General features: G+C 41.5%; 2 protein-coding genes across 13 annotated transcripts in view; both read right to left on the bottom strand.

The window, feature by feature from the left end:
• The window catches only part of LOC131574872 (OX-2 membrane glycoprotein-like), a 19,838-nt gene extending 1,333 nt beyond the window's left edge, over window positions 1–18,505 (bottom strand). Inside the window, exons 1-7 of one of the 5 annotated variants that reach the window (XR_009276602.1) lie at window positions 17,190–17,313; window positions 15,710–15,791; window positions 14,578–14,913; window positions 13,666–13,932; window positions 11,780–11,896; window positions 8,136–8,279; window positions 2,454–2,635 (exon numbers count right to left, since the gene is read on the bottom strand). Coding sequence is in view for 4 of the 5 variants with exons in the window: in XM_058829705.1 (XP_058685688.1) it covers window positions 11,784–11,896; window positions 13,666–13,932; window positions 14,578–14,913; window positions 15,710–15,791; window positions 17,190–17,288 (897 nt within the window). In the remaining variant the exon portion in view is untranslated. Of the gene's footprint in view, window positions 951–2,453; window positions 2,636–8,135; window positions 8,280–11,779; window positions 11,897–13,665; window positions 13,933–14,577; window positions 14,914–15,709; window positions 15,792–16,995; window positions 17,314–18,457 lie in introns of those variants that run through there. The other 4 variants (XM_058829705.1, XM_058829704.1, XM_058829707.1 and 1 more) reach the window with 4 other exon arrangements.
• Window positions 18,506–54,633: 36,128 nt separating this feature from the next.
• LOC131574871 (OX-2 membrane glycoprotein-like) lies at window positions 54,634–71,696 on the bottom strand. Of its 8 annotated transcripts, none has more exons than XR_009276600.1 (7): window positions 70,388–71,004; window positions 68,894–68,975; window positions 67,765–68,100; window positions 66,853–67,119; window positions 64,962–65,078; window positions 56,512–57,186; window positions 54,634–55,005 (listed from the first exon to the last, which is right to left on the bottom strand). XR_009276600.1 is itself a non-coding variant. In XM_058829699.1 (6 exons), the coding sequence occupies exons 1-5, from the start codon at window positions 70,571–70,573 to the stop codon at window positions 64,966–64,968; spliced, it is 984 nt and encodes a 327-aa protein (XP_058685682.1). In that variant the 5' UTR covers window positions 70,574–71,007; the 3' UTR covers window positions 55,066–56,669; window positions 64,962–64,965. The 8 variants fall into 8 exon arrangements, 6 of the variants coding, with proteins under 6 accessions (XP_058685682.1, XP_058685686.1, XP_058685681.1 ...); XR_009276601.1 differs by lacking the exon at window positions 54,634–55,005 and having other exon boundaries at window positions 55,066–56,669; window positions 56,989–57,186; XM_058829699.1 differs by lacking the exon at window positions 54,634–55,005 and having other exon boundaries at window positions 55,066–56,669; window positions 70,388–71,007.
• Window positions 71,697–71,910: the final 214 nt, after the last annotated feature.

The following is a 71,910-nucleotide window of genomic DNA, read 5'->3' as shown; positions in this document are numbered from 1 at the left end:
CGTATCAAGATAATAACTCTGTCCCAACTAAAACAAGCACAGAAGCAGAGGGCACCTGGAGCCTTCAACCCTTCACAAAGAAGAGGAGCTGCATGGCAATGCCCAGGAGTGCATGGTCCTCCTGAGCACCCTGCTGCTGCCCAGCAAGAGGGGGTCAAGCACCTGGAACTTTAAGCCTGGAAATGGCTGGATCAGCAGGCTTGGGCTGGCAGTGATGAGTAACTTGGGATGTCAGGAGAGGAACTCCAATCCAGCCTGGGACAGGAGTAGAATTAGGTCCACCTCCTAAGAATAGTGCAATGTCTTTATCTGCTACCAAAGGCATGACAAGTCAGTAAGCTCAGCCTCTGTAAGCCTGCCAGCTGATACCACTGCAGCCACAGTAGGGGCACAGGACAGCGAGCTCAGCGTGTGACATCCCACCCAACGTGGTCCAGCCATGGAATAATGACTTTTGGCCAGCTAAGCCATTTATCAGTGTTTAAAAAAACACAATAAAAATGGATGAAGACAGGGAAGACTATTCTGAACAGTGCATAAGGTGAGCACAAAAACTATTGATGAAATCCATGCTTTTTGGCAGCTCAGCAAGGAGTAGGATAGGGTATTAACAGAAAGATGGAGAAGACAATGCTTTCCACCACTGGTCTTTGTTACCATCTCCTCCTCACTTAAATATTTAACTCCACCACACACATCCCTAAAAACCACAGATAACACAGAAGAAAACACTCTGGGATTACAAAAAAATCAAGCAAAGAAAATGACTTATATATTATACAAATTACTTACAATTATTCTTTCCAAACTGTGGCTGCTACTGCGTTTATTCAGTCACCTGTTGGAGACCTATTGCTTTTCCCCAATAATTTTGACAAATCTGGCGTAGTTTGAGTCCTGTGATTTTGAGTCCAGCAGGTCTTTCCAGACAGAAAAAGGAGTTGGAACAGCTGGATAAGAGAAGAAAAATCAGACAGGAAGAGGGTGGTGAACTCTGAGTTCAAGTGAAATTGCAGACAGGTGTTGGCAAAAATTAAATCCCTAATTCAAGAGAGCAAGAGCACTGGAAGAGAATCCCCCAGAGAGTCTGCAGAGCTTCTATCCACGGACATTTTCAAAACTCAGCTGGAAGAAGACAAACACATTTTGCCCAGCAGCAGTACCAGGAGTGGCATGGGCAAAGAAGGTTTTGCCTGACAAAAATCTCCTCCTCTGTGGAGCAGCAGACCAAGAGTTCCCTCCAGTCCTACATTTTGAGATTAAGGACTGTAGTGATTTTAAACCAGTAACTAAAAAAAATTACTTATTTCTTGCTGTGAGATATGGATTAGAACAAAAGCAAAACAGGCTTAAAACTTAAAAGGAATAAAGACAGTTTATTAACAAACTACAAGAATAAGAGCACTAGAATAAACTTTCAGAAAACCATTTTACTTCTCACCACTTGACCATTTCTTTGTACACATAACAACATAGAGACAAAAAACTTTAGAACTTTGGTGGTCAAAAACAGTCCTAATTTTTGCTAGTCATTTCATCAGCCTTTGTAGAGAAACAGAAGTCTCCTTCTGCCAATCTATGGAGTTTTTAGAGTTCACTCCTTTCATTCCACACTACTCCGAGGTGTGCATGGGTCAATGAGTCTAGGGATGCCATTTTAAGGATAAGTTATTCAAAGGTAGAAGTCCTCTTCATCTGTTTCTGTGAGCCTTCCTGGAAAACAGCTTTCCCCTTGCCCCCTCAAGGCTTCAAAATCTTCACTTTACCCATTTCCAGCAACCCACAGTATCACAACCACTCTCTCTTTTCTCTAAAGTCCACAGTTTGAACACTCTATTCCTCCCATACTCTAGTCATGAATTAAAGGAGTCTTTTAAACTACTATTGTCCATTTCCATAGCTGTAACAGAAAGATATTTCAGCTGTACGCATCTTCTTCTTCCCTCTTTCTTATTTAAACTTAACTCTTTTCCTCACTGGTTTTTGGTGGTTCTATGATGTCTTTTGCATATTGATTGTCTCTCTTTCTGGGAAAAAAGAGTAGTCTGTACGTTTATCAAGATAGTAAAAGCATTAAAAGCTTTAGAAAGCTGCAAGAGTTCATGGTGTCAGGTTTCAGTCCAGCAGCAAAAACTGAAAACGAAGCTCGGCTGACCAGCTCTGCTTCCCCCCCTGTGGCCTCGTTCCAGCCTGGAGTGGGGGGGGGAAGGCCAAGACAGACCTTTGTTACCTCGTCAGAAGCCGGAAAAAGGCAGGAGAACTCTAACTGTACTTCTTAAGGGGGGGTGTTTACAAGATGAATTCACTTTTTAATGGTCTGAACTGCTGTCAATTCTTGGAAATTACTGATAATTGGTCAGGAGGAAAAACTCCCATCAGCCACCAGCAGCTTCAACTTCCTTCTCTCAAAGCTATCTTAAAGGTAAAGCTACCCCATGACAAGGACCTAGACCAGATAACAAACATTGTGTTAGTTGTTTCAGTGATCAACTCAGCTTCCAGATAGGGCAGTGTACATTATGTCTTCTCCTCTTTTTGCTGCTTCTTTCCAGCTGGTCAAATCACTATGTGTAATGCTGATTTCAGGCTGCTGACTTCTAATGAGCTGTTAGATGGACAGAAATCCTCAAGGATCCTAGAAAACACAAAAACAGCCCCAGGAAAGGATGAGCTGTGGCCCTTGTGTTGCTGTCTCAGGCTTTGCTTAGCAGTGTAGCTGCTGCTGGACAGGAGGAAGTGAAATGCACAGTGGGGAAACTGGGGAGCAACAGTGACAAGCCCACCCTGTGGTGAACAATTTCCCTGCTTTTTTAATTCTGGAAATCTCACACACTGAGGAATTCAGAATATGACATAAAGAATGTACAAAACCCTGAAACTGTGAAAAGTAAACTACTTTCTTCACTGGTAATAACACACCAATAATTAATTAATACACATATACTGCATATATAAGTAATTTGATATTTCATAATGTCTTTAATTTGTTTGAGATTCAGTTTACAACACTACCTTTACATGGCTTTGAAGACAATAATAAAATATATGGCATCTTTACTTTTCATGTAGAGGAATATGAAAGAGGTTCCTTATCTAACAACCTTGCATTCTGACAAAGTATTCTGTAAAGTATTTTGTAATTGCGAATATAAATAATTCTTATCAAGGAAGTGAATGAGGAATTGAAACAGTGAGGCAACTGTTCACATATTACAGGAGTGCTATTTGTTCTCCCTTTCAGCTGCCGGACATTTTATTTTCTGGTTATATACAATGCCCTATTGTTGGAATGAAAAGGAAAAGGAAGGACCAGAAAATTACTTCATGATGAAATATGAGCACAAATATGATGCACAGGACAGAAATTTTACTAGTCACATATACGGAAAGTGTTACCTCTCTCTCTCTTTTCTTTGCCTTCTTTGGGCTCAATTCTCTGTGGATACAACTTTTCTCTAGTCTCCCAGCCTTCTCTGGGCTGAATTCTCTGTAGATACAGCTTTTCTCTAGTTTCCCAGCCTTCTCTGGGCTCAATTATTCTGGGATCCTCCCTCGTGGGGAGTTCCACTTATCTCAGTCCTTATTATTCGAAGTAAACTCTCGAGCTCGTTAGAATCTTGTTTCTCGTGTTTATTGAAGGGTCCTTACAAAACTTAACAGGTCTCTCCAGGCTGGTTACAAGGTTAATCTTTGCAATTTGGTACATTTCTTTCTTCTGATGGTACAAACAAGGCCTTGTGGCACACTTCATGTCTGATACACAAAATAGCCCCGAACTACGCAGTTCTTTTATCTTTATACCTATTTTTACCCAATTAACAATAGACACGTATATTATTTTTCTTAATGACCCAATGACCCATCACTTCTGTGATGCACTGCGGCATTTTCTATCCAATCATTAACTATTACCCAAAAACCTCCAGGAGAAGAACATGAAGAAGAAAGAAGAAAGGACAAGGGACAACACCCTAAATCCTCCATCTTGTCTCCTGTTCGCTAAACTACTTTTTCACCCAGTGATTTAAGAAACTTTCTAATCTACACACCTACACTTCTAGCTTTTTTCATCTAACTTTATCATTTGTTTTCATGTATCACTATGAAAACATGCTCATGAATTTCATATTATATGAAATTCAGTGTTTTCTTGAATTTTAGAACTAAAAATTAAAAACAAGGGCACACAGTCTGTATTTCAGACTCCAACAGAAAGCCTTCCTGTTGGCAAAGAAAGGACTTTGTGCTTTTGTAGCATAGACTTCAATGCCTTCCCTTTAGATGTGCAGGACAAACTCCAAGATGTTTCCTATAGCACTACCTTCATCCTGTCAGTAGCAAACCAGGATTTATTTCATCCTTCCAGGCAAAAACTCAGCCATGTCCTAGGGGACCAGGATGACCTTCCCCTCCCTTCTCTTCCCCTCCCTTTTCCTGGTGGTACTAAATGGAGAGCAAGATAAGAAACATGCTTTTTCTAGCAAAACATATCAGGGAAAACAAACAAAACGCCAGCTGTCCCTGTTTTTCACAATGGAAACAGGTAGCACTTTATCATGGAAAGCTTGCAAAGTGTGCCCATCCTCCTTCTATTTATGATACAGACCAGAGGGTACTGCCAGGCACATTTCAGTGAGCAGATAATTAGGTGGAATTACTAGGGAAGAGGGGCTGTCTGCAAACAGTGTGATTAAACCCAGAAAACGTCTTCAGTTGAGTTGCAAAATATTTATATCTGAAGGAAACCTGATGGGCAGCCTGACAGCAGAATTACCCCTTCACTGACATTTTTGTCATGAGGTTGTTGTTTGTATTTTTAATTCTGCCCCTCAGTACCTCTGTTTAAGTCTGTTTCTCTATACTTCTTTTTACACTATGATATTTTTGGGTTTTGGGATTTTTGTTTGGTTAGTTGGCTTGGGTTTGGGTTTTTTTTGGTTTAGTATTAAGAAGGTTAAAGGAAAGAGGCTGTTGAATATTCACTGCATATTTTTTGCTATTTTGCAGGAATTCAAAATAGGAGCAATATAATCTCCTACTCCCATTAAAGCCACACTTGAGAGGAAAGCAAGACTACTCTAAAATGAGCCTTGCCAGCTGGGACATGACTGCCAGAAACCCATTTGTCTCTGTAAGCAGAGGAAGTGTGTTATATCCATCTGCCTCATAAAAGAGGTTATGTCCCAAGTTTATAATCTGAAAGTCTGGTATTTAGTGGTCTTCTCTGCAAATATTATTGTAAGAATTCTCCTAAAACCAAGCTGCTACTATATGTTTCTCAACTACTGAGTCTGTTGCTACTAAGAAAACCAGATGTCAAAGCAAATCCAAGTCATAAGACAAAATAAGAATGGTTGTAATTTTTAAGCTAGAGCTTAGAAACAGGGCCTTTCCCCAAACTGAATATAGACAGAGAGTACTGCTATAATGGCTCTTCCAGAATGACTATCTTTACTATGAACAAAGCAATGAAAAGTGTAACCAAGTACTTGTTCTTATAAAGATTCCCAAAAGCTGGAATTCCTGCATAGTACTTATTTCCCAGCCTTCCAGGACGTATTTGGCCACCAAAATTTGGGTTTCTCATACCCACATACTATAGCTGATCAGCCAAGCTGCTATTTTACACTTACCAGACCCGATTCTATGCTATTTGTAGCAACTATCAAATTCAAAAGGTAACAATCAGGGATTCTTAAACTCCTATTCAGGGTATTAAGTGATCTCCAGCTTGTGTCAAAGAGGTATTTTGAACCTGTTTTGGAGTACTTGTGTAACATATTGAGCACACTGAGGTTCAGCATTTCTCTGGAATACAGATAGCTGGTGTTGAGACAAACAGAATTGTAGAAAGAGTGAGGTTGGAAAAGACATCTAAGATCATCAAGTTCAACCTTTGACTGAACTCCACCTTGACAGGTAAACCATAGCACTAAGAGGCAAAGGCAGTGCTGCTTGCATGTGAGTTCCATAAAATCTCCACTTGAAGGAGAACCCGAATGTTTTGATATCCAAACAGGAAAAACACATTTCTGTGCTGGTGCTTTCTGCAGAATGGAATTTTTGGTCTGGCCTAGTCTTTTCTTCTGTGACTCTTCAAGTTTTCTTCTTCCAGGTTAACCTATTCTATTCAGCTTTCTTATCTATTCAGTATAATATCTGCTTAATTAGAAGCCCCAGTTTTTCCCTCTTGTTATAGTATTTTTAAACACGAACATACTATTTGAATATTTCTGAAGATTTACATATGGCAAAACCCGCATACGCTACCCAAGAGAGATCAACATACCAATTATTAAAAACAAAGCCAAAAGAAACAATTCTGTTCTTTATATGCCTTTGTGAAGGAGTCCTTCCTCACAGGTTACCACAAGCCTCCAGAAGAAACGTATGCGTGGAATTTTATCCCCCTGCAGACTGATACATCCTGAGAATTAACCATAAAGCTTTTTAATTGGCCAGGCTGAAATATGAGTATCCTGCAAGCCATGAAATAAGCAAGTGATGCCATGGAAAGCATTCAAGTGAGGACACATAAATGACAGGTAAGTCACAGTGTCGTGGTTTTAAACCAGTAATTAAAAAAATTACTTATTTCTTGCTGTGAGATATGGATTAGAACAAGAGCAAAACAGGCTTAAAACTTAAAAGGAATAAAGACAGTTTGTTAACAAACTACAAGAATAAGAACACCAGAATAAACTTTCAGAAAACTTTTTTACCTCTCACTACTTGACCATTTTTTGTACACATGACAACATAGAGACAAAAAACTTTAGAACTTTGTTGGTTAAAAACAGTCTCAATTTTTTTTTGAGTCTTTTCATCAGTCTTTGTAGAGAAACAGAAGTCTCCTTTTGCCAATCTATGGAGTTTTTAGAGTTCACTCTTCCCATTCCACATAACTCCGAGGTGTGCATGGGTCAATGAGTCTAGGGATGCCATTTTAAGGATGAGTTATTCAAAGGCAGAAGTCTTCTTCATCTGTCTCTGTGAGCCTTCCTGGAAAACAGCTTTTGCCTTGCCCCCCAAGGCTTCAAAATCTTCACTCTACTCATTTCCAGCAACTCACAGTATCACAACCACTCTCTCTTTTTCTCAAAAGTCCCCACTTTGAACACTATTCTTCTCATACTCTAGTCATGAATTAAAAGAGTCTTTTAAACTACTATTGTCCATCTCTATAGCTTTAACAAAAAGATATTTCAGCTGTAAGCATCTCCCCTTATTCCCTCTTTCTTATTTAACCTTAACTCTTTTCTTCACTGTTTTTAGTAGTTCTATGATGTCTTCTTCATGTTGATTATCTCTTTTTTTCTGTCTTGCTGAGAAAAAAGAGTAATCTGTACGTTTATCTAAGTAGTAAAAGAATTAAAAGCTTTAGAAAAGCTGCAAAAGTTCATAGTGTCAAGTTTCAGTCCAGCAGCAGCAGTAACTGAGCAGCTCTGCTTTCTTTTCCTCCCCCCCCCCCCCCCCGCCCCCCCCCCCCCCCCATTTGGTCCTCTGTGGCCTTCTTCGGCCGAGAGAGAGAGGGAGGGGGGGAATGAGAAGTTACCACAGAGCCTTGTTACCTCCTCAGAAGCCGGAAACCAAAGAGAGCAAGAGAGCTCTGACTGTACTTCTTAAAAAAGTGTTTACAAGTTAAAATCACTTTTTAATAGTCAGAACTGCTGTCAATTCTTGAAAATGACTGATAATTAGTCAGGAAAAAAAATTCCATCAGCCACCAACAGCTTTAACTTCCTTAGCTCTCCAAGCTGTCTTAAAAGTAAAGCTACCCCATGACACACAGGAATTTATCCAGGCTAATAGCCTTTATTTGGCTTCTACCCAGGCACTTGGCTTCTTACCTGGACTGCTTTAATTCAGTGTGCTCTACTGTTAAGCTCTATTAGCTGAGTACGGAATGAAAGGATTTAACTTTCTGTCAGATGAGCAGCACCAAGAAACTTCAGGCATGGCAGATTTTATGCCTGGTGATTCTTTGCAGCCTGCTCATTGCATTTACATCGAGTGATAGGCACGGCTGGGGTTGCCTCCCTACTAGGTAGAGGATGAGACGTGAGTTTTCCAAAGTTTGTGTGTCAGCACTTGCCCCAAATGCTGCTCAGTTTGATTCCAAACAAGTCACTTACCCATAAATGCTGTGAAGACACTTCACCTGGGATATTTTCAGGGAGAACCAAAATGTATGTATGCGCTGTAACTGGTATACAAGGCAAAAATGCCTGAGGGCTGGGCCATCAACTTTCAGCCCCAGATACCTGATTCCCAAGTATCTACCATGAAAAGGAAGGGAACAACAAAAATAAAAGTGTCACCCTGAGAATGAAACCTTCTGATCTTGTTTTCATAGTTTCTAGCCACTTTCCCAGGAAAGTAACTATAAACATAGATGTTTATATATTCCATTAAAGAAATGTCTTTTGATGGATGTTTCTCACGACCAGTGTGATTGAGAAGGTGGTAACCTGACTATCCAACCCCTGGTCGTTGCTGAGAATCTATAAATACTGGAACCATGGAATAAATCGCTCTCTTTTTCCTATCGCACACTGAGCTGTGTCTGTGTGAATCATTTCATGTCCAACAGTGACAGAAAAGCAAAGCGAAACCTAAGTATACTCTTAGAAGCAAAAACATTCTGAAGAAACTTTGTTAGAGAAGGCTCCCCAGCCACCCAGATGAAAAACTACTGTTTCACTCTAAAAACTGAGCATCTTGACAAGCCTGGAAAAGCTGTGCTTGTTATCTAGTGCAGAGGGAAAAGGAGTAGTAAAGCCCCAGACAGATCCTGGTATTCTCTAGCCAGTGCTGTTAGCTCTCTATTGTGCTGTTACAATAGCACGTCCAAAAGTCTGTGGGTAGGCACTGCTCCTCATTCCACCCAGTCTGAGGGCAAGCGAGGATAAAACCAGAAAAGGGCTCTCTGCAAGGTATTACTGCCTTTTGGGTGAACCAGCTATGACCAATGCTTTAGACAGCATAAACATACTTTACAGACGATCAAGAAAAAAAACAAGTCACCACATAACCACACTAGGATCCAAAGCTAAGAAGTTTAGGGGATTTCCTCATCATAGAACCTGTGGGATGATAACATGCTGTAAATATAGTGTTAAAAATTACTGTAGCTCCAAGATATTCTTAGTATTCTAAGGATGGCCAGGAAAGTGACACGTACATGGAAACATATACAAGATGAACTGTAAGAACCCTTAGCCACCTGCAGAAAAGAGCATCCTGGGAGGAAAAAATAAGAATAAAAATCAGACGGTGACAGGGTGATCAAACTGCACCACCACTGAAGTTTTACAGCAAATCATTAATGATGACTCCAGGGAAACAGATGTAAATTTGGAAGACAGACACACTTCCTTAAGATGGTCACTGTAGGAAGGAATATGATCAGCTGGTCAAAATTATTCTGGCTAAAGTAATGCTGCCTTTATTCAAAACCAATCCAGGTCAGTGCATTACAATTTTGAAACTGAAGACCAAAGAGCAGCTGAAAAAATACAGACTGTGGCTGATAAAAACTGGACTACATTAACAAAAAACCCTTAACGCCTTACAGCCTCGCTGCAGAAGTCACATCCTGGCATCAGAGTTAATCAAGACCCATGAAAAACAGGAAGGAACACAAACAATGGGTGTCATTCAAATCCTGCTTTTCTTGATAAACTTTGGTTCAACAAACACCCACTACTAGACACTGCTCATCTAATTTACGCCCTCTGCCCCACAGCAGAGGGATTTCCGTTAAGTCTTGACCTGGTGACATGTTGGCATAAATGTGGGGCCAGGAATCTTGACGTCTTCCCAGGCAGGGGGACAAGAGACCCCACTTCTCTTGGAGACACAGAGGGATTTCAAGCTTGGAGCCTTTAGCTAAGGAAAAAGAGGCCCAGTGCTTTCAGTTGAAACTAATGCTTTTCTGTGTCTTACACTTTCCTCACAAGGCAGGGGAGTGGGATCTGTTCAGTTCCCCAAATAACATGTAGGCTCTGTTGCTGTGCATCACAGCGGTGTCTCCGCAGAAGAAAATCATGTCTCACATGACCCATGTCATGGCACAAGGATACAGAAAAAGCCTGGGGATTTCCAAGCCCAATTCCTAGCATGTGGTGTAGGGTGTGAGAAACCTGCTGACGCTGCCTGCTGGGGATGGCCCTGTTACAAACTATCGCTGAACACACATAAGGGCATTGTCCAAGGAATCACTCATATCCAAGGCCAGAATCACGCTAGGACACGTTGATATCCTCTGCCTGCTCTAAACATGAACAACCTGGTCTTGTCAAGCAGTGTCTCACTAAGTGACACTGGTCCAGCTTTGGGCCCCAGTGCAGACACAGCATCCCAGCGTGGTTCTCATCTGCCATGCAATGAAAGGCCTTCAAAACACTGCAAGGCAGCACCTCTGCTCTTTGTCACTCTCTTTTCCTGGTCAGTCTCTGATCTGCTCTAGGGGGTGCTCTATCAGATCACCTCCACCTCAAGGTCTCTCCTTCAAGGTATGCTTAGTACAAGCTCTTTTATGTTTGGAATGGTTGTTGTAGAGTAAAGATACATCTTTTGTGAGCATTTCATCTTTTTCTTCTGATGCTTTAAAAGGCATTATTTAAGAACAGACTCCTTACATTTTAATTTCCAGGTTGGTCTGAAAATTCAATATGAAATTTTATCTTCTGAATTGTTTATAGGATCAATGAAAGTCTCACATACATTTTACAATTAAGATATTGCTTGTGGGGTGTAAGGACTGTTTGCTTCTCTTTCTTCCCAGTGAAGACTTTTGTGTCTCTGGCAGTAGCAGATTCATTAGGTCAAACCCTCTTCACAGTCAGTGCTGTAGATCTAATTTCACAATAGACAGGTGTAATACTCCTTGAAATGTTTCTTTAGTTTATATTGCATTATTGCCCTGAAGCAGATATCAAAATAGCCAGGTGAATATGTGCTGGTGTTTCTAAATATATTAGTGGAATTTAAAGCCAGACATGGAGTTTGGATTTAGTTAAACAACAGTGAAACTGCCAATGACCATCAAATTTCTGTGATTTCTGAAGCTTATAGTGTTCCCCCTGTCCTGTCCCATGCTGCAACCCACCTTCCCTGGTCTTTTTCTGTTCATTGTGAATACTAATTAAGACCAGATCATTTACTTGATCCATGACCAGCTTACTACACACTCAGAGACATTACACTAACTGCAACTTCTCCTTAATTCATCATTAGGAAGCACACTCATGTGCCAAATTTGAGCACACTTTTTCATCATATTACCCAGTTTGGCTTAAAAAATACAAAGATGGGGCTGTGACCAGTGGAGAAATGCTTCCCCTGAGGGGACATTGCTCTGCATGAGTGGGTTTCTCTCCAGTGTTTACTTCATCTGCCAAAAATTATCTGAGCATGCTACACTTTGTGGGCTTCCAAGAAGATGTGTAAGATAAGTGAATTACCTCAGCTGAGACTGCTACTTCAAAGCAAACCAAGAGCAGCATGTTCTGCTCTGTTTGGATTCTTCCCTCACAGTTTTCAGCCTTGGATTGCCCCCTGGCAGAAGGGAAAACAGCTCTTAAACTTACACGCAACTGAGGCAACCTCTAAAAACTGTAAACATATTACTATTATTATTTATTATTATTGAGTTGTCCAATATGACACTCTTATACCCCTAGTGTTATCCTAATGAAGTCTCATTCTTCTTTCAGATGATCAGACCTTCTTATATGCTCTAGGAAAATCACGTTTCCACTCATTGGTGACTCACCACTTCAACTCCTCCTGCACAGGATCTTCCTCCAGAACAGTGTAATCAGAATCAGAACTGTGATGACTACTAGAAGCACCGCAATAATCACCAGCCAAAGCAATGATGATCCCTTTTCTGTGAAAACAAAACAATAAAACACCCATAGCAAATTAATCTAGTTTATTGAGAAAAGAAGCAAAATGAGCCATGAGGATGTCTGATTAATGACAGTGGTTCCTCTGATATGGCTAAAGGTATTGCTAATATAAGTGAAAGCAGCAATTGCTCAAAAGAGAGAATAAACCCGTATATCTTCAAACACAAACTACTTGCCCATGTGAAAATGTGAAGACAAGATGTGCTCATGGCAAAGAACACTGCCATTCCCATAGCTGATAGAGTGGTTGGCATATATACACAAGCAGAACTTCATAAAAGTCTTAACACTTTCAGAACAGTTTTTTTGTTTGCTTGGAATTTTATTATTTTTACTTTTAAACACTTACTACTGGTGAAAAGGAAACATTAATTTTAAGAAAAGAAGACAGGCTATGTTTTGCTGCCTGCAAATAGCTCTACCCAACAGCTGAATAGAAATGTTCCTCCCTGGTTAGGCATTAGCCACTTCATTTGACTGCTATCAATCAAAATGTTATACAAAGGCTCATTTCACTGACATTAGCTGGAAAATTGAATGACTTGAAATCTATTTGACCCAAGCTAAAACTGCTATGTCTTTTAATAAAGACACATTGAACTAGTTATTTGAACTTCTAGTCCTCTAAAATATAAGATTGTCTAAAGAAGAAGTTGTTAGCTGATTTTTTATCCACTTAGCAAGAAATAACAACAGTCTTAGTTTTCTGCTTTCTGAGATATAAATTTTGTTTTTAAATGAGTGAAACAAAATATTTGAGACAGGACAAAAAAAGTAATATGCTTTTTCAGAACAGTAATTGAGAATGAAGAACTTAATTGCTTTTGGATGTTTAGAGAGCAGATATTAAAAATCAGATACTGCTCTTTACTACTGTTCCAATAACAATCAGTTCTTGAGCATGTAATTTCAGAATTAACCGACAGCTACAAGCAGCTTTTTCTGTCTTGCTAATTTACAGGTGGTCTTCAATTTAAGGCTCTGGATACAGAGACATGTGAAGTTTAAATTGCCCAAGTCAGTGTTCCTGTATGAACTAAGAATGGTAGTTCAGCTTTTAATGTTTCTGTTCCTCATCTGCAGAAACAGTGTGAAAATCTTATAAGCAGAACAGAATGTTGGAAGAAGAAATAAATTAACACTACAAGACACTGATAAGTTACATTAATGTATCTAAAATTTCTGTATAAACCAAATGTTCGAACCTTCAACTGACCCTGAAAGTACTATTGCTCCCTGACCATTAGTGCAGTGGACATGTGCCTTAGGAAAAAATCAGAGAAACTAAATCATAATATACCGGTTAAATAAAACAAAACATAGAGTAAGTTGAACTGAAACATCTGATTCAGAGACTGCTTGTTTTGAATTTCAAAATTTCTGAGTTCATGAAGCAACTCATAGAGTTTCTACTCATAGATATCAGATGACATATCTATATTTATTTTTAGGCTGTTAGAAGTAATTAGGAAGGTCTACATGGGAACCTTAGTTCAACTTGCTGCAAAATGCACAGTGCTTCTAAACCCCATATCTCTCTCGGAGATTAGTCTGCCTCATTTCCTCTCTTGGATACGACTCCAATATATTATTTATTACCTGAAAGAAAACAATGAACGCAAGCAGGATTTCCTGACATACACACTTCTCATTCCCTCCTCTTCCCAGAAGGTTCCTATCCAAATATGCTACTGCACAACATGGAGGCCAAGAGAATGCTAACAAATTGCTTGTACTGCTCACCTACCTTCTCTTATTTTCACAGGCAGTTCAAATGTTTCTTCTGTGTTGTTTACTCTGCAGGTCAAATCCTGTGCCTTGATGCTCTGAATGTTGTAGATTTCCAGTTGACTCGTGATGGACACAATCCCATTTTTGTGCTTGACTATCTTCTGTGTAGGAGTAGAATTGAACAGGTTGTTCCAGGTGACTGTGGGCTCTGGGAAGCCATCAGCATTACAGATGGCTATCAAATGACCTTCAGAAATGTTGTGATGGACAGATGCATTAAGACCTTCAAACACACAGATGAGAAAAGTCATCACCACAGTGAGCACCTGGTCATAAGCAGTAGTAGCAGTCTAACCATTATGAATCAGAGCAAACCTTACTCAATTCACACTGAGCCCAATGGCAAGGAATGCACAAAGAGTTCCTTGGGTCAGGTCCCCTCCATGACTCAATACCCCCATACTGAAGTTATATACCCCAAAGATTTCACTCAATCTGAAATCCAAGCATGGATTATTTTAAAATAATCTGTTAAGTAAAATAATTTCTTGGTCCTATCTGCTAATTCCCTATCAATGGTAGGGTTTGGCAGAGCAGCTCACAGCACTGCCAAACGCTTGCACCAAAAGGGAACTGCAATGGGCCATGTTGGTTTGCCCAAGCTCCAGCTGATCAATGACTTACAAATATTCCACTCCTTGATTTTCAGCTGCTGCTTCAAGGAGTAACAAACAAAAGCCAAAACAACCACAAAAGGCTTGAATATGACTCCCAGAGTTTTGCTCACAGCAGTAGTGCTCTGTTTCTACATCATGTTCCACCAAGGAATGCCGCTATCACTGCAGTTCTTGAATCAGCTCAAGGAAATACTGTGGGTGAGGAAACATCTCTTATTTCACTAGAGACATATCCCTGCAGAGAACCTCACCAAAAACACTCAGGCAGGTGGTTGCTGAGAAGGGGCCCAAAGGGAAGGCATTGAAGACACACTTGTAACATCCTGAATCATCCATTCTAGTGACCCAAAAAGTTATGCTTGTCTTGTTGAGTTCCAGACTTGTGAAATTCATTCTGTCTTCATAGGGCTTGTGAATCTTCAATCCATTACTTTTACTGTATGTAGCTATATTGTCATGTGTATAGTCACGGAAATCTTCTGAGTCCTTTTGCCATGTCACTTGCACAACATCCATGGGTTTTGTCAGGGCACAGCTCAGAGTTGCACTGTCACCCATCCTCACTTTTTTGTGTTCCTGTGGGAGCACTGCAATGACAGTAAACAGTTAATGAGATGGGCAAACATCACACATATTCAGAAGCCTAATGTTGATTCGAAGGCCTGGATTAACCACAGACACAACTCCTTCAGTTACATAATGTTTCTCTGGCTTTTCCCTACAAAAAAGTCCATCTCCAGCATACTTCTAGAAATGAATGAAGTTATGTTGATTTACATTGGCTGAGGCTATAGCTTTCTTCTAAACTTCTTAAAGGACAAAAAGACTTACCTATTTCTGTAGTCATATAATATATACTAATTATCTAATTAATATAGTTAATTAGTATATTGTTTTACTAAATCAGCTCATGATTTCCTATTCTCAGCAGATACTCAATTTTTGTTTCCTAAGAGCTAGAGGAAGATTGAATGCGTAAGAGAAGGACACACCAAGCCATTATCAGAGAAGTAAACAGCAAAATGCCTTTAAAAGGCTTTCTGAACTGTAGTTTCAGAGTTCATGGTGCATTTGAGATGGAGGGAAGGAAGTTCTTTAGGGATGCCCCAATCTTGGAAGCTGTCAACTCAGGTTAACAATGGTATCCAGTGTCACTGTAGTTACGGAATGCTTCTTGTCCCTCCCATCTCTAAATGCTGCTCTGGGAGGTTTTGTGTCACAACTACCAGCTCCAAGTCTCTGTCTCAGTTATGTAAGTATGTAAGTCAAACAGCACCAGCTATCTGTATTTCACCTATTTTTTCTCTTACTCTGTTGAAGCCTCACAAAGCTGAAACAAGTTTCCCAAACAATTTCAAGCAGATTTCAGGAAATTAAACTTACCATTTGCTTTTCCAAGCCCAGAATATGTCAAACACAAAACCAGAACTTGTAAAGCCATTTTGGAAGAGAAAATCTGCTTCACCTAAAGAAAGACAAGGAGACATGATAGATCATCTTCTGGTGATATTATACATTCAGGGTGCAAAAATTACCTGTAGATTTCTGATGTGAAAAAGAATGTAGTTCTGTGGTCACTCAGCAAGGCTTGACAAGTCTTATTGCCCTGTTTCCTACGACTGAATTGTACACCTGCCTGGAACTGAAGTTGGTGTTGTATTCAAGTGGAAACATTATTTTGCCAAAAATACCTCTGTAACACACTGAACCCACTGCTGAGTTTGTTTACCAATGCCTACAAAACCAGCTGAAGCATCTGGGGACCATCTTATGTCAAGAATGGAAGCAAAGCCCAACCTTTTAAAGATCTGATAACATGCAAAAAATAAGAGACAATCAACTAAAAAGCATTATAGAGGTTAAAAAAGGAGGGCTGTTAAATAAATAAATAAATATGAGGAAGAAAAAAAATATTTAAAAACAAATTGCCAGCAAACTTGCATACACGCTGCATACACCCACAACCAGTAGCCTGCCTTTAAATTTTAAACGCACCGTGCTGAAACAACTCCTGATACAACTCTCCAGCTACCAAGAACAAACAGAGACCAAGTTGTTATGAGTAGAATCAGGAAACATGGCCCCATCAGCAACAAGCCCAGCTGAAAAAAGTTTGTGTAGTCAGGTACTTGAGCATGGCTATAAGAAATTCAGATAAATATTTCTAGAAGCACGCAGAAATCAAGGGCCAGCATAGCAAACAAACTGTCGAGCCCCAGAATTGTTTATAAAGCAGTGGAAGAGGTACCACACCTGCAGGCAAGCAGAGTTTTCAATAACAATTCTTTGCTTCACTGCTTTAGTACCCTTTAAAGCCCCTGATGCACCTCTACACACACCCGGGGTAGCTACAAGAATTCACACAATGAGGAACAAAGCTATACCGTGTAGCTATAACACAGTAGCTATACGGGCACAGAAAGAAAGACTTCCCTTAAAGTCACAACCCCAAACACGGGTGCTGCAGAGGGTGGGGAAACAAAAACCAAAACTAACAGAAAAGGAACGAAAAAAGAAAAAAAGGCAAACCCTCCCCCCAAAAAAAAGAAAAAAAAAGTTAAAGATTGGGGTAAATAAAGCTCAAATCCTTTATTGGATTGTCCCTCCCTGGACAAATCGCACCCCCGCCACTTTCTGGGAATCTCCTTTAATTTCAAAGACACTCTCACCCTCCTGGAGTCCCTCAGGGTTCCGAAGGCAGCTGCCGACCGAGCCCGGCACCCGGAGGACGCTCCCGCCTGGGAAGGACAGAGGAACGGGATGCGAGCAGCGGGCGGCGGCTCCAGCTCTCCGTCCCCGGCGGGTCCCGCTCCGGGCAGCGCTGTCAGGCACCCACGGGCAGCCCCCGAAACCCTCCTCACACCTGGGAATGTGTCCGGGGAAGGCGGTGAGAGGGATGGCTGCTCCAAGTACACGGAAGAGGGGAGCAAGACGGATTGAGAGCTTGGAGAGCTTCCGACATCGCAGTCCTTGTCCCACAGCGAGCGCTTTACATACGCAGTGTTAGCTTTTCCCTCAAGAGCATTCATAACAGCCCAGTAACAAATTATTTTGGGCTCTATCTCTTATGTAATTGGGATAGCTCTTTTGCTTTCACTTCTTCCTTCCTGCTGGGTGGGGAGGAGAAGGGGCAGTAAGTGATACCAGGCAAAAAGATGTTTTTCAATCTCAAAAGAATCCATTTTTCTGTTGTTCAATTAGGGTCTCCACTGATAGAACTACAGCAGGGATAACTTATTAGACCTTGTTGCAGGCTTGGCAGAAACAACCCATTTCCCAGTCTGATTAATTAGAAACAGCATTCTTAATGATCAATACAGGATATTTGGTGCCTGCTTTTTCTTCAAATGCTTTCATTCACATGCAGCTGTTCATACACTGTCATTCCAGCTGCAATATTTATCTTGCCAGGCTCTAGAAGATCTCCTGTTTTAAGCCATGATTGCTCACAGGAAAAAGCAAACACCACAATTTCAACACCCTGCCAAAATTAATTGACAAAGATGCCCAGTCTTAAATGACACAAATGTGTGGGAATATTTGGAGCAATTCTACCATCAGGAAAATTAATCCACAAACACCAGAGGTTTATGTCCAAAAAGAAGACAGAGTACTCCTTTTACTTTATTAGAATAAAGGGAGAGGCCATGGGACATTCCCCTGGGGTCTCTCAAATTTTTGGAGGACTCAGCCTCCTTTTTATCCTAATTTCCTGGCCGCATGTCCCTCTTTCTTTGCCCATTGGCTGAGGTACTTGAGAGGTACAGACTTCCCGGAATGCCTGATACCTAAGATTCCACTCTAATCTATAGTCCTCCCTCTTAATTTTTAATTCTTCTTGAATTTATGGTGTTTCCCCATTGTCTCTTTCATCTTTCAATATTCAATTTCATTTCTCAGCAAACCTACAGTTTGTTTGTAAAGGCAAATATCTTTTTTCCATTCATCAATCAGTGGAATCCATCTCATTGTTTCTTTTATCTCTCAGTGCTAGTTTTATTTACCAGCAGACCCACAGCTTTTTTGTAAAGACAAATCCACCATTCCTCTTACTACTAAACTGTCTTAAGCAAGCAGGTGATGTTTGCAGCTTTCCCGGCTCATCCCAGGCTCACCATATATTAACCTTACCAGTCCTGTTGCTCTCAATACCTGGGTGCACAAAGGAGTGTCTTTTGACCTGTGGAAATACAAATCTCCCCGAACCAGATATGTAGCTGGTGTCCGGAGATCAGGGCTGTGTCTCTACCAGATGGGTGGAGCTGTGCATGGAGACACCTTCCCCATCACTGTGCTTGATTTAGTGCAGCCTTTTCCCCCTGCCAACTCACTATCCAAACTAACTATCCAAAGCCTCTTGGCTTTTCAACAAAATTTCAACCTTACCACTACCTTTATTTCTACCTTTCTTTCTATCTCCTAGGATCAATCACTGCATCTTAAATCACTTAAATTTCCCTCTGACAGCTTTCCCCTTTTTGTTCATCCTAAAAGAGACCAGCAACTAACCCACCTGTTGTTTGAGACTGATGTACCTACATGCATGTTTTAATGAGAAAAATGTCTCTGCAGGTGAGCAAGTCTTCTGTGCTCACCTGCCTTCACTATAGCTGAGGGGATTTTAGAGAGAAGTCCAGGGAACTGGCCACTGCACAGCTTAAATAAATTTATCCCTAAGTGCCCTGTGGCATTAAAGCAACAAAAGGAGGAAAATCCCAGTGAAATAGGAAAATCCCAGTGAAATCTTCCTGCTCTTATTTTATAAAAGTAAAGGGCACTTTTGGGGGTGTCTTGCTAGGGAAGGCAGAAGCCTCCCTTGGAATAAAAAAATATAGACCCACTCCCTCCAAATTATTATAATTCTGAAATCAAGGGGCTCTCAGGCAGAGATCTGGGGATAGGAATAACAGTTCTTTACCAGTGTGTATAACAAGGCACACAAACAACAATAACTACAACATTAACAACAAAACAGAAGCAGGGACCCCGTGACAGCCTTCTCGGCCGAGACGGGAAGGGATGGAGGAGAGGCTTTGCTTCACAAACCCCTCGGGCAGTCAGTGCCGGTGCTCCTGCAGGGCTCTGAGGAACACTCAGCTGGAACAGCAGGGGTGAGCTGAGATCCCGGGCTGGTGGCTGAGGTGGATCAGCAGCTCCGTGGCGGTGGCTGGCACTGCCACACGTCCCGGCAGGACAAGGGGGTGTGGAGGAGGGGGAGGGGGTGGGGGAGGAGGGAAAGCTGTATTTGTCCTAGTTTAGGGCAAATTAGGAAGGAAAACTGCAAATGGGGATTTCTCCAGGGAAATGCCCCTCCCCATCAACTGGTCCGGGAAAAGGGAAAAAAAAATTCCTTGGAGAGAAGTGGAAAAAGCTGTTTATTTAACAGAAATTGAGTAATATTAAATAATAAAACCTCTTGCTGTTCGATGGGATCAAGTTTAGGAAGAAAAGTCCTTTTCATGTGGTGTAGCTCGGCTCGCTCAGGTTCTTATCAGTCCCTGCGGCGCTGGAAAGTGCCGAGGCCCAGGCCCCGGTGGGCCAGAGGCCTGAGCTCCCGGGGTTTGGCTGGGTGTTCAGTCCAGAGCAGGTTTGTACAGATCCAAGAAAACTGGAAAAAAACAAAGGTCCAGGGAACTCCTCTGCCTCAGCTAGCTAAAACTAACTAAAAACCAGAGAGAAGCTCTGTCCCGCTGTCTGTCCGTGCTGCAGACACCACAGTCCAGGAGCGAGATGTGTGGGAGTGATGTTTTTCTTTAACACAAACTGCGGCTTCTTCTTCCCCCTCTCTTGCTCTCAAAGCCAGTCTTAAAGGTGCAGAACTTAATATATAACATAAACCAGATGATTGGGGATACCAGTATCATAAAGTCACCCCAGGACATTGGAGAAGGGAGGAGGAAAATGAGGAGGAAAATGAGGACGGAGATGGAGGAGAAGGAGAAGGAGAAGGAGGAGAAGGAGGAGAAGGAGAAGGAGAAGGAGAAGGAGAAGGAGAAGGAGAAGGAGAAGGAGAAGGAGAAGGAGAAGGAGAAGGAGAAGGAGAAGGAGAAGGAGAAGGAGAAGGAGAAAAAGGAGAAGAAGAAAAAGAGGAGAAGGAGAAGAGGAAGAGGAAGAGGAAGAGGAAGAGGAAGAAGAAGAAGAAGAAGAGGAAGAAGAAGAAGAAGAAGAATAAGGAGAAGAAAAAGGAGAAGAAGGAGAATAAGGAGAAGAAGAGGAAGAGGAGGAAGAGGAAGAAGAGGAAGAAGAGGAAGACGAAGAAGAAGACAAAGAAGAAGATGAAGAAGAAGAACAACAACAACAACAAGAACAAGAAGAACAAGAAGAAGAACAAGAACAACAAGAACAAGAAACCACAGCTGCCCCCACCCTCCCTTTTACATGCCCCCCTTCCCCCTGGGCCCAGACAAATGCTTTGTGTTCTCAAACACCCAATAAGTAGCAGCAGTCAGGTTTCCCCCAACTAATAGGGAGAATTCTATAGGTGAGAAGGAGCAAAAGGAAGGACACCTAACCCCAACATTATCCACCTCAAATTCTTTCCCATACCATGTTACATCAAATTTTAAACCTTTGTTATAAATACATATTGTGATATTGGCTTTTCACAAGTATTAAGATGAATGTTATATGTATAATGTTAGAATAGCTTTTGCTATGTCTTTTTCTCCTGCTGTTACCTAGAATTTAGGTGTTAGTGTAAAGTCCTGTCTGAACGGGCAGGATAACCTCCAGTGAACAGATGATGGGGCCCAGGCTGCTATCAACACTTACTGCCTGTGGACAAAGAAGCCCAAGCCCAAATCAAAAGATGATAAGAGAGAAATTATAACGACAAAGTCAAGAAATGTGCATGCTCTAAAAAGGCTGACCCAAGGACTGCCCATGCAAAACATTTCCTAGAAAATTTGAATATGCATACAGTCCATAGTGTACAAATTCTCTATAAAGAGTGTTTCCAAAGCACCAGGTGTGCTCTTGGCAGAGAGCCAAGCACCCAGTCATTTTAACCCTTTGCTTTATTATCTTTGTCTCATATTGTCTTTTTGTTTATATTAAACCTTTTAAAATTTATCAGGAGAGTGAACCTCATTTTTCACACCTTTAAATTACATAGAAACATCCACTACCTTAATTATAAACATATGTACATGCAGATAGAGATACAAGCACAGTGTCATGGGTAGTACTCTCTAAAACAAGGTCCCCTTGAGGTATGGGTCCACTTGGGATATATCATATACCTTGAGGTATATGACCACTGGGTCTCTCCATGCTTTTGTATCACCCACCAGGTGCAACCCAGTCCTTGAGCAAAGAAAACCCCATGGATGGGATGCAGAATTAACCCAAACAGTTTTTCCCAGCATACCTCTCATATGTACCACTGGAACCTTATCTCCATCTGTTGTTCCCAAGGGCTGAGATTGGGCAGGGCCTGGAACCTTGGGTGTTCACTAACCATGTGGCCTTTACTTAATTAATCTCCCAGTTCTTGAAAGTCCCCCCACCAAGTGCCTTCAAGCTGGTTTTAAGCAGGCCATTGCACCGTTCAACTTTTCCAGCAGCGGGTGCATGTTAGGGGATATGGTACACCCACTCAATGCCATGTTCCCTAGCCCAGCTGTTTATAAGGCTGCTCTTGAAATGAGTCCCATTGTCTGACTCAATCCTCTCAGGGGTGCCATGCCTCCAAAGGACCTGCTTTTCAAGTCCCAGGATGGTGTTACAGGCTGTAGCATGAGGCACAGGGTAGGTTTCCAACCATCCAGTGGTGGCTTCTACCATCGTGAGCACGTAGCGCTTGCCTTGGCGGGTTTGGGGCAGCGTGATGTAGTCAATCTGCCAGGCCTCCTCATACTTGTATCTGGACCACCGCCCACCGTACCAGAGGGGCTTCAGCCGCTTGGCCTGCTTGATTGTGGCACACGTCTCACAGTCATGAATGACCTGAGAAATACTGTCCATGGATAGGACTATCCCTTGGTCTTGTGCCCACTTATAGGTGGCATCTCTACCCTGATGGCCTGAGGCATCATGGGCCCATCGAGCTAGGAACAACTCTCCCTTATGTTGCCAATCTAAGTCTGTCTTTGACACCTCTATCTTTGCAGCCTGATCCACTTGCTCATTGTTTTGGTGCTCCTCATTAGCCCGACTCCTGGGGACATGGGCATCTACATGATGGACTTTCACAGACAGTTTCTCTACCCAAGTGGCAATGTCTTTCCACTCATCAGCAGCCCATATGGGCTTTCCTCTACACTGCCAATTGGCCCTTTTTCATTTTTCTAGTGAACCCCACAGAGGCTACCATCCATGCATCAGTGTAGAGATAGACCTTTGGCCACTTCTCTCTTTCAGCAATGTCCAGGGCCAGTTGAACGGCTTTGAGTTCAGCAAGTTGGCTTGATCCACCTTCTCCTTCAGTAGCTTCTGTGACCTGTCGTGTGGGGCTCCATACGGCTGCTTTCCACTTTGGTCATGGGAGGTTGAGGCTACCTTCACTTTACTGGAACTTTTCTGGTTAGTGTTTCCCTCCCTGAGTTGATTCACCCATGCTGCCAGGGCAGAAGTGGGTTTCCCATCCCACTTTCCCATGTCTTCCCCATGGTGATGCAGGAAGAATCACAGCTCAGCTTGTGGGGTGTACCTTCTCTCTCTATCTGGGGCATGTTGGGCTCTGATTTTCAGGCCTGTGACTTGCACTGGTGCTGCAATGATCTTCCTCACCTCCTCCCTCATCTCCCTCACCTCCCCTTTAAACTCTTCTTTGAGTTCCTTAATCACAGCAGAGACCTGAGCCTGCTGTGGGCCATGGACCATACTCTTATAATTTCTAAGCTTGGTGGTGACAGAAGCCACTGTCTCTCGGTTGTTATCAGCATTAATTATTGCAATGAAGCTGGTGTATTCATGTGGCCCTAGATTTGCCAGACTCCACAACATCTGCCCAGTGCACCTGACTTTGTCGGGGTCATTATCATGCTTTCACCCCTCCCAAAAAGGACCTCTAATATCGCCACTTCTCTCAGCTGTTGGATCCCTTCCTCAATGGTTTTCCAGTCCCTTCTATGATAGTGCTCTTCCATTCTCTCTCTGTGGACAAACCTTTCTCTTACACTCATCAAAAGCCGCTCCCAGAGGGAAAGGGGCCTTGGCTCCCTGATGAATACCTGATTCACACCTGAGTCCTGCGTCAAGGGTCCCACATTCCTCGCCTCACCACCATCCAGCTGCACGCCTGTACCCATAAGGTCCCAGACCCGAAGTAACCAGGTGGTATAAGGCTCACGCCCCCGCCTCACAATGTCTTTTTGTAACTTACGGAGACTGTCATATGTCAGAGACTCAGTGATGATTTCAACTTCTGGCTCCCCTGTGGGTTGTGAGGACCCTCCTTTCTTATCCTTATCAACAGGATGCTGTGATTTCATCTTAGACTTCCTCGTTTCCACAGGGGCAACAGCTGCTGGCTGTGACTGCCCTTGTGGTTCAGCTGGAACCTGGATGGTTGTAATGTCTGTGGGTTCCACTGCTGCACCATCAGACTCTCCCTCTTTGAGGCAGGGGGAGGGTTTCCCAGCAGCTGAGGAAATGCACTCTATCTTCTGGCTCATCTCACATATCTCCTTCACCAGAACCCCCACCCACTCTGGGTGGTTCATTTCTGAGGTGGGCTGTGGGGCAGGGGCAGGCTCTAGAGCAGCACTCCCTGTCTCTGGGGCTGTGCCAGGCTCTGGGGCAGCACCCCCCATCTCTGGGGTTGTGTCAGGTTCTGGGGCAGCATCACTAGTCTCTGGGTTAGGTGACAGGGTGCTTATCTCAGTCAGTCTCCCCTAATCTCTGAATGCTGAATAGACTGCTAGAATGCTAAATAGAATGCTAAATATCAGCAACATCAGCCACTGCATTGACATCGTTAGCCTTTAGAGAAGATCTTAACCCTTCAAAAACTGGTGGCGTAGGGCCAAGGAACTGCATGAAGGGTTGGGAGAAAGTTTCCCCTGCTGTCATTTCCTCAAGGTAGCTACCATTATTAAAGTAAACTCAAAACACTAGAATTAGTGTGCAATAACTGAATCCATGTGCCCGCTGGCCTGCTGGCATGGATGTTAACTTAAGAGGAAGTTAAACATCCGTGAATTCCTCACCTTATCAACCCACAAAACAAACTGGATAATAGCCACACTAGCCTTAGTTATAGGACCCATGTTTAGGTAAGGTGCAGCAAATGGGAGAAATATAGCTGTGACCACATGCTACCCGAACCTGGGTAAGCTGGACCCCATGGTTCTACCTAACAGCGTTTCTATATCCAGCACACAGAAGTTAGGTTATTAATGAACTGTTATTCCTTTTTCACACTTTTTCTCTCAGTGCCCTTGAGCCGCACTGTTGGGTGCTAAAAATCTGTCTTGGTTTGGAAGACACATGTCTGCTAGGGAGGGCAGGACCCTTCCTTGGAATAAAAAATGTAGACACCCTCCCCCCCTCTGAATTATTAAAATTTTGAAATGAAGGGGTTCTTAGGCAAAGATATGGGAATTGGAATAACAGTTCTTTACTAGTATGTATAACAAGGCAAACAAAGAACAATAACTATGGCATTAATTACAAATCCAGGAAGGAAAAAAACAGCTGTTGTTGACTGTTTTTGTGCCCTGTACAGTTGTAGTGGTGTTGGAACAAAAAATGGACACTGGCCATCACCATGCAGAATGTTAACAGACCAGACAGTACTGCTAGAACAAGATGATGTGGAGTTAAAAGTAACTAACCTGGAGTTAAAACCTGAATCCAGCACTGTTCTTAACAGTGACCCATAATGAAAGGAATTAGCCCATGATTGTTTGCAGACCACTGAACAGGTGTACTGTATTTTGAGATATACATACACATGCACACACATACAGAATTTGGAAGACATGGATTGGGAACGCTTTGTGGGTTGGAGAAGCTTTGTGAAAAATGGAATCTGAAAAGCCAAGTAACTCAGTGGTAACTCAGCATGAGGTAATAGAAGCCAACACATAGCTCAGAAATCAGAACTGATTGCATTAACAAGATCACTGAAGCTCTCACAGAACATGATTGTAAATATATGGACAGACTCAAAATTTGCTTTTGGAGTGGTCCATGCCCATGGAGCCATTTGGAAAGAGAGGGCTGTTAACCACCCAGGGATCCCCTGTGAAACGTGGATGAATAATACAGATTGTTAGAGAGGGTGCAGCTGCCTTGAAAGATGGCATTACTGCATTGTAAAGCTCATCAGCCTGGACAGACCCCAGCAAATACTGGAAACTGCCTGGCTGACAAAGCAGCCAAGGAGGCTGTTGGTCTTACCTTAGAAATAACAATATTTGGCCAAGCAGGCCTCTGATTATGAGGCTAAAGATGAGAAACTGGCAGAATTGTTAGATGCTGAAGAGTCCTGAAGGATGGTGGATTACATCCAGCAAACAAGTGATGATTCCCCAATACCATATGAGGAAAATTGCAGGGGAAGAACATATGGTAACTCACTGAGGAATAGAGTCTACGTAGAAGCAATGAAGCCTCAGGTTTTGAACATACAAATGACTGGTATCATAAAAAGCATTGTTAAAAAGTGTCAAACACTTTAAGAACAATGCACATCAAATTAGCCAAGAAAGGAAATTGCCCAGGAGACTATTAACAAATAGGTTTTGCTGAGCTGCCATGACAAAAGGGCTACAGGTACTTATTGGTCCTGGTAGATACCTTTTCAGGATGACCAGAAGCTTCTTGTTGCACTAATAAATCTGGTAAAGATTTTGGTGAAGAAAATTATCCCATGGTTTGGAGTATGAGTGGGAATGTCACCAGACAAAGGTTCACATCATTTATGAAATAGCACAAAGCCCAGCTACAATGTTAGGAGTAAAGTGGGGCTTGTGCACTCCCTGGAGACCTTGGTTGAGTGGGAAAATAGGAAGAATGAACAAGAGTCTAACAGAATATATAAAATCTGATGGGAATGTGTTGTCTTCTCTCCACACATACATTGTGCTGGCAGCACCCATGACACTGGATATCACAGCTCATCCGTACCATCCTGGAGACTTCCTCAAAACCTGGACTGAAGAGCCTCTCCAAGAAAAGTGGAAGGGGCCATCTCAAGTGCTGCTAACTGTCAATACTGGTGTGAAGGTGCAAGAAGTAGGTTTGTGATTTCCCAACTTAGGGTGGTTAAAACAACTGTTTGTACTTATTGTGGTGTTTGTACTCATGATCTTGATCACTTGTTGCAATACATACTGCTGTATAGACTAGATCAAGAAAATAAGTGGACATGAGACTTTGAAAAAATTATATTAGTCTCAAAGGGGCAATTTGTTACTGAACAAGTTATATTATTATATATTATTATATATTATTATGAATAAACGGATGTTTATCATGACATTATGATTTATTGTTATTATGAATAAATTATTGTTGGCTTTCTAAGCTAGCACGGTGCTTGTAGAACTTATTTCCCAGTTTTTGGTGATACAATGTCTTGGTTTAAAAGACAAATGTCTGCCAAGGAAGGCAGGAACCTTCCTGGAATGGAAAGACAACCCCTCCCTCAAAATTATTTGAACTTCAAAATTATGGGGCTTTGAGAGAAAAATATAGGGAAAGGAATAACGGTTCTTTATCAGAAAATATGTGTATGTGTAGATGTGTAAAAGAACAGAACAAACAACAACACAGTAATAGATGTTTTTCACCTGCTGAGCATGGTGTTTCCTCTCTGCTGTGGTTATGACCATGGTTGGCATGGAGTACCACTGGTACTGTCTCACAGTACTGAGCCTGTGCATTTTCTCTCCACAATTTCCACTGTCCGGTAAAAGTGTTAACTTTGAAAAGTGGTACTTAAACATCATCTTGTGTTATGTTTATTCACGCATTGATGGCTTCCAATCATAGCCACAATGGAAGAGCGCACACACACATCGACAACCATGAAAAAAATACACAGATAAATTCTAAAAAAACAAAACCAAACAAAGATAACGAGCACTTAATTGCAGGAAATTGTTATATGGGGAATACCAAGTTGCAGCCCCCATTGTAACCCACATGTATGCAACATGACAGATTTGTAGAAAAACTGAATTGGCATGGGATTTTCAGAATTCAAGGAATCATTGTCTTTTAATGCTGAGCAACTCTTGTGTAAAACACCACTTGAGATTGACTTCTAAAGGTCCCTTGGCCAAGAAGCCTGAGGTTACATTCTAAAGGTTCATTCACCAATGCTGGAAACTGAAAAATAGAAACTTCCACAGATGCTGAAGGGTTCAATCGGCAGCCTTGGAAAGAGCTCGGATTGATGTAATGATGAAGGTACACAGACACTGGGTAGAGAAATTATAAACTTATGTTCCTATAATTATAAGTAAGAATATGCCTAGAGTAGGTGAGAAAGTATATTAGGTAAAATAGTTTGAGATTTAATAGTGTGTAATAGTGTGACTTATAGAGTAGGTTAGAGATCCAGAAACTATAACAGAGGTGTGTATGAGTACATGACCTGTCAGCTTAGTGGCTAAGAGACAGACACAGTGCAGCAAAATTAAGCAAAGGTGATAGGTTAATAAGTGAAAACAAGTTTCATGTCAACTGCCTATTGGGCTAAAATGTTATCTATTGCTGTGCAAAGAAGAAACTCGTGACTTCCTTGAGCTATGGCTAACTTGTTGCTTCTCTAAATCTCACGCCTTGAGACTGACATCTTATCTGGCTACTTGAGCAATAAATCATCTCAAAGCATGGTGGTGCCATCCCTTGTTCTTCATCTCAACACACCAAGAAGCTCAGCTGTATAAAATCCTGCTGTGAGAGGAGGCAACCCAGGGCAGAATTTGTCAGAGGAATTTGGGTCTGGCTGCTGTCCTGGGTATTACCAAATGGCTGCCATTCCCATTTCTCATTGAAAGGAATGAGAGGCATTTGGCTTTACAAATTTGTAAGAGATAAGGCCAGGGACAGAGACAAGATAGTAATAGTAGGAGCCTTTCAGAAGAATGTTACTAATTGACATGGAATATTGCTCAACCAAGGCCTTGTTAAATCAATGAACCTGGAGTAGAACAAAGACACAAAGGGGGGTTGTGTGCACATTAGAAGGGAATGTATCATGGAATCTGTACCTTCCAAGTACCTCAGCCAGTGGGGAAAGGGAGAGGGTTATGCAGCCAGGAAATTAGGATTAAAAAGGAGACTGTTCTCTCCAACAATTTGGGAGACCCCAGGGGAACTGCTCCATGCCTTTCCTCTCATTTGAATAAAGTTACAGGACTTCTATGTCTCCTTTTGGACATAAACCTTTGGCATCATAAATTTATCTGCACATCCCCTAGCACTGCACCTTCTTCTACTCATCACTGGCCAGCCTGGAAGTGTGGAGAAAAGGCTTGGGAATATTTCCACATTCCTTTCCCTGGCCTTTTGAAAGACCTTGTTCTCTGGGAGAGAAAAGAAGTACTGATATCCAGTGCCCAGTTCCTTCATCAGTCCCTTTCAACATCTTCTCTTCCAGCAAACACGGTCAGGGCCCTCTGCTGAACAGCCCTCAAAAAGTCATTTCAGCATGGAATGACTTTGGATATCGTGGTTGTAATTTCTTGACACCAGATATGGGGTCGTTGGATACCGAAAGACTATTTGAAAGTCCAAAGAGGAAAAGCACAGCACTGGTGAGTTAATATTCTAATGGAAGACTCACGAAAGGCATTTTCCCTTCAGTGAGTGGATTTGGGATCTCTCCAACTAGTGAATTAGAGAACTTAAATCCAACAGAAAAGTTCTATTATATAGGGCATTTCTTTATTATAGTGCTGGAGACATGCTGGGAATTTTTTGCCATGAACAGGTCCCCTGAGACACAGTTCCCCAGGGTTTAAATACATTGTCACACTTAGGATTTCCTTACAGCCCCTCCCAGAGTCTGACCAGCCATTACATCCAAGGTATCTTCTCTAATGTTGTCTTGGTGTGGAGCAGGGCTGCTGTATAGTATCCTTCACCTGCTATTATTTTGATTAGGGGGCTTTGTTAGTTCATCAGAGGGTCTCAATTATTGTCTGCCCTCTGGATGACCCTTCCATGCTGGCAGCTCCCATCACATACATAATTCACATCTGCTGATCCCCAGGTTTTTATCTTACTGTACTAAGTCATTACTAAGACACTACATCTACTTTTAGTTAAAGATAACCCAGAATTCCTCTTACCTAAACAGTTCTCTATTGGTTTTGTTCTGTAGCCAAACAAACCTCTATTAATTTAGTTTTCTGAGGTGTATAGCTCTCTGGAGTTATTTCCTGCAGGTTCAAGGTCAGCTATTTCTTAGTTTTCTTGGGTTTTTAATCTTGTTCTACTGACACTAAGTTAAACACAGATTTAAATAAAAAGAAAGTACAAAAACACCCACATAAATTCCTTAGGGGACAACTCCTTACACAGTTCAAGAGACTTCAAGATTCTTGGTTAAATGAGATATAATTCATTTTCCCTAGGTGTTTATCACAGGCAGCACTCTATGCTGAGGCTGCACCACCACAGAAGCTGTCAGAGGAGCCTTTGCAAATAGATTGGAAGCACATCTCTGAAACACCTTGTGTAATGACACACAGAGCTGGAGGGGAGATTTCCCAGATCAAGGCCTTGAAAAAATAGCTTTTTTCCCCCCCAAATACCAATCCCGGCCTAGTTCTGTTGGTCTTGGTCCATCCACAGCACAGATCCTTCTGCCTGGTTGCTTGTGAGGCATCGAAGAGCATCCTGGGATGTCCCCTACTCATCAGCTGGTCTGGCTCGACCTCCAATTATAGGTGGTATCTCTACCCTGATGACCTGAGGTATCATGGGCCCATCAAGCTAAGAATAACTCACTCTTGTGTTGCCAATCTAAGTCTATCTTTGACACTTCTATCTTTGCAGCCTGATCCATCTGTTCATTGTTTCGGTGCTCTTCATTAACCTGACTCTTGGGAACATGGGCATCCATATGACGGACTTTCACAGGTAGCTTCTCTACCCAAGTGGCAATGTCTTTTTACTCATCAGCAGCCTAGATTGATTTTCCCCTACTTTCCCAGTTGGCTTTTTTCCACTATTCCAGTCATCCTCATGGAGGCCATCCATGAATCAGTGTAGAAGTAGACCTTTGGCCACTTCTCTCTTTCAGCAAGGTCCAGGGCCAGTTGAACAGCTTTTGAGTTCAGCAAGTTGGCTTGATCCACCTTCTCCTTCAGTAGCTTCTATGACCCGTCTTGTGGGGCTCCATACAGCTGCTTTCCACTTCTGGTTCATCCTTACGATGCGACAGGAACCATCAGTGAACAGAGCGTAGCGTGTTTCTTCTGCTGGCAGTTGGTTGTACGGTGGAGCTTCTTCAGCCTGTGTCACTTGTTCCTGCTCCTCTTCATCAGTGAGAGCAAAGTTTTCACCCTCCGGCCAGTTTGTAATTATCTCCAAAATCCCAGGGTGATTCAGTTTTCCAATACAGGCACACTACGTGATGAGGGTGATCTACTTGCTTCATGTCGGTGGCGTGGTGGGTAGAGGGAACCTTTCCTTTAAACATCCACCCCAGCACTGGCAGTCGGGGTGCCAGGAGGAGTTGTGCTTCTGTACCAATCACTTCTGAGGCGGCTTGGACTCCTTCATAGGCAGCTAAGATTTCCTTCTCTGTGGGAGTGTAATTGGCTTCAGACCCTCTGTAGCTTCGGCTCCAGAATCCCAGTGGTCGGCCTTGAGTCTCCACAGGCACTTTCTGCCAAAGGCTCCAGGGCAGACCCTGGCTCCCGGCTGCAAAGTAGAGCACGTTCTTCACATCTGGTCCTGTCCTGACTGGGCCAAGGGCTACTGCATGAGCGATCTCCTGTTTGATTTGGGCAAAGGCTTGCTGCTGTTCAGGGCCCAGCAGAAATCGTTCTTCTTGTGGGTAACCAGGTAAAGAGGGTTCACAATCTGGCTGTACTCAGGAATGTGCATCCTCCAGAAACCTATGGTGCCTAGGAAAGCTTCTTGCTGGCTGGTGGAGACATTGCAGTGATTTTATTGATGATCTCAGTGGGAATCTGATGCTGTCCATCTTGCCATTTTACCCCCAGGAACTGGATCTCTTGAGCAAGTCCTTTGAGTTTGTTCTTCGTGATGGCCAAGCCGGATTCCAGCAGAATCTGGATGATCCTCTTTCCTTTCTCAAATACTTCCATTGACTTTTCCTCCACACCATGTCATTGATGTACTGCAGATGTAGGAGTCCAGAGATGTAGAGACATTTCTCTTGTTTATTCTATTCTCTAAAAAAGCATCAATCCTATTTGTTATTGACAGAAGGGCTTCCAAATATCCCTGGGCAAACCAAGATTTATAAGAGATTAAGTAGAAAGTAGAAAAATGTAGAATATGTCACTGAGGTGAAAAATATAGATTTTAGAGGGGTTTCATAGATGGAGTAAAGATGGAGGAAAAAAGGTGTAGTTTTTAGTTCTTCTTCCTTCTTCTCCATGATTCTGCAGTTTTTGGGAGCACAAAGAATGATTGGTTTAGAGTTAGTCACAGTTGTAATTACGTAAGTAGATATAGAAAACTTATTTGTTAAAATATAGTAACAATACATGTGTTTGTAGTTAATAGTGTTAAAATAGATATAAATGTGAAGAAGCTGCGTGGTTTGGGGCCATTTTGTACCATCAGAGCAAAATGAGCCGGGTTGTGGTGAATTGAGCTTGTGCAGCCAGTCTGGAGAGACCTGCCAAGCTTTGTAATGACCTTTTAATAAACACAGGAAACAAGATTCTAATGAGACTGGGAGTTTTCGTCAAACATAAACAACTGAGATAAAAAGGGACTCCCTGCAAGAGAGGATCCCAAAAGAATTCAGTCAAGAAGAGACTGAGGAATCCAGGAAAAGAAAGAGAAATATAGAAGTACAGCAGAATCAGAGAAAGAAAAAAAAATAATTATTTAGAGAAAAGTTACAAGTGGTGCCCTGTGAGTGTGCTACAGATAGCTCACAGAAGTATTCATCCATGCCTGCTTGGACCAGAGTTCCCTGTTCTGGACATCCCATCTGCTATGAAATTCCGAAGCTCCAGGGGCCCTGGACTCGGAACATTGGATTCTGCTGGTCTGTAATCCTCATAGATGGCCACCTGAACCGGCAAGCTTGTTGAAACCTTATGAGATGGGATCAAATATATCTAAAGGATATTTTAGAAAAATTAGAGATCATTATTAAGCAATATCTTTATAAAATTCCTAGGAAAGATTTAGAATTGTTATTACTCTGGATAAAAGAGAATTATCCTACTATAACTGAGGAGCAAATATTTCAACCATGTATATGGGCAAATGTAAAAATGAGATTGAAGGAATCAAAAATCCCAGGACCATGGGTGCCGAGAAATATGATAGATATGTGTGATAATCTTTTTAATGTTATATATCAATATCATTTTTTGAGATTGCCTTCCCAGGGAGGTAGGGAGGGAAGAGAGGTTGAACTGCCTTTTTTGGAGAATCGGGAAGCTCCAAAAACCCCCTGCGGCATGGTCACCTCTGCCCCCTTCAGATTATGTGGGGGAGGAATGTGGGGGAAAGCTAAACACCAGGAAGCTTTTGCCGTTGCTTCAGAAAGCAAAGAGAGAAGTTTGTTACAATATTTGAGGGAGAAAAGTCGCACGAGGAGACACGAGGAATTGCAGAGATTCTTTTTGGAATTATTGCAGTCAGAAGAAATGTGGGTGGGGGGAGGTGAAGAAAGTGTCGGAAGAAGTCCACACTGTTTCTAAAACCACGCCTTTAGAACAACCCCCTTACCCGCCCCTGTCAGAGGAGCCAGAGCGAGGCATGGAGTTTACCCCGCCCCCTGAGAAATTTAATAACCCCGAGATGATGTCAGAAAAGGCTAGTGAAACAGAGCACGCCCATCAAGCAAGCTCAAATATGTCGGCCCACCAGGCGGACCCAGAGGCGCTCCAAGGGGCAGACCTAGAGACTGCCCAAGAGGAGAGGCTTCAAGGAGCGGCGGGAGACGGTGGATTGGCCACGCCGCAGACTGACCCCGATCAGAGGGAGAGAAATTACAGGGAATACAGAAGTGCTGCCTTAAACAGGCAGGGAAAGGAAGGGGGCTGGCCAAAGCTACAAAGGCACACCCCGCAGGGAGACCAGTGACAAGGTCCATGATGTGGAGGGCCCAACCCATTGAGGCGGAGACCGAGAGTGTCACACTGCGCATGCGTAATCCGGCACAGATGCCGAGTCTGCGCACTTCAAACATAGAGACAACCTGGGAACAGGGAAAGCAGACGTGATTCCTGCTCGCAATGCAGCCTCTAGCACAAGCGGCATTGGTGCCGAGAGGGATTCATCTCTTAAGGAGGATGATCCCCCTGAATATACATTTTCAGAGTTTTTATTGCAGTTTCGGGAAATTCCCAAGACAATCAAAAATGACTCAGCGGTAACAACGGAGTTGCAGCCGATTTGTGAAGCAACACCGCCACCTTGTGGGCAAACAGTATTACAGCAGCCCTCATCATTTTCTACATTTATGGAAGCACAGCATGAGGATGATGACAACATTATAGCCATTACCCTAGTGAAGGGATTCCACTGACATCGAATAAAACACAAGATTTTTTGTTTCAAGCTGATTATTCAGCTTTTCAAAATGCTGATTCAAAAGACTGTTTCTCAAAAAATCATTTCTCTTCTTCAAAAAAATTACAATATTCTCCACTTCTCCAAGGTTTAATGGATCCTATTGCTATTCAGGCGTCACGATCACTAGATTTCCCTATCATACCAACAATTTTACAAGAACAAAAGCAAAGATCAATATGGACTCTTCCTCAAAGAAGAGGGGGAGAAACAGATATATAAATATTTTTTAAAATAAAAGAAAAGATGCTCTTAGAAATATTGAAGATATTGTCGTGCTCCCAGTGAGGTTTGGAAGAAGAGGTGATGTCCCAAGATGGGAACCAGTGGATCGTTCACTTTTAAAGGATTTATTGGATGCAGTAGAAAAGAGAGGACTTGGTTCTCCATACTTTAAACAATTATTGAAAGGTCTTTTTCATAGTCATGAAATGATACCATATGATTGCAAATACATAGCTTCAACAATTTTTACGGATTCACAATTCATATTGTGGAATTCAAGATGGAGAAAAACCCTCCTTGAACTGAGAAATGAATATGCAAGAGGACATAGTGACTCAGATGGCAGAAGATATGCCATATCACAAGCCAGAAACCAAGGTAGCAGAACTGCCTCCAGAAGTGCTTTGAGATGTTGTAGAAGCAACTGAAAAGACACTGCTGCAAATTGAACCCACTGGAACTTCAGAAGGTATCTACACTGAAGTGAAGCAAGGCCCTTCAAAGCCTTTCACTACCTTTGTGGGTCACCTCACACAAGCAATTGACCAACAAGTGATAGAAGAAAGAGTGAAGCCACACTTGCTTCAAAGCCTTGCTTTTGCAAATGCTAATGCAGAATGTTGGTGTACCATCAGTGCTTTGCCTGGATACCCAACAACGGAAGAAATGAGAGGCCTGCAGTAAAATAGGCACTCCACATGTTGCAAGTGTTTCAGCAGAAGAGTTTGAAAAATTGCTTGAAGAACAACGAGAAGGATTTATAAAAATTGTAAAGAGCATGGAATCAAGTTTTCAACAGCTCAATTGTACAGATGTAATGGAAGCATCACTTTTTAAAAGAACGTGCTATCAATGTGGAAAACAGAGACACGTAAAAAAGAACTGCCTATCGCAGAAAAAAGTGCAGTCTTTGTCCCGGATGCTGAAGAAGAAAACATCACCCTTGCCAATATTTTTCCAGAACAGATGTGGAAGGAAGGCCTCTAGGCCTGCCGGGAAACTCCAAAAAGAGTGCGTTGAGCCACCGTGCGACGACACAAGTGGTGGTAAGGCAACACCCTCAATGCCAATTTCATTAAACTTTTCTAATCAGAAAATGATCATTGGGGACAACAGTCTGACTTGCTCAGCAAGACCATTTGTCAGTTTCCCAGTGATCCAGATTTATTACCACCAGGTGCACAAGGTAAATTGAGGACTTCAAAATTGGTGTGTTTTTTTAATGAGGATCATGCAGTACTCCATACAGCAGTTACTGGAGCATCAAGAAAGAGACAAGATTTTTTGATAATAGGCAGGGACAGATGCAGTATTTTGAGACTTGTTATTTATCCATATGTTGTCTCTGTGAATTACAACAAAGAATTGACAGGATTAGCTAAAGCCTAACGTCCTCTGTAATAAATTCACTCAAAGAGAGTGATATGACTTAATTAAGAAAGAGTTTATTAATTATAGCAAGCGAGCAATAAGCAAAAACAACAGCGCTGGACGTCCGGGAAGCGATCCCGCTTCGCCGATGCCGTGCTTCCGTTTTCCGTGTGTCCTCTTTTAATCAGTCCGGCTCTCCGATGACGTGTCCTTTCTCGGGTGTCTCTGCGCATGCGTCTTCATTGGTTTAGGGGGTCTTTCTCTGCCTTATCTTCTTAACCTTTTTCACTGTTCTCTTTAAAGGCTTAGCTCAGTAACTTTCTGGAATTCAAGGAATCTCGGCAAGGCCATAATAATTATACAAGCGTCAGTAGTAACCTTCAATATAATCTTGATTTTACAGAACATAGCATTACAGAGTATCATATCTGCATGTTTAGTTGAACAAAAGGGTCTCTGTTTATCACATCCTCCATTAACTCTTCCAGCAAATACAATGATAGCCAAAGTTATTGCTTTGCCTCCACATGTAAACAACCCAATCAAGATAAAGACAAGGATGCAAATTTTATCTATTAATGAATGTACAGAAGTTCATGCCACCTGGGTGAAACAAATAAGCCGTGATCGACCTATAATCACCTGCAGATTGACATATAATAACAACACAGTCTCAATTCAAGGGGCGATAGATACAGGTGCTGATGTTATGGTAATTTCACATCTCCTCTGACCCAGGGAATGGAGTTTAAATACTCCCTTGAGTGCCCTTTCAGGCATTACAGGGAACAGCTTGCGCCTGCAGAGTGAACATACCATCATCATTACAAGGCCAAGAGAGAAGACAGCCATTGTTTGTCCTTTTGTGGTGCAGAGACCCTTCACAGTATAGGGAAGAGACATTTTATCCCAGTGAGGAATGAGAATAGAAATAGATTTTTGATAGGGGCCACTGAAACCCTCACCACCTTGAAACTGACTTGGAAGACAGATGACCCTATTTGGGTGGATCAGAAGGCTCTAGAAAAAGAAAAACTGAGTGCCCTTGAGAAGTGAGTTGAAGAACAATTGCAGAAAGATCGTATTAAGCCAACTACCAGTCTCTGGAATTCTCCAGTTTTTGTAATCTATAAAAAATCTTCAGGCTCATGGAGGTTGATTCATGATCTCTGGAGAATCAATGAGGTCATTAAAGAAATGAGACCCCTTCAACTCAGACTTCCGTCTCTCTCTCAATAATCCCAAGACATTGGCCGATCATGATCTTACACCTCAAAGACTGTTTAACATTCCACTTCATCTGAAAGATGCTCCTCGATTTGCTTTTTCTGTTCCAAGCATCAAGAGAATGAAACCTTTACAGAGATAACATTGGGTGGTGTTACCCCAAAATCTCCACAATTCACCAACAATTTGCCAATGGTTCATGGCGTGAACCTTGTCTCCAGTGAGAGAAAACATCCAAAGGCATTGATCATTCATCATATGGATGATCTGCTCATCGCAGCTGCAACCCAGCAAGAATTAGAGGAAACTCACAGCAGCATGTTTGCAGAAATTCAAAAAGCAAGATTAGAAATTTCCATTTCAAGAATTCAGGAAATTTCGCCATAGAGCTATTTAGGATGGAAGATCACAGCACAAGCGATAAGGCCGCAGAAAATACAAATTAGAACTCAAATCAGTAATCTGCAAGAATTACAGCAACTCCTGAGCGAAATCAACTGAGTCAGAGCAACTCTGGGAATCACAAATTATTAACTTTCACTGCTTTTTAATATACTTAAAGGAGACAATAACATTAGATCTCCCAGAACTCTTACACCTGAAGCTCAAAGAGCTCTTGAGAAGATCACTGAGGCTCTACAGAAACGACAAGCACATCGCTTTTCAAAGATTCTCCCCTTTTCTTTGTGAGTGTTAGGGGAGGGCATTCAGTTGTATGGTGCTATATGCCAATAGGTTAGTTCAGAGAGTGATCCCTTGCTAATAATAGAATGGGTATTTTTGCCCTACAGATTCCCTAAAACAATTTGTGCTCCATGGGAAATAGCAGCCCAGATAATTTTTAGAGCCAGAACCAGATTGTTGACAATGACAGGTAAAGATTTGACTACAATCTACTTGTTTCTGCAAGTAATTATTTAGATTAGGCCTTGCAAAAATTGCAGATTGCATTGTTAAATTTTTTGGGAGTCTGTTCAAGTCATTTCCCAAGCTATAAACTGCCGCAGTCCAAATTAAGTTATGAGGAGAAACCAAAATGAAGTACCATTAAATGCAATAATCTTGTTTACTGATGGTTCAGGAAAAACTCACAAAGCAGATGTAGCATGGCAGAATACCACTACAAAGAAATGGAAATCAGACATCCAAATTGTAGAAAGTTCACCCCAAATTCTGGAACTGGCAGCAGTGATCAGAGCGTTTCAATTATTTCAAGAACCCTTCAATTTGATCACAGATTCCGCCTATGTAGCAAATATTGTCAAAAGAATAGAAAGATCTCTTCTGAAAGAAGTGGATAATGAAAGTCTGTATTGTTATCTTGTAAATATGCAGCAATTAATAGAACAGAGAGAAAAATCAGTATTTTGTCTCACATATTAGAGCACATTCTTCCCTTCCAGAGTTTTTAGCAGAGGGAAATGCCCGAGCAGATAAATTGACTCTGGTTATTTCGGACACCCTACCAAACATTTTTGAACAGGCAAAATTGAGTCATGCATTCTTCCATCAGGATGCTCAAGCACTGATATGCACTTTTCGTATTCCAAAAGAGCAAGTGAGAGCCATTATAAATGCTTGCCCAGATTGTCAGTTGGCACAGCCTCCTGTATCTACAGGGACAGGGAACCCAAGAGGATTGAAGAGTTTACAATTATGGCAAGCAGATGTCACGAAATATCCATCTTTTTAAAAGTTTAAGAATATCCATGTATCAGAAGACACTTTCTCGGGTGCAGTTTTTACCTCTCTTCACACGAGTGAAACAGCAAAACATGCATGCTAACATTTTTTGCAGGCATTTGGATCATTAAGTGTACCTAAAGAAATTAAAATTTCTGAAAAAATGGGGTGTTTTCCACACTACTGGCATCCCCCATTCGTCAACAAGTCAAGCAATTACTGAAAGAACACACCGTACTTTAAAATCTGTTTTAAATATGCAGAAAAGAGGAGAAGCAGAAGCTACACCCCAGATGTGATTGAATAAAGCACTGTATGTTTTGAATTTTCTGAATAGTTCTTTTGCAGAACCTACTCCACCAATTAGTAGGCATTTCTTAAATAATACCCAGGCGAAACTAAAGGAGAGACCTTTAGTTTTGATTAGAAATTTAGAATCAAGGCAGATTGAAGGTCCATTTCAATTAATAACCTAGGGAAAAGGATATACTTGTGTCTCCACAAGTGCAAGACCGAAGTGGATTCCCACAAAGTGTGTGAAACTGTATCGAACTGGGAAACAAGCAAACAAAGACTCCAGAAATCGAGAAGCCAGTACGCAAACATGATTTTTCGAGTGAAGACAGCGTTCAACATCTCAGACGTTGAAGAACCAACAACATGCAAAATTTATAAACTGAGAACTTTGAGAGGGAGGGTTGTTTAATGTAGAAATTTAAAAACTTTTGAGAAAGAAAGTTGTTGAATAAGATCAGTTAGCCATTGTGTTTGTGCCTTATCTTTTTATTAATTGCCTTAAGCAACATAGTTTTGCCCATGAATCAGTCAAGAAAAAATGTCTGAAGACATCATCTGCTTGACTCATTCAGGGCCAAGGAAGACATTCTAGAAGAATTAAAGAAAAATTTTTTTTTTTTTTTTGGCAAAGAGAAGGGGGAGATGTAGGAGTCCAGAAATGTAGAGACATTTCTCTTGTTTATTCTATTCTCTAAAAAAGCATCAATCCTATTTGTTATTGACAGAAGGGCTTCCAAATATCCCTGGGCAAACCAAGATTTATAAGAGATTAAGTAGAAAGTAGAAAAATGTTTAATATGTCATTGAGGTGAAAAATATAGATTTTAGAGGGGTTTCATGTATGGAGTAAAGATGGAGGAAAAAAGGTGTAGTTTTTAGTTCTTCTTCTTCCTTCCTTCATGATTCTGCAGTTTTTGGGAGCACAAAGAATGATTGGTTTAGAGTTAGCTGCAGTTTTAATTACGTAAGTAGATATAGAAAACTTATTTGTTAAAATATAGTAACAATACATGTGTTTGTAGTTAATAGTGTTAAAATAGATATAAATGTGAAGAAGCTGCATGGTTTGGGGCCATTTTGTACCATCAGAGCAAAATGAGCTGGGTTGTGGTGAATTGAGCTTGTGCAGCCAGTCTGGAGAGACCTGCCAAGCTTTGTAATGACCTTTTAATAAACACGAGAAACAAGATTCAAATGAGACTGGGAGTTTTCTTCAAATATAAAGACCTGAGATAATTGCTCTAGCAATTTTACCAATGCCTCTGCACCCCAATGACATTTGTTATATTTAATTTGTAGAACTTCTCTCATTATCAAGGAGGTTAAAATTATTTATCTTTGTGTAGTTACATACCACTCTTCTGAATTCTTTTGTGCATTTAGCAAATGTCCCAATTTCTCATCTTCTATTGAATAGTTTGGTTTTGGAGGCTAATTAAATTGAGATACATTAGTCTTTAAAGGTATCAGTGCCATTGTTGTTTGCACTTCTCGAGGAATCTGTTGGGCTGTTGTTGAGGGTTAAGTGTCCCCTTTTTTTTGGTTTTGTCGTTCTGGCCTGCCCGTGGAATTTTTACCCATTAGCTTCGGAGACAACCTAACTGTGGGTATTTAGTGGGTAATTGATAAAGGACAAAGAGTGGCCGGGCTGGGGGGGGGAAGGGGCAGGAAAAGAGGGTGGGGACAGTTTTTGGCTGGCTTTCTTCAGCTTCGGGAAAAGACATTAGTTTTGCTGGGTCGCGGAGCTGTTGTGGTGGGGAGAAGGGAATTTCGCCATCACCCAGATGGAGCTGCTGCTTCTTCTCCTTCTTCCCTCTTTGTTGGTGGCCTCGCACCCCCTGTCCTGCCGGGACGTGTGGCAGTGCCAGCCACTGCTGCAGAGCTGCTGATCCACCTCAGCCACCGGCCCAGGATCTCTGCTCATCCCTGCTGTTCCAGCTGAGTGTTCCTCAGAGCCCTGCAGGAGCACCGGCACTGACTGCCCGAGGGGGTTTGTGAAAACAAAGCCTCTCCTCCATCCCGTCTCGGCCGAGAAAGCTGTCACGGGGTCCCTGTTTCTGCTTTCTTGTTAATGCTGTAGTTATTGTTTGTTTGCCTGGTTATACTAGCAAAGAACTGTTATTCCTATCCCCAGATCTCTGCCTGAAAGCCCCTTGATTTCAAAATTATAATAATTCGGAGGGAGGGGGGGTCTACATTCTTTCATCCCAAGGGAAGCTCCTGCTCTCCCTAGCAGACACCTGTCTTCTAGAACCAAGACAGCTGTCCAGTCTGCTTTTCGATTTCCCTTTACTCAATTCTAATGTTCTAGTTAAGGCAACCAGTTCTGCCCTCTGGGCAGATGTATTTGGTGATAATGCTTTTGCCTCCACTACTGTACTGACTGTTACCGCATATCCAGCGTATCTGGTCCCCTTCTCTGTGAAGCTGCTTCCGTCTGTGAATAGCTCTCACTCTGTTTGCTCCAGTGGGATGTCTTTCAGGTCTTCTCTTGCTGAATAGCTGTTCTCTATTACTTCTACACAGTCATGCTCTAATGGGCCTTCTTCAGTTGTGGTACCTAGGAACAAAGCTGGATTCAAAAGGTTAGTTGTCTTTAGTGTGACATCACCCTGCTCAGTCAGGATTATCTGGAATTTTATAATCTTGCTTGGAGATAGCCAATGACCCCCCTTTTGTTCTAAAACAGTGGTTACTATATGTGGCATGTAGACATTAATGTGTCTACTCATCGTGAGTTTCCTAGCTTCTTGTATCAGCATCACAGTGGCTGCAACTGCCCGCAGGCACAAAGGCCATCTGGCACTCACGTGGTCAAGTTGTTTGGAAAAGCAGCCTACCTGCCTTTTCCAGCTTCTCAAAGGTTGGGTCAGCACTCCCAGTGCTAGGTGTAGTCTTTCATGCACAAACAGGTGAAAATCCTTGGATGAATCAGGCAGTCTTAACACCGGAGCAGTTGTCAATGCCTCCTTTAGTTTGGGGAGGGCCTCCTTCTGTGCTTTGCCCCAGGTAAATGGCTGCGTCTTCTGGGCTTCATGCAGGGGTTTTGTAATTAGTCCATAGTCCATGATCCATGGCACCACTCTGTCATCCCAAGGAAAACTTGTAGCTCATGTAGGTTCTGGGGCTCTGGAATGGCACAAATAGCTTGAATACGATTAGTACCCAGCTTACATTGCCTTTGTGAGATTTCATATCCCAGGTAAATCACAGTTTGTTGGGCAATTTGCACCTTTTCTTTAGACACCTTATATCCTCCCATTCCCAGCTGATTTAAAATTTCAGTTGTTACCTTTATGCATGTTGTTTTCTCTTCTGTTGTTGTCAGTGTATCATCAACATACTGCAACAGCAGGTATTGTTCTCTGGTACTTGGCCATTCTCAGCTCCTTCGCCAGCTGACTTCCAAATAGTGTTGGACTGTTCTTGTATCCTTGTGGGAGTCGTGTTCAGGTGAGCTGAGTTTTCCTTCCGTTTTCTGGACTTTCCCATTCAAAGGTAAACAGTTTCCTACTTTCTTTGTCAAGGGGTATGCAGAAAAAGGCATCTTTTAAATCAATTACCTTAAGCCATTTATATTTCTCTTTTAAGGATGTTAACAATGTGCAAGGATTAGCTACCACTGGGTAAATATCTTTAGTTATTCCATTATTGCTCTCAAATCCTGTACTAGTCTGTATTGGTTAACACAGAAATTTGGGCTCGAGTGTTAACTACAGAAGTAATAGGTGCATGTTTAGGACTTACTATTGCTGTAATCAGTATATCTCTAGTTTTGTTATTTCTAGTGAGCATTTTAAATATGACCAACCTTCACCTCTCTGCTTACCCATGAGAGGCAGTTACCAGTTTCCCTGATTTTGAGGCTGTTTGGACTCTACTCCCTGAAGCTGAGGAGACTGCCTTGGCTTACAGCCCAGAGCCTGTGGAAGTGTGCTGGGTTATACAATGGGGCATTCAATACAATGAACTTGGGACAATGCCAATTAGAGACTACTTTACTCAATTTTTAAGTGATAAGCCTAGCAGGAGAATGCAGTTGTGAACCTGTCGGCTGAGAGGGGGTGGTGAAAGGAGTAAACCCAGAATCAGTGGAACCCGGTTGATTAGTCGGGTTCCCAAGAAATCTATTTAGTGTATCCACAGGGGTTATAGTTGCTATGTTTTTGGAGGAAATTGCTGTAGGTTTAAGTGATTCTGGAAGGCCTTGAATTAAAGGGGTCATAATTTCAGTTTTCACAGGTAACAACATTGGTGAGTCATAACCAGCAATTAATTTTCTTTTGTGTATCATTTGTAAGCAGGCAGCTTTCTAAATATTTTTCAGTAGTTGGTTGGGGGTACAAACTATAGCAATGAAGTCCCCTCTTTCCAAGGGGTTAAACCCCTCTGCCCAGTAAGCTGTGTGCTGAGTTAGGGACCATGGGTTATATGTGTCTCTTGTTGTTAAAAATACTTCATGTCCCCAGTACCCACTGGATTCCTGTTCTCTCAATCGAATTTGATTACCTCCAGTGAGACACTCAGAATACATATTCTTTCTCTGACTCGTGAGGGAGACGCCTGTACTCCCATTTTTCTTTTCTCTCTTTTTTTTTTCTTTCTTTTTTCTTTCTATTTTTAGTGGTTATGTGCAGATCAAGATCCTTATCATTGATATAATTATATTCTGTTTTAATTAGAGGTTTCAAACTGGGACAGCAGTGTTCCCCACAATTTTATCCAAGTTAGCTCTTTTTGAGGGTAAATTTGATTAATGAGAGGGGTTTCCCTCTCTTGTCTCTTTTAGCAAGTCAGCATTTTTGAATTTTTATCGTGGAGAGCTGCTCGCAACAGATTGATCTTACTTCTTTCTTCATCCAATAGTTTTTGCAAAGTTTTAACTAGGTTTTGGAGGGAGTCTATTGTAGTTTTTTTCCTCACTTCTTTATTTACAGCGAGTTTCTATAGCTGCTGTAAGACAAGCTCCCAAACCTGAGCAGAGTATAGTTTTATTTTTGCCCGGTTTAAATTTTGTTTCATGTTGTAAAGAACATACTCTGTCAATCACATTTTCCAAATTAAACCAATTATTAAACACCAACTTTTCCTTCCTGGAGATGGTCTGGCATTGTGTTTTGCTAACAGAGCATAACATGCATAAAATGCAGCTTTAACTTCTGCACTGCCGTTTTCAGTCATTTTTACAAAGGAAAAACCACTTCAGGGAGATATGAACTTAAACTATACACACACACACAAAACCTTTTGCTTCCTTGTATGGGTAAAAAGACCAAATCTGCTTGGGAGGCAGTCCTTCAGTTTAAAATTCTGATTGTCTCTTTGCTGCACCAAGCAGTCAAAATTCATACACACAACAAAAAAAACAGTCCCACCCTTTTGCACTAAGACATCTTTTGCGAAATTCTGCAGACAGAGCCCTCAAGTGAGTGTGGGGTGCTTTTCACCTTGGTGTGTGCAGTTTGCGGGAAATTCGAGTCGCTCACCCTTGCTTTCTAGACACCGCTCACTCTTTTGGGAGTCTTGGGCTAGCTGTGGCTGGAGCGAGACGTCTTTCCCCTAATACAGACTGCATAACAAACCTGCAGCCCCTTCTGACTGTCAGAAATCCTGTCCGTGACTCCAATTTAGATGTCATGATTCACTAATGCGAGTGGGGCTCATGAGAGGTTCGTTTGATCTCAGAGTGCAAAAGGACACAAAGGGATTTCAGTTTACATCATAACAACAATAATGTACCTTTATTTTAGTGCCAACAACAAGGGTTATGCGATAGAGGAGAGAGAGAGAGAGAGAGAGAGAGAAGGTAAACAAAGTAAAGAAAGAAAAGAGGTTATAGCTACCAACAGACGAGACAGGGTTGCTGGGGTCTTTTTCTGTGGGAGATCTGGCCGAAATTATCTTAGTCTTATGTAATTCTTCCCCAAAGTTACCTTGTTTCCAAAGTGCTAATAAGCACCCCAAAGGAGAAGTACCCGGTATAGGAGCATAGCAGCCCAAAACCCTTCTCCATGTTGCAACTACAATACACCAAATGCCGAACCTGCGATGCTTTCGCAGTCATCTTATGGACAGCGCCTAGGCAATACCAACAGGAATTCCTTTAGCCCAACCACACACAGCTTTCGCCGCGTCTAACTGGCGGGCACCCAAACCAAAATAAAGCGCCTTACCTTTCTCTCCCGGGGACGTTGTGAGCAGCAGAGACGGTCGCGGCTGATGGGCTCCCCAAGAATCCCTTGGTGCCGGCTGGAGCATGATTGGGTCGTGAGCAAGCTCAGCAGCACTCACAAGGTCCCATCGGGGGTTGCCAAAATGTTAGCGTTCAGGAACACACATAATCACGAATGATTATATGAAGGTGCTTTATTGAAGAGCTCTGGGTGTCAGGAGTACACATACCCAAATCTGACCCGATTTGGTTTTGAGTTGAACATGTTTTATACTCTATCGTTATACAACTTACATATTAATTATTAAACTTACATTGTTCTATTGTAAGCATTGTTTTTACCCAAGCATGGATTTCTTGTGATCCCCCCCCAGCCCCCTAACATTGTTCCTCGTGTTCTTTAAACAATAATTATATCTGATCACATCTAACAATTGTATCATTTATCATATACTGACTACACAGGTGCAGTTTGACCTGATCTTTAGCAAGCACAGGGCCTAACATTTCTCCGGGCCTACTTTTCCCAGGGCTTTCCAAACCTAACTTTCTTTCTAAGTCTCCGAAATTTCTAAGATTTTAGAACCTTTTACTATCAATCTAACCAGACTGTCTGCCTCTGAACACATGAGATCCAGTGAACAGAGACGTCACCACACAACCTTGATACTCCAAACAAGATCAGAAGTGGACCTGTCAGGACACAGTTGTGTCTGAACACTACACAGACAGTTGCCAACAGAAATTTTATGTTGTTATTATGATGCTGTGTCTCTACCAACTTTTTTCAGGTATCCTTTGTTTTAAGATTTAGAAGGATCTGAAGAACAACCTGAACATCGAAGCCCTCAGTCACCGATCAGCTGCCAGCTGACATCATGGGAGCAGTGAACGTTCCAGGACTGAATCGTGTTAAATCATAGTCTGTTTGTGAGGGAAATTCTGTAGATCTAAGAAAAGTGTAGAGACTCCATCTAACAGCATATAAAGCAAATTGTAGTTGTGTGTTTACCCTTTCAGCAAATTGCTTTCACGCTTAGATTACATGAATACCAGAGCACATGTGTTAAAAGTAGTTAGATAATAGTTTAAGATAAAGAGTTTAGCCTGTGTAGTAATTGTTATATTCGTATAAAGTATAAACATTCCCCCCTTCAAGAGCTAGTGTAAGCATCTTTGAAAGTTCATTTAACGTTAAAGCCTTAGCTGTGAGTCTGCAGGCATGGTGTCATTTGCATGGAACAAACTGCTTATGGTAATTATGTTGTTTATAGTCCTGACCAACTGTCTGCTAACTAACATCCAAAAGTGACAGAATATATGGGTCACTCTGGCACATTGAACTGGCCGAAGGTCAATGTGTTTGAGCCTAGCCACACCTGGAGATCCTTTTCGCACCTGTCTCATGGGAATCCCTGAATGGGATCGTCCAGCATTTAAAGGTTTAGTTAGTAACGAGACTCGACTGAATCGATTGGCAATGTTGGAAGAGTGCAATCGCACTGCTTGCTTCACATTAAGACAACTTGAAGCCTGCTGGCAAGTGAAAATTATTGAAGTTCTCAATGTTACCATAGGGCCGCCAGAAGAATTAGATTTGTTAGGTGTTGCTGCTGAAGATGAATAGATCACATGGACACAGGTTGAGGTGTGGTGAAAAGAAGAGAGAGTTTATTTTTCCTCCCAGGATTTATAGGCTTCTGACCACAGCCAGGGACTGGATGGTCAGGATAACATTTTCTCACTGCACTGGCCATGAGAGATGTCCATCACAAGACGTGTAACAGAAAGAATGTACACATATCTATGTTTACAGTTACTGTCCTGGGAAAGTCTTTAGAAAACCATGTCAGCAAGCTCAGAAGCTGAGTTTTCAGGGCGACATTAGGTTCCACCAATACCTCAGGTGGATGGATAATGTTTGAACCCCCAACAAAAAGCCATTCCAACAAAGTAATGCAGCACTGGGCTGCAGTCAACCCTATAGCTGATCTCGTTACTACCATTGAAAGTAAAGCCTTTATTCGCAGTGCAATCTCACAGGACAATTACCAAGATGATTACCTAGTTACATATTCCTAATCTGTGGTGATAGAGCATAGAATGGAGTTCCTGCTAATCTACACAGAGGACCCTGTTATCTTGGGAAACTTACTTTGTTCCATTCAAGCTTACACCAATTGCTGAATGTAGCTGATAAAATAAATAAAAAAAAATGGTCAAAGCAAAGCCTAAATGAATTACAATGTAATGATGTTAGACACCCAGACTTTTGGAATGGTGGTATAATATGGGCAGCCTCCTTCATTCCAGGAGCAGCTGCTGCTAAAGGCTTACCAACTCTAAAAAGGCTCACTTGCTAGACTAAGAAAGAATTGAACTTAACATCCACAATGTTAAGTGAGCTTTCAGCCCATGTGAGTAGTGTACGTCATGCAGTATTACAAAATCGAGCTGCAATTGACTTTTTGCTCTTAGCACAAGGACATGGTTGTGAGGAGTTTGAAGGCATGTGGTGTTTGAATCTTACTGATCATTCAGTTTCCATCCACAAACAACTACAACAGCTACAAGATGGGTTACATGCCCTGAGGGAAGATAATGACCCCATTGGAAGTTGGTTCGCCAGCTGGGGTATCACTGGATGGTTTAGGTCTCTTGTGCTAGAAGGAGGACAGATTTTAATTATAGTGTTAATTGGGATGATACTTTTAAGTTATATGTTATCTTGTCTTTGCAAAAATGTAGAATGAGTCGCATCCAAAACTTGGTTTGTGCAAAAAGAGAAAGGGGGAATTGTAGCTAATAATCTAACAGAAGGTGGGCATGAAAGGCCTGTCTGCACAAACCAGCCTCTGGAATATGTCGTGATATTAAAGGCTAAAGTCCTTGAAACTTTCCTGCAGAAGAGAGAGTAAAGCAAAACAATATCCTTGTGTACAGGGGAAAAAATGTAAAACTCTGTGTATTAGCCAATAGTAACTTGCTTAGCCCGCGGACCCTGTAGAACCCTATAAAAAGTGTACTAAAGAGAGAAATAAACGGCGTTCACTTTTACTTCTGTGAAGGGTCATGAATAGCTAGCGGTTTCGCAATAGCAAACATTGCTCTTTCTCCAGAGAAAACCAGTTTGTTCTGTGCTCAGGGCAGCAGCATTTCTGGCTCACTGCTTTCCCTGATCTGAGAGTGTCAGATTCTTAGAATCACAGAAGAGTTTGGATTGGAAGGGAGCTCAGAAGGCCATCTAGTTCAATCCCCCTGCAATGAGCAGGGGCATCTTGTGCTAGACCAGGTTGCTCAGACCCCATCCAGCCTGACCTTGAATGTTTCCAGGGATGGGGCATCCACCATCTCTTGGCAACCTGCTCCAGTGTTTTACCACTCATTGTAATATACTTCTTCCTTATACATAATCTAAATTGACCCTCTCTGAGTTTAAAGCTGTCATTCCTTGTTCTATAGCAACAAATTCCCAGGACAAGAAACTAGAATCTCCCATCACTCAGGGTAAGTGAGGTATTGCAGCAATAAAGACTTGCACTTTTGGCCAGCATCCAGGAGGAAGCATCACCAGCAACCATTTGTATCCTTGAGAAAATAAAAAGTTTATGTTGCAATCTCTGGAAAACCTCTGGAAATCACTGCCTATTGTATTTTACCAACAGATATAGCTCAGACAAGCAATAAAGCGTTGCCTTTCAGATCTAGGACACAATCCCATGACAGTCAGCTCCTCAAGGGATACAGTAGCATTGACATATCCTTTTAATTATATTCAGGTTTCTCATTGTCATATCTTTTAAGAAGAAAAGTGCAAGGTGATGTCATGAGAAACAAAAATTATTGTGGTTTCACAATTAATCTCAAAAGGCCACATGTATTAAAGAGTACACTGGGTCACTACTGCTTTTCCCTGTTGATATATTTTATATATTAGTAAAGGCCTGTATGCACAAACCAGCCTTTGAAATAAGTCGTGATATTAAGGGCTAAAATCCTTGAAACTTGCATGCAGAAGAGAGAGTAAAGCAAAACAATATTCTTGTGTGTAGGAGAAAAAATGTAAACTGTGTGTGTTAGCCAATAGTAGCTTGCCTTGCCTGCAGACCCTGTAGAACCCTATAAAAGGTGTGCTAAAGATAGAAATAAACGGTGTTCACGTTTACTTCTGTGAAGGCTGGTGAATAAACTGGCGGCTTCTCAATATCTGGTGCTCCGAACGGGACACCCTGCGGGCAGGGGGGCTTCAGTGGATCCACGCATGGTGGGACGGAGCCTTGGACCGAGGTTGGTGGAGCGGATCTGAGAGCAGATAGATGCTGCCTTGGATCGGTACCAGATAGGCAGCCTGAGTGCAGTGAGACATGGAGCGGTTGGACATGGAAATTCAGGCTGCTGGGGGGGACCAAGAGGCGAGAGCGTAGTAGAAGGGTCGCAACCTTCCCTCTCGCGGGCTGCTAGCATGGATGTGGAATTTGCAGCGGTGGATAAACTGCTTCTCAGCATCCTCATTAAACGAGGCGAAGCAGCCCAGGAAAGGGACCTGGATATGCTCATTATATGGGCTAATTGTCATGGGCATTTGCAGTGCTCACACTGCTTTTTGCGGTGCAAGAACGGACTGATATATCAGCTCTGATATGGGAAACGGCAATTACGGAAAAGAGCAAGGACACTGTGTCTCTCAGTCGAACTTGGCAGATTGTAATTAATACCTTAAAAACCAGAAAAGCAATATATGCTGAGGCTGTGAGCCCCGTAATTCTACCTGCATCACAGCGGCAGATGCCTTTACCTCCCACTGCTGGGCAAACACCCCTATCTATGCTGCCCATGGAGAGAGGGAGGGAGAGTCAGAGAGAAGAAAATAATGAGAAAAAAAAAAAAAAAAAGTTCCACAGCGAACGCTGAAACAACGAACAGAATCTGTTCAGTTATGGCAGGATGTGATACATCCAGAAATATTTGCTTCATTTTTGGAGTCACTTTTAGCATTACAATCTTATTTAAGTTCCATCTTTACTACCCTGGAAGAAAAGAAGCCAAATTTAGACTGGTTTCCACCCGAACCAGGGGGACATGGGGGAGCACTGAGGTGGGCGCAGAGAACAAAGGCACCCTGGGGGTAGAAGCAGCGCAAGAAAAAGTTCCAAGGCCACTCTGAACAATTACAGAAACAACTGAGCAGAAACAGGTGGCTCAGACAGCTTCAAAGAGAGACAAACTAGTCAAAAAATCTCAAACTAAATGGTATCTAGTTCAAAATTCATCCTTGTAATTAGAAGCTGATAAACTGCAATGATCGCCGTTGTTAGCACCTGGCCCTGAGAGACTTTTCGTGTAACATCGCCTACTTTTGTAAAATTGTGCCCCTTTTCCTCTATTGGCAAACAAAAAGAGAGATTGATTGAGAGATTCTCTACATACTCTGCAAGAGTATGTAGAGAATGTGAAGAAAGATAAGAGCAGAGCTGCAGCAGCAGCAGAGTGGGCAGCTCACCCCCCCGCTCCCTCTCTAAGAAAAAGCACCAGGAAATACCCAGTTTGTTACAAAGTCATGATTTATTGGGTTTTCAAAATGTTTTTATATACCCTTTTAGAGTTAAGTTTGTGTTTTAAGTAATTATGAGTTTATGCAATTGCAGTTTTTAGAGTTTACTGGAGAAATTATTGTGGTTCTTTGAAAGTCAAAAAAAAAATAAAGTGTTTAATAGACGTTGCCTTACAATAATTGGTTTTAGAACCCAAGGTTAAAATATGGTGTGATTTACAACTTCTAGGAAAACCTTCCAATTAATGTTATCTACAGAAGAGATTTATGGTTTAAAAAATAATTAGTTAAGAGAACTTTACTGTACAAGACAAAGTTAAGTTAGAGCATGTATTATCTATTTGCTTGTTTTTTCCACAATTTTAATAAGGTAATTTTAATGTGAGTTCTTTTGTTATATAAAATACATATAACTGCATATATACCAATTTGGATTTTGGGTTTTAGTTTAAAAATTGGACTTGATGTTCTTGAAAAGTGCTACAAAAGCTAAATGGTAACCTGACAAATCCTGTGTTGTTGTGGTTTTTCTCTAGAGAGGCTGCACTTTAAAATCCTAACTAATTTAAGAATATACTAGGCAGATTCCTGTTATGAATAAGTATTTTTAGTAACATTTGCAGTTATTGTGGGTTATTCTTAAAGCTAGATGACATAGAATTGTGATGTATTTGTTACATTTTTATAATCTTTATAGTGAATCCATGTTACTGTTATATTGTGTTTAGAAGGTATATATCAAACTTTTAGTTGCTTTTGTAGTAAGAGAATAAGATTAAGTTATGTTTTTATTTAATATAGATTAAGTGTTAATAGAATTAAGGATAGTCAAATTTTATAATGTTTAGGCTTGAATGTTTCTAAGTTAAGTTTTCTAACTTAGATATTCTTTTAAGGTTGTTATTTCCTTTTGTCATAAATAATTATTGTTAGGTTTAAATATTGTTTAATTTAAATTGTTTTATGTTTTATTGGAGACACTTGTTTAAACTGCAAAGTATAGTAATTTTCCTAGAGATATGAAGACAGCCACAACTGAAACAGCTGTGATGAACACCTGCTTGTGAATAGAAGTGAATGCAGTCTGTAACACCCTTGACTTCATTGGGAGTTCTATTATTTATTGCAATCTCTGCAGTTTTTGTTTGTTATAGCTTTCTTATTTTTCAGTGTTTCCAGAATTTTAAGAAGATGTACCATTGCTGAGGATCAGCTGCCATGGGAGAGGCTTCAGATTAAACCAATTGCTGCATGGTTTAATTAGTCTGGTACCTAGGCTAAGATTAAGGCTTCTGATCATTTGCTTTGTACAAATGCATTTTAACAGTTTGCTGTGCTGTAAGCATCTCATAGCTGCTACTATTGAGAACCTTGTTCTAGAAATATGTTAAGAGGCATCTTTCCAGTTTAAAGCCAGGCCCTGGCCAAGCCTTGACTTTACCTGGACAGAATGTTTGTCAACAGATCCAGATGTTTTCTGTACCAAAAGAGTATTTGAGTCAGTTTTTGACTCAGCAATTCAACCCTATTAATATGACAGCTGGATCAATTTTGAAGTGAGCTTGGAGAATCATTTCCGGAGGTGATTTTCCAATCCTTCACTGATTTTTTTGTTTCTGTTTGTTTGCTAACTATGGGATGCTAGTGCAGTGTTTTAGTAATTAATAGTAGTTTTATATTACATGTCCTATTAATAATGTTTATGATTTAATTGATTTTTAACCGGTATAAGTTCTTATTAATTGTGTATATGGTTTTGTGTTGATGTTGATGTTTATAACAGAAGTACATCTCATTTTATTCTTTTTTAAGAAAACGGGGGAAATGGATGCCCTAAAAGCAGTTAATTAATGTAATTCATTAACTTCAAAGGGAGAAGTGTCTGTGTTTTGTTGGCAGGTTCAGAAAGGTCACCTGTCCATCTGACCAGACTGTGTGCCTCTGAACACACGAGATCCAGTGAACAGAGATGTCATCACACAGCCTTGGTACTCCAGACATGGATCAGAAGTGGACCTGTCAGGACACAGTTGTGTCTGAACCCTATATAGACAGTTGCCAACAGAAATTTGATGTTGATATTATGATGTTGTGTCTCTACCAATTTTTCAGGTATCCTTTGTTTTAAGATTTAGAAGGATCTGAAGAACAGCTTGGACATCAAAGCCCTCAGTCACCGATCAGCTGCCAGCTGACAACACGGGAGCAGTGAACGTTCCAGGACTGAATCGTGCTGGAGAAATTCTGTAGAAGATCTAAGAAGTGTAGAGACTCCATTTAACTGTATATAAAGCAAATTGTAGTTGTATGTTTACCCTTTCAGCAAATTGCTTTCACGCTTAGACTACATATATACCAGAGCACTTGTGTTATAGGTAGTTAGATAATAGTTTAAGATAAAGAGTTTAGCCTGTGTAGTAATTGTTATGTTAGTATAAAGTATAAGTATTCCCTCTTCAAGAGGTAGTGTAAGCATCTTTGAAAGTTCATTTAACGATTGAAGTTCTAGCTGTGAGTTTGCAAATATGGTGTCATTTACATGGTAAAATGCTTATGGTAATTGTGATGTGTATAGTCATGACCAACTGTCTGCTAACTAACATCCAAAAGTGACAGAACATATGGGTCACTCTGGCACATTGAACTGGCCAAAGGTCAATGTGTTTGAGCCTAGCCACCCCTGGAGATCCTTTCCCACCTGTCTCATGGGAGTCCCTGAGTGGGATTCTCCAGCATTTAAAGGTTTAGTTAGCAATGAGACTCACCTGAATCGATTGGCAATGTTGGAAGAGTGCAATCACACTGTTGGTTTCACATTAAGACAACTTGAAGCCTGCTGGCAAGCAAAAATTACCAAAGTTCTCAATGTTACAACCCTCAGAAGAATTAGATTTGTTATGTTCCACCAATACCTTAGGTGGATGGATAATGTTTGAACCCCCGACAAAAAGTCATTCTAACAAAGTAATGTAGCACTGAGATGCAGTCAGCCCTATAGCTGATCTCATTACTACCATTGAAAGTAAAGCCTTTATTTGTGGTGCAATCTCACAGAACAATTACCAAAGCGATTACCTAGTTCCATATTCCTAATCTGTGGGGATAGAGCATGGAATGAGATTCCTGCTAGTCCACAGAGGAGCCTGTTATCTTGGGAACCTTGCTTTGTTCCACCCAAGCTTACATCAATTGTTGAATACAGCTAGCAAAATGAAGAACATCAAACAGTCAAAGTGAAGCCTGAATGAATTAAGGCCTAGCCACTCTAAAAAGTCTCGCTTGTTAGACTAAGGAAGAATTGAACTTAACATCCACAATGTTAAGTGAGCTTTCAGCCATGTGAGTAGTGTATGTCATGCAGTATTACAAAATCGAGCTGCAATTGACTTTTTGCTCTTAGCACAAGGACATGGTTGTGAGGAGTTTGAAGGCATGTGCTGCTTGAATCTTACTGATCATTCAGCTTCCATCCATAAGCAACTACAACAGCTACGGGATGGGTTACATGCCCTGAAAGAAGATAGTGACCCCATTAGAAGTTGGTTTGCCAGCTGGGGCATCACTGAATGGTGATGGTTGAGGTCTCTTGTGCTAGAAGGGGGACAGACTTTACTTATAATGTTAAACGGGATGTTATCTTATCGAAAGCTTGGTTTGTGCAAAAAGAGAAAGGGGGAATTGTTGATATATTTTATATATTAGTAAAGGCCTGTATGCACAAACCAGCCTTTGAAATAAGTCGTGATATTAAGGGCTAAAATCCTTGAAACTTGCATGCAGAAGAGAGAGTAAAGCAAAACAATATTCTTGTGTGTAGGAGAAAAAATGTAAACTGTGTGTGTTAGCCAGTAGTAACTTGCTCTGCCCGCAGACCCTGTAGAACCTTATAAAAGGTGTGCTAAAGATAGAAATAAACGGTGTTCACGTTTACTTCTGTGAAGGCTGGTGAATAAACTGGCGGTTTCTCAATATTTCCCCAAAGGAATTATTCATACACTTAGAGTGCATGTGTAATACTTCTCTCATTGATTTATAAAAGCTCACATGCACTGTGCTACAAATGAAAAAAATCATGTGGCCTTATGTTTGAATTTGCTTTATTTGGCTTCTTTTCATCCAGGAAATACAGAAAACAAGACAGACAATATATCAGTAGAGCATGTAATTTTAGATAAAGAATAATTAAGCAACAAGCATGACACAGACCATAATAGCAAAAATACAGAATGCACTGTTTTGATTGACTGAAGTTATTTTCAAATCTGAACTCAACTGCAGCTGTTCTGGTCAAAAATATTTCTGTAAATTTATCTCAAAAGTTTTGCTCAAAACCTTATTTTAAAAGGAAAAAATACCCCAAAACACCCTAAAAGCCCCATGAACTGCCATTTTCTGTTCAGAAAGGAAGTAAAGTATAAATCAAAACTATTAAAAAGCCCAAATTGCAATGACACATTTCTGGTATCTCAAACAAGTAGGGGGAAAAAAAAAAAAAAAAAAAAAAAAAAAAAAAAGGTTGGTCTAATAAATACAAATAAATAATTCATATTGCACCTACAATAGCAGAGCAAACAGCAGCCCTCACATCCTCAAGAACACAAGCAGACAGACACATGAAGCTTTTTTACCAGGCTCTGGAGAGGCCACTGCTCAAGAACCAGCAAAATACTCGCTCTGAGCACTGTCCTAAGTTTTTCATCTCTGTTGTTGATTTTTCAGCTTGACAGTTTGTACTCTTAGTAAACATATGACATAAAAGGCACAATCCAAAACGCTACACACTCAGGTAAAATGGACTGTTTCAGATGCACAAACAAATGCTCATCAAAGCCAAAAGGAAAGAGCATACTGTTAGTGATCCTGATACAACGACAAACATCCAGACTGAAGGAAGACAGAAACAGCCTGAACAGTAGCATTCATCAGCTGAACCAAAAATCACCAGAGGACTCCCTGGTGTCCTCCCATCTGTCTATCCTGTCAGTAAAATGGGCCACTAGGAAGGAACACCCAGAGGTAGGCTTGCTTTTAGCAGTCTTTGCCTTGTGGGGCAGGTGCAGAGCCCTGCGGAGGTGCTCGGAGGCTGTCATGGTTTAACCCCAGCCAGCAACTAATAACCACACAGTCCCCAGGAAGGAAGGGAAGAGTTGGAAAGGTAGCCTCATTCTAACTCGTATCAAGATAATAACTCTGTCCTAACTAAAACAAGCACAGAAGCAGAGGGCACCTGGAGCCTTCAACCCCTCACAAAGAAGAGGAGCTGCAGGGCAATGCCCAGGAGTGCATGGTCCTCCTGAGCACCCTGCTGCTGCCCAGCAAGAGGGGGCCAAGCACCTGGAACTTTAAGCCTGGAAATGGCTGGATCAGCAGGCTTGGGCTGGCAGTGATGAGCAGCTTGGGATGTCAGGAGAGGAACTCCAGTCCAGCCTGGGACAGGAGTAGAATTAGGTCCACCTCCTAAGAATAGTGCAATAGTGTCTTTAGCTGCTACCAAAGGCACGACAAGTCAGTAAGCTCAGCCTCTGCAGTGCCAGCTGATACCACTGCAGCCACAGTAGGGGCACAGGACAGCGAGCTCAGCGTGTGACATCCCACCCAATGTGGTCCAGCCATGGAATAATGACTTTTGGCCAGCTAAGCCATTTATCAGTGTTTAAAAAAACACAATAAAAATGGATGAAGACAGGGAAGACTATTCTGAACAGTGCATAAGGTGAGCACAAAAACTATTGATGAAATCCATGCTTTTTGGCAGCTCAGCAAGGAGTAGGATAGGGTATTAACAGAAAGATGGAGAAGACAATGCTTTCCACCACTGGCCTTTGTTACCATCTCCTCCTCACTTAAATATTTAACCCCACCACACACATCCCTAAAAACCACAGATAACACAGAAGAAAACACTCTTGGATTAGAAAAAAATCAAATAAAGTAAATGATGTATATATTATACAAGTTACTTACAATTCTTCTTTCCAAACTGTGGCTGCTACTGCGTTTATTCAGTCACCTGTTGGAGACCTATTGCTCTTCCCCAATAATTTTGACAAATCTGGCGTAGTTTGAGTCCTGTGATTTTGAGTCCAGCAGGTCTTTCCAGACAGAAAAAGGAGTTGGAACAGCTGGATAAGAGAAGAAAAATCAGATGAGAGAAAGAGGGTGGTGAACTCTGAGTTGCTGGAAGTGAAATTGCAGACAGATGTTGGCAAAAATGAAATCCCTCTCTAATTCAAGAGAGCAAGAGCAATTAAGCACTGGAAGAGAATCCCCCAGGGAGTTTGCAGAGCTTCTATCCACGGACATTTTCAAAACTCAGCTGGAAGAAGACAAACACATTTTGCCCAGCAGCAGTACCAGGAGTGGCATGGGCAAAGAAGGTTTTGCCTGACAAAAATCTCCTCGTCTGTGGAGCAGCAGACCAAGTGGTCCCTCCAGTCCTACATTTTAAGATTAAGGACCTATACCAGATAACAAACATTGTCTAAGTTGTTTCAGTGATCAACTCAGCTTCCAGATAGGGCAGTGTACATGATGTCTTCTCCTCTTTTTGCTGCTTCTTTCCAGCGAGTCAAGTGTAATGCTGACTTCATGCTGCTGACTTTTAATGAGCTGTTAGATGGACAGAAATCCTCAAGGATCCTAGAAAACACAAAAACAACGCCAGGAGAGGATGAGCTGTGGCCCTTGTGTTGCTGTCTCAGGCTTTGCTTAGCAGTGTAGCTGCTGCTGGACAGGAGGAAGTGAAATGCACAGTGGGGAAACTGGGGAGCACCAGTGACAAACCCACCCTGTGGTGAACAATTTCCCTGCTTTTTTGATTCTGGAAATCACACATTGAGGAATTCAGAATATGACATAAAGAATATACAAAACCCTGAAAGGATTTGTAAACTGTGAAAAGTAAACCAACTTTCCTCACTGGTAATAACACACCAATAATTAATTAATACACATATACTGCATATATAAGTAATTTGATATTTCATAATGTCTTTAATTTGTTTGAGATTCAGTTTACAACACTACCTTTACATGGCTTTGAAGACAATAATAAAATATATGGCATCTTTAATTTTCATGTAGAGCAAAATGAAAGAGGTTCCTTATCGAATAACCTTGCATTCTGACAAAGTATTTTGTAAAGTATTTTGTAATTGCGAATATAAATAATTCTTATCAAGGAAGTGAATGAGGAATTGAAACAGTGAGGCAACTGTTCACATATTACAGGAGTGCTATTTGTTCTCCCTTTCAGCTGCCAGACATTTTATTTTCTGTTTATATATAAAGCCCTATTGTTGGAATGAAAAGGAAAAGGAAGGACCAGAAAATTGCTTCATGATGAAATATGAGCACAAATATGATGCACAGAACAGAAATTTTACTAGTCACATATACTGAAAGCCTTCCTGTTGGCAAAGGAAGGGCTTTGTGCTTTTGTAGCATAGACTTCAATGCCTTTCCTTTAGATGTGCAGGACAAACTCCAAGATGTTTCCTATAGCACTACCTTCATCCTGTGAGTAGCAAACCAGGATTTATTTCATCCTTCCAGGTAAAAACCCAGCCATGTCCTAGGGGACCAAGAATCACCCATATGACCTTCCCCTCCCTCGTCTTCCCCTCCCTTTTCCTTGTGGTACTAAATGGAGAGCAAGATAAGAAACATGCTTTTTCTAGCAAAACATATCAGGGAAAACAAACAAAACACCAGCTGTCCCTGTCCTTCACAATGGAAACAGGTAGCACTTTATCATGGAAAGCTTGCAAAGTGTGCCCATCCTCCCTCTATTTATGATACAGACCAGAGGGTACCAGGCATATTTCAGTGAGCAGATAATTAGGTGGAATTACTAGGGAACAGGAGCGGTCTGCAAACAGTGTGATTAAACCCAGGAAATGTCTTTACTTGAGTTGCAGAATATCTGAAGGAAACCTGATGGGCAGACTGACAGCAGAATTACCCCTTCACTGGCATATTTATCATGAGGTTGTTGTATATTTTTTTTAATTCTGCCCCTCAGAACCTCTGTTTAGGTCTGTTTCTCTATACTTTATTTTACACTGTGGCATTTTTAGGTTTTGGGATTTTTGTTTGGTTAGTTGCCTTGGGTTTGGGGTATTTTTTGGTTTCATATTAAGAAGGGTAAAGGAAAGAGGCTGTTGAATATTCACTGCATATTTTTTGCTATTTTGCAGGAATTCAAAATAGGAGCAATATAATCTCCTACTCCCATTAAAGCCACACTTGAGAGGAAACCAAGGCTACTCTAAAATGAGCCTTGCCAGCTGGGACATGACTGCCAGAAACCCATTTGTCTCTGTAAGCAGAGGAAGTGTGTTGTGTCCATCTGCCTCAAAAAAGAGCTTATGTCCCAAGTTTATAATCTGAAAGTCTGGTATATAGTGGTCTTCTCTGCAAATATTATTGTAAAAATTCTCCTAAAACCAAGCTGCTACTATATTTTTCTCAACCACTGAGTCTGTTGCTAATAAGAAAACCAGATGTCAAAGCAAATCCAAGTCATAAGACAAAATAAGAATGGTTGTAATTTTTAAGCTAGAGCTTAGAAACAGAGCCTTTCCCCAAACTGAATATAGACAGAGAGTACTGCTATAATGGCTCTTCCAGAATGACTATCTTTACTATGAACAAAGCAATGAAAAGTGTAACCAAGTACTTGTTCTTATAAAGATTCCCAAAACCTGGAATTCCTGCATAGTACTTATTTCCCAGCCTTCCAGGACATATTTGGCCACCAAAATTTGGGTTTCTCATACCCACATACTATAGCTGATCAGCCAAGCTGCTATTTTACACTTACCAGACCCGATTCTACGCTTTTTGTAGCAACTATCAAATTCAAAAGGTAACAATCAGGGATTCTTAAACTCCTATTCAGGGTATTAAGTGATCTCCAGCTTGTGTCAAAGTGGTATTTTGAACCTGTTTTGGAGTACTTGTGTAACATATTGAGCACACTGAGGTTCAGCATTTCTCTGGAATACAGATAGCTGGTGTTGAGACAAACAGAATTGTAGAAAGAGTGAGGTTGGAAAAGACATCTAAGATCATCAAGTCCAACCTTTGACTGAACTCCACCTTGACAGGCAAACCATAGCACTAAGAGGCAAAGGCAATGCTGCTTGCATGTGAGTTCCATAAAATCTCCACTTGAAGGAGAACCCGAATGTTTTGACTTCCAAACAGGAAAAACACATTTCTGTGCTGGTGCTTTCTGCAGAATGGAATTTTTGCTCTGGCCTAGTCTTTTCTTCTGTGACTCTTCAAGTTTTCTTCTTCCAGGTTAACCTATTCTATTCAGCTTTCTTATCTATTCAGTATAATATCTACTCAATTAGAAGCCCCATTTTTCCCCCCTTGTTATAGTATTTTTAAACACAAGCATACTATTTGAATATTTCTGAAGATTTACGCATGGCAAAACCCACAAAAGCTACACAAGAGAGATCAACATGCCAATTCTTAAAAACAAAACCCAGCCAAAAAGAAACGATTCTGTCCTTTATATGCCTTTGTGAAGGAGTCCTTCCTCGCAGGTTATCACAAGCCTGCAGAAGAAATGTATGCGTGGAATTTTATCCCCCTGCAAACTGATACATCCTGAGAATTAACTTTGAAGCTTTTTAATTGGCCAGGCTGAAATATGAGTATACTGCAAGCCATGAAATAAGCAAGTGATGCTATGGAAAGCATTCAAGTGAGGACACATAAATGACAGGTAAGTCACAGGAATTTATCCAGGCTAATAGCCTTTATTTGGCTTCTACCCAGGCACTTGGCTTCTTACCTGGACTGCTTTAATTCAGTGTGCTCTACAGTTAAGCTCTATTAGCTGAGTACGGAATGAAAGGATTTAACTTTCTGTCAGATGAGCAGCACCAAGAAGCTTTAGGTATGGGAGATTTTATGCCTGGTGATTCTTTGCAGCCTGCTCATTGCATTTACATCGAGTGATAGGCACAGCTGGGGTTGCCTCCCTACTTGGTAGAGGATGAGACGTGAGTTTTCCAAAGTTTGTGTGTCAGCACTTGCCCCAAAGGCTGCTCAGTTTGATTCCAAACAAGTCACTTACCCATAAATGCTGTGAAGACACTTCACCTGGGATATTTTCAGGGAGAACCAAAATGTTTATATGCTCTGTAACTGGTATACAAGGCAAAAATGCCTGAGGGCTGGGCCATCAACTTTCAGGCCCAGATACCTGATTCCCAAGTATCTACCATGAAAAGGAAGGGAACAACAAAAATAAGTGTCACACTGAGAATGAAACCTTCTGATCTTGTTTTCATAGTTTCTAGCCACTTTCCCAGGAAAGTAACTATAAACATAGATGTTTATACATTCCATTAAAGAAATGTCTTTTGATGTACATTTCTCACGACTAGTGTGGTTGGGAAGGTGGTAACTTAATTATCCAATCCCTAGTCGTTGCTGAGAATCTATAAATACTGGAACCATGGAATAAATCACTCTCTTTTTCCTATCACACACTGAGCTGTGTCCATGTGAATCATTTCATGTCCAACAGTGACAGAAAAGCAAAGCAAAACAAAAGTATACTCTTAGAAGCAAAAACACTTTGAAGAAACTTTGTCAGAGAAGGCTCCCCAGCCACCCAGATGAAAAACTACTGTTTCACTCTAAAAACTGAGCATCTTGACAAGCCTGGAAAAGCTGTGCTTGTTATCTAGTGCAGAGGGAAAAGGAGTAGTAAAGCCCCAGACAGATCCTGGTATTCTCTAGCCAGTGCTGTTAGCTCTCTATTGTGCTGTTACAATAGCACGTCCAAAAGTCTGTGGGTAGGCACTGCTCCTCATTCCACCCAGTCTGAGGACAAGCGAGGATAAAACCAGAAAAGGGCTCTCTGCAAGGTGTTACTGCCTTTTGAGTGAACCAGCTATGACCAATGCTTTAGACAGCATAAACATATTTTACAGATGATCAAGGAAAAAAACAAGTCACCACAAAACCACACTAGGATCCAAAGCTAAGAAGTTTAGGGGATTTCCTCATCATAGAACTTGTGGAATGGCAACATAGTGTAAATATAGTGTTAAAAATTACTGTAGTTCCACAGATATTCTTAGTATTCTAAGGATGGCCAGGTGTCTTGGTTTTAGAAGACAGGTGTCTGCTAGGGAGAGCAGGAGCCTCCCTTGGGATGAAAGAATGTAGACCCCCTCCCTCCGAATTATTATAATTTTGAAATCAAGGGGCTTTCAGGCAGAGATCTGGGGATACGAATAACAGTTCTTTACTAGTATAACCGGGTAAACAAACAAACAATAACTACAGCAATAACAAGAAAACAGAACCAGGGACCCCGGGACAGCTTTCTCGGCTGAGACGGGATGGAGGAGAGGCTTTGTTTTCACAAACCCCTCGGGCAGTCAGTCCTGGTGCTCCTGCAGGGCTCCGAGGAAACAGTCAGCTGGGACAGCAGGGACGAGCTGAGATCCTGGGCTGGTGGATGAGGTGTATCAGCAGCTCCACGGCGATGCCTGGCAGGACAGCGGGTGCGAGGCCACCAACCAAGAGGGGAGAAGGAGAAGAAACAGCTCCGCGACCCAGCGCACACACGTCCTTCCTCCCCGAAGCCGAGGAAAAAAAGCCAGCTAAAAACTGTCCCCACCCTCCTTTTTCTGCCCCCTTCCCCGCCACCCTGGGCCCGGCTACTCTTTGTCTTTTGTGAGCACCCTTAAGTACCGGTAGTTAGGTTTCCCAGCACATAATGGGTAAAAATTCCCACCTAACCCTCAACACCAGGAAAGTGACACATACATGGAATCATATACAAGATGAACTGTAAGAACCCTTAGCCACCTGCAGAAAAGAGCATCCTGGGAGGAAAAAATAAGAATAAAAATCAGACGGTGACAGGGTGATCAAACTGCACCACCACTGAAGTTTTACAGCAAATCATTAATGATGACTCCAGGGAAACAGATGTAAATTTGGAAGACAGACACACTTCCCTAAGATGGTCACTGTAGGAAGGAATATGATCAGCTGGTCAAAATTATTCTGGCTAAAGTAGTGCTGCCTTTATTCAAAACCAATCCAGGTCAGTGCATTACAATTTTGAAACTGAAGACCAAAGAGCAGCTGAAAAAATACAGACTGTGGCTGATAAAAACTAGACCACATTAACAAAAAACCCTTAACGCCTTACAGCCTCACTGCAGAAGTCACATCCTGGCATCAGTTAATCAAGACCCATGAAAAATAGGAAGGAACACAAACAATGGGTGTCATTCAAATCCTGCTTTTCTTGATAAACTTTGGTTCAACAAACACCCACTACTAGACACTGCTCATCTAATTTACGCCCCCTGCCCCACAGCAGAGGGATTTCCGTTAAGTCTTGAGCTGGTGACATGTTGGCATAAATGTGGGGCCAGGAATCTTGACGTCTTCCCAGGCAGGGGGACAAGAGACCTCACTTCTCTTGGAGACACAGAGGGACTTCAAGCTTTGAGCTTTTAGCTAAGGAAAAAGAGGCCCAGTGCTTTCAGTTGAAACTGATGCTTTTCTGTGTCTTACACTTTCCTTACAAGGCAGGGGAGTGGGATCTGTTCAGTTTCCCAAATAACATGTAGGCTCTGTTGCTGTGCGTCACAGCGGTGTCTCCGCAGAAGAAAATCATGTCTCACATGACCCATGTCATGGCACAGGGATACAGAAAAAGGCTGGGGAGTTCTAAGCCAAATTCCTAGCCTGTGGTGTAGGGTGTAAGAAACCTGCTGTCACTGCCTGCTGGGGATGGCCCTGTTACGAACTATCGCTGAGCACACATAAGGGCATTGTCCAAGGAACCGCTCATATCCAAGGCCAGAATCACGCTAGGACACGTTAATATCCTCTGCCTGCTCTAAACATGAACAACCTGGTCTTGTCAAGCAGTGTCTCACTAAGTGACACTGGTCCAGCTTTGGGCCCCAGTGCAGACACAGCATCCCAGCGTGGTTCTCATCTGCCATGCAATGAAAGGCCTTCAAAACACTGCAAGGCAGCACCTCTGCTCTTTGTCACTCTCTTTTCCTGGTCATACTCTGATCTGCTCTAGGGGGTGATCCCAAAGCTCTATCAGATCACCTCCACCTCAAGGTCTCTCCTTCAAGGTATGCTTAGTACAAGCTCTTTTGTGTTTGGAATGGTTGTTGTAGAGTAAAGATACATTTTTTGTGAGCATTTCATCTTTTTCTTCTGATGCTTTAAAAGGCATTATTTAAGAACAGACTTCTTGCATTTTAACTTCCAGGTTGGTCTGAAAATTCAGTATGAAATTTTATCTTCTGAATTGTTTATAGGATCAGTGAAAGTCCCACATATATTTTACAATTAAGATATTGTTTGTGGGGTGTAAGGACTGTTCGCTTCTCTTTCTTCCCAGTGAAGACTTTTGTGTCTCTGGCAGTAGCAGATTCATTAGGTCAAACCCTTTTCATAGTTGATGCTGTAGATCTAATTTCACAATAGACAGGTGTAATATTCCTTGAAATGTTTCTTTAGTTTATATTGCATTATTGCCCTGAAGCAGATATCAAAATAGCCAGGTGAATATGTGCTGATGTTTCTAAATATATTAGTGGAATTTAAAGGCAGACATGGAGTTTGGATTTAGTTAAACAACACTGAAACTGCCAATGACCATCAAATTTCTGTGATTTCTGAAGCTTATGGTGTTCCCCCTGTCCTGTCCCATGCTGCAACCCAATCCCCCCCCCACCCCATCTTTTTCTGTTCATTGTTAATACTAATTAAGATCAGATCATTTACTTGATCCATGACCAGGTTACTACACACTCAGAGACATTACACTAACTGCAACTTCTCCTTAATTCATCATTAGGAAGCACACTCATGTACCAAATTTGAGCACACTTTTTCATCATATTACCCAGTTTGGCTTAAAAAATACAAAGATGGGGCTGTGACCAGTGGAGAAATGCTTCCCCTGAGGGGACATCGCTCTGCATGAGTGGGTTTCTCTCCAGTGTTTACTTCATCTGACAAAAATTATCTGAGCATGCTACACTTTGTGGCCTTCCAAGAAGATGTGTAAGATAAGTGAATTACCTCAGCTGAGACTGCTACTTCAAAGCAAACCAAGAGCAGCATGTTCTGCTCTGCTTGGATTCTTCCCTCACAGTTTTCAGCCTTGGATTGCCCCCTGGCAGAAGGGAAAACAGCTCTTAAACTTACACGCAACTGAGGCAACCTCTAAAAACTGTAAACATATTACTATTATTATTTATTATTATTGAGTTGTCCAATACGACACTCTTATACCCCTAGTGTTATCCTAATGAAGTCTCATTCTTCTTTCAGATGATCAGACCTTCTTATGGGCTCTAGGAAAATCACGTTTCCACTCATTTGTGACTCACCACTTCAACTCCTCCTGCACAGGATCTTCCTCCAGAACAGTGTAATCAGAATCAGAACTGTGATGACTACTAGAAGCACCGCAATAATCACCAGCCAAAGCAATGATGATCCCTTTTCTGTGAAAACAAAACAATAAAACACCCATAGCAAATTAATCTAGTTTATTGAGAAAAGAAGCAAAATGAGCCATGAGGATGTCTGATTAATGACAGTGGTTCCTCTGATATGGCTAAAGGTCTTGCTAAGATAAGTGAAAGCAGCAATTGCTCAAAAGAGAGAATAAACCTGTATATCTTCAAACACAAACTATTTGCCCACATGTGAAAATGTGAAGACAGGATGTGCTCATGGCAAAGAACACTGCCATTCCCATAGCTGATAGAGTGGTTGGCATATATACACAAGCAGAACTTCATAAAAGTCTTATCACTTTCATTACAGTTCTTTTGTTTGCTTGGAATTTTATTATTTTTACTTTTAAACCTTTACCACTGGTGAAAAGGCAACATTAATTTTAAGAAAAGAAGACAGGCTATGTTTTGCTGCCTGCAAATAGCTCTATCCAACAGCTGAATATAAATATTCCTCCCTGGTTAGGCATTAGCCACTTCATTTGACTGCTATCAATCAAAATGTTATACAAAGGCTCATTTCACTGACATTAGCTGGAAAATTTATTGTCTTGAAATCTATTTGACTCAAGCTAAAACTGCTATGTCTTTTAATAAAGACACATTGAACTAGTTATTTGAACTTCTCATCCTCTAAAATATAAGTATTGTTTAAAGAAGAAGTTGTTAGCTGATTTTTTTATCCACTTACACAAAATGACAAGTGTCTTAGTTTTCTGCTTTCTAAGATATACATCTTCTTTTTAAATGACCAAAACAAAAGAATATTTGAGACAGGACAAAAAAAGTAATATGCTTTTTCAGAACAGTAATTGAGAATGAAGAACTTAATTGCTTTTGGATGTTTAGAGAGCAGATATTAAAAATCAGATACTGCTCTTTACTACTGTTCCAATAACAATCACTTCTTGAGCATGTAATTTCAGAATTAACCCACAGCTACAAGCTGCTTTTTCTGTTTTGCTAATTTACAGGTGGTCTTCAATTTAAGGCTCTGGATACAGAGACATGCGAAGTTTAAATTGCCCAAGTCAGTGTTCCTGTATGAACTAAGAATGGTAGTTCAGCTTTTAACGTTTCTGTTCCTCATGTGCAGAAACAGCGTGAAAAATCTTATAGGCAGAACAGAATGTTGGAAGAAGAAATAAATTAACACTACAAGACATTGATAAGTTCCATTAATGTATCTAAAATTTCTGTATAAACCAAATAATGGAATCTTCAACTGACCCTGAAAGTACTATTCCTCCCTGAGCATTAGTGCAGTGGACATGTGCCTTAAGAAAAAATCAGAGAAACTAAATCATAGTATACTGGTTAAATACAACAAAACATAGAGTAAGTTGAACTGAAACATCTGATTCGGAGACTGTTGTTTTGAATTTTAAAATTTCTGAGTTCATGAAGCAACCCATAGAGTTTCTACTCATAGATATCAGATGACATATCTATATTTATTTTTAGGCTGTTAGAAATAATTAGGAAGGTCTACATGGGAACCTTAGTTCAACTTGCTGCAAAATGCACAGTGCTTCTAAACCCCATATCTCTCTAGGTGATTAGTCTGCCTTTTTTCCTCTCTTGCGTAGGACTCGAATATACTATTTATTACCTGAAAGAAAACAATGAACGCAAGCAGGATTTCCTGACATACACACTTCTCATTCCCTCCTCTTCCCAGAAGTTCCTATCCAAATATGCTACGGCACAACATGGAGGCCAAGAGAATGCTAACAAATTGCTTGTACTGCTCACCTACCTTCTCTTATTTTCACAGGCAGTTCAAATGATTCTTCTGTGTTGTTTACTCTGCAGGTCAAATCCTGTGCCTTGATGCTCTGAATGTTGTAGATTTCCAGTTGACTCGTGATGGACACAATCCCATTTTTGTGCTTGACTATCTTCTGTGTAGGAGTAGAATTGAACAGGTTGTTCCAGGTGATTGTGGGCTCTGGGAAGCCATCAGCATTACAGATGGCTATCAAATGACCTTCAGAAATGTTGTGATGGACAGATGCATTAAGACCTTCAAACACACAGATGAGAAAAGTCATCACCACAGTGAGCACCTGGTCATAAGCAGTAGTAGCACTCTAACCATTATGAATCAGAGCAAACCTTACTCAATTCACACTGAGCCCAATGGCAAGGAATGCACAAAGAGTTCCTTGGGTCAGGTCCCCTCCATGACTCAATACCCCCATACTGAAGTTATATACCCCAAAGATTTCACTCAATCTGAAATCCAAGCATGGATTATTTTAAAATAATCTGTTAAGTAAAATAATTTCTTGGTCCTATCTGCTAATTCCCTATCAATGGTAGGGTTTGGCAGAGCAGCTCACAGCACTGCCAAAGGCTTGCACCAAAATGGAACTGCAATGGGCCATGTTGGTTTGCCCAAGCTCCAGCTGATCAATGACTTACAAATATTCCACTCCTTGATTTTCAGCTGCTGCTTCAAGGAGTAACAAACAAAAGCCAAAACAACTACGATAGGCTTGAATATGACCCCCAGAGTTTTGCTCACAGCAGTAGTGCTCTGTTTCTACATCATGTTCCACCAAGGAATGCCGCTATCACTGCAGTTCTTGAATCAGCTCAAGGAAATACTGTGGGTGAGGAAACACCTCTTATTTCACTAGAGACATATCCCTGCAGAGAACCTCACCAAAAACACTCAGGCACGTGGTTGCTGAGAAGGGGCCCAAATGGAAAGCATTGAAGACACACTTGTAACATCCTGAATCATCCAATCTAGTGTCCCAAAAAGTTATGCTTGTCTTGTTGAGTTCCAAACTCGTGAAATTCATTCTGTCTTCATAGGGCTTGTGAATCTTCAATCCATTACTTTTACTGTATGTAGCTATATTGTCATGTATGTTGTCATGGAAATCTTCTGAGTCCTTTTCCCATGCCACTTGCAGAACATCCATGGGTTTTGTCAGGGCACAGCTCAGAGTTGCACTGTCACCCATCCTCACTTTTTTGTGTTCCTGTGGGAGCACTGCAATGACAGTAAACAGTTAATGAGATGGGCAAACATCACACATATTCAGAAGCCAAATGTTGATTATAAGGCCTGGAATACCCACAGACACAATCAGTTCATACTGCTTCTCTGGCTTTTCCCTACAAAAAAGTCCATCTCCAGCATACTTCTAGAAATGAATGAAGTTATGTTGATTTACATTGGCTGAGGCTATAGCTTTCTTCTAAGCTTCTTAAAAGAGAAAAAGACTTACCTATTTCTGTAGTCATATCATATATACTAATTATCTAATTAATATAGTTAATTAGTATATTGTTTTACTAAATCAGCTCATGATTTCCTATACTCAGAAAATACTCAATTTTTGTTTCCTAAGAGCTAGAGGAAGATTGAATGCGTAAGAGAAGGACACACCAAGCCATTATCAGAGAAGTAAACAGCAAAATGCCTTTAAAAGGCTTTCTGAACTGTAGTTTCAGAGTTCACGGTGCATTTGAGATGGAGGGAAGGAAGTTCTTTAGGGATGCCCCAATCTTGGAAGCTGTCAACTCAGGTTAACAATGGTGTCCAGTGTCACTGTAGATAAGGGATGCTTCTTGTCCCTCCCATCTGTAAATTCTGCTCTGGGAGGTTTTGTGTCACAACTTGGACCAGCTCCAAGTCTCTGTCTCAGTTATGTAAGTATGTAAGTCAAACAGCACCAGCTATCTGTATTTCACCTATTTTTTATCTTACTCTGTTGAAGCCTCACAAAGCTGAAACAAGTTTCCCAAACAATTTGAAGCAGGTTTCAGGAAATTCAACTTACCATTTGCTTTTCCAAGCCCAGAATATGTCAAACACAAAAACAGAACTTGTAAAGTCATTTTGGAAGAGAAAACCTGCTTCACCTAAAGAAAGACAAGGAGACATGATAGATCATCTTGTTGTGATATTGAAACATTCAGGGTGCAAAAATTACCTGTAGATTTCTCATGTGAAGAAGAATGTAGTTCTGTGGTCACTCAGCAAGACTTGACAAGTCTTATTGCCCTGTTTCCTACAACTGAATTGTACACCTGCCTGGAACTGAAGTTGGTGTTATATTCAAGCGGAAACATTATTTTGCCAAAAATACCTCTGTAACACACTGAACCCACTGCTGAGTTTGTTTGCCGAACAAACAAATGCCTGCAAAACTAGCTGAGGCATCTGGGGACCATCTTATGTCAAGAATGGAAGCAAAGCCCAACCTTTTAAATATTTTGATAACATGAAAAAAATAAAAGAGATAATCAATTGAAAAGCATTATACAGGTTAAAAAAGGAGGGCTGTTAATTAAATAAATACATAAGAGGAAGAAAAAAATATTTAAAAACAAATTGCCAGCAAACTTGCATACACGCTGCATACACCCACAACCAGTAGCCTGCCTTTAAATTTTAAACACACCGTGCTGAAACAACTCCTGATACAACTCTCCAGCTAGCAAGGACAGAGACCATCTTGTTATGAGTAGAATCAGGAAAGAAGAACCCATCAGCAACAAGCACAGCTGAAAAAAGTTTGTGTAGTCAGGTACTTGAGCATGGCTATAAGAAATTCAGGTAAGTATTTCTAGAAGCACGCAGAAATCAAGGGCCAGCAAAGCAAACAAACTGTCGAGCCCCAGAATTGTTTATAAAGCAGTGGAAGAGGTACCACACCTGCAGGCAAGCAGAGTTTTCAATAACAATTCTTTGCTTCACTGCTTTAGTACCCTTTAAAGCCCTTGATGCACCTCTACACACACCCGGGGTAGCTACAAGAATTCACACAATGAGGAACAGAGCTATACCGTGTAGCTCTAACACAGTAGCTATACGGGCACAGAAAGAAAGACTTCCCTTAAAGTCACAACCCCAAACACGGGTGCTGCAGAGGGTGGGGAAACGAAAACCAAAACTAACAGAAAAGGAACGAAAAAAGAAAAAAAGGCAACCCCCCCCCCCCCCCCAAAAAAAAAAAAAAGTTAAAGACTGGGGCAAATCAAGCTCAAATCCTTTACTAGATTGTCCCTCCGTGGACAAATCGCTCCCCCGCCACTTTCTGGGAATCTCCATTAATTTCAAAGAAACTCTCACTCTCCTGGAGTCCCTCAGGGTTCCGAAGGCAGCTGCCGACCGAGCCCGGCACCCGGAGGATGCCACACTCCCGCCTGGGAAGGACAGAGGAACGGGATGCGAGCAGCGGGTGGCGGCTCCAGCTCTCCGTCCCCGGCGGGTCCCGCTCCGGGCAGCGCTGTCAGGCACCCACGGGCAGCCCCCGAAACCCTCCTCACACCTGGGAATGTGTCCGGAAAAGGCGGTGAGAGGGATGGCTGCTCCAAGTACACGGAAGAGGGGAGCAAGACGGATTGAGAGCTTGGAGAGCTTCCGACATCGCAGTCCTTGTCCCACAGGCGGAGCTGGGGGATGACAGCGAGCGCTTTACATACGCAGTGTTAGCTTTTCCCTCAAGAGCATTCATAACAGCCCAGTAACAAATTATTTTGGGCTCTATCTCTTATGTAATTGGGATAGCTCTTTTGCTTTCACTGCTTCCTTCCTGTTGGGTGGGGAGGAGAAGGGGCAGTAAGTGATACCAGGCAAAAAGATGTTTTTCAATCTCAAAAGAATCCATTTTTCTGTTCTTCAATTAGGGTCTCCACTAATAGAACTACAGCAGGGATAACTTATTAGACCTTGTTGCAGGCTTGGCAGAAACAACCCATTTCCCAGTCTGATTAATTAGAAACAGCATTCTTAATGATCAATACAGGATATTTGGTGCCTGCTTTTTCTTCAAATGCTTTCATTCACATGCACCTGTTCATACACTGTTCATATACCAGCTGCAATATTTATCTTGCCAGGCTCTAGAAGATCTCCTGTTTTAAGCCATGATTGCTCACAGGAAAAAGCAAACACCACAATTTCAACTCCCTGCCAAAGTTAATTGACAAAGATGCCCAGTCTTAAATGACACAAATGTGTGGGAATATTTGGAGCAATTCTACCATCAGGAAAATTAATCCACAAACACCAGAGGTTTATGTCCAAAAAGAAGACAGAGTACTCCTTTTACTTTATTAGAATAAAGGGAGAAGCCATGGGGCATTCCTCTGGGGTCTCTCAAATTTTTGGAGGACTCAGCCTCCTTTTTATCCTAATTTCCTGGCCGCATGTCCCTCTTTCTTTGCCCATTGGCTGAGGTACTTGAGAGGTACAGACTTCCCGGAATGCCTGATACCTAAGATTCCCCTCTAATCTATAGTCCTCCCTCTTAATTTTTAATTCTTCTTGAATTTATGGTGTTTCCCCATTGTCTCTTTCATCTTTCAATATTCAATTTCATTTCTCAGCAAACCTACAGTTTGTTTATAAAGGCAAATATCTTTTTTCCATTCATCAATCAGTGGAATCCATCTCATTGTTTCTTTTATCTCTCAGTGCTAGTTTTATTTACCAGCAGACCCACAGCTTTTTTGTAAAGACAAATCCACCATTGCTCTTACTACTAAACTGTCTTAAGCAAGCAGGTGATGTTTGCAGCTTTCCCGGCTCATCCCAAGCTCACCATATATTAACCTTACCAGTCCTGTTGCTCTCAATACCTGGTGCACAAAGGAGTCTCCTTTGACCTGTGGAAATACAAATCTCCCCGAACCAGATATGTAGCTGGTGTCCGGAGATCAGGGCGGTGTCTCTACCAGATGGGTGGAGCTGTGCTTGGAGACACCTTCCCCATCACTGTGCTTGATTTAGTGCAGCCTTTTCCCCCTGCCAACTCACTATCCAAACTAACTATGCAAAGCCTCTTGGCTT

Source organism: Poecile atricapillus, chromosome 1 (assembly GCF_030490865.1).
Source record: "Poecile atricapillus isolate bPoeAtr1 chromosome 1, bPoeAtr1.hap1, whole genome shotgun sequence".
Taxonomy (NCBI): Eukaryota; Metazoa; Chordata; class Aves; order Passeriformes; family Paridae; genus Poecile; species Poecile atricapillus.
The sequence above is the reverse complement of the archived record's forward strand: the minus strand, read 5'-3'. Positions and strand labels throughout refer to the sequence as shown.

Excerpts from the sequence above, each read along its gene's own strand:
- LOC131574871 (XM_058829699.1), bottom strand. The coding sequence starts at position 70,573 with ATGAATGCTCTTGAGGGAAAAGCTAACACTGCGTATGTAAAGCGCTCG. Across the intron at positions 67,120-67,764 it reads CACGTGCCTGAGTGTTTTTG|GTCTTAATGCATCTGTCCAT; the intron begins GTGAGGTTCTCT and ends GTGTGTTTGAAG. Across the intron at positions 65,079-66,852 it reads GCCTGTGAAAATAAGAGAAG|AAAAGGGATCATCATTGCTT; the intron begins GTAGGTGAGCAG and ends TTGTTTTCACAG.